The sequence below is a fragment of the Dermacentor albipictus genome, chromosome 6 (genome assembly GCF_038994185.2).
Source record: "Dermacentor albipictus isolate Rhodes 1998 colony chromosome 6, USDA_Dalb.pri_finalv2, whole genome shotgun sequence".
NCBI lineage: Eukaryota > Metazoa > Arthropoda > Arachnida > Ixodida > Ixodidae > Dermacentor > Dermacentor albipictus.
In genome coordinates this window covers 88,712,423-88,784,511 of record NC_091826.1, presented here as the reverse complement: position 1 = coordinate 88,784,511, position 72,089 = coordinate 88,712,423, and the positions used below count along the sequence as shown (strand labels likewise).

At 46.5% G+C, this 72,089-nt stretch overlaps 1 protein-coding gene and 1 long non-coding RNA gene across 2 annotated transcripts; both read right to left on the bottom strand.

Moving 5' to 3' along the window:
• Positions 1-12,160: 12,160 nt before the first annotated feature.
• LOC139061282 (uncharacterized) lies at positions 12,161-59,014 on the bottom strand. The gene is made up of 10 exons (XM_070541005.1): positions 58,824-59,014; positions 53,666-53,905; positions 49,969-50,269; positions 45,664-45,799; positions 42,010-42,177; positions 38,548-38,700; positions 34,682-34,955; positions 28,711-28,871; positions 20,704-22,068; positions 12,161-13,234 (listed from the first exon to the last, which is right to left on the bottom strand). Exons 2-9 carry the CDS (start codon positions 53,901-53,903, stop codon positions 21,631-21,633), a joined length of 1,869 nt encoding a protein of 622 aa, XP_070397106.1. The 5' UTR covers positions 53,904-53,905; positions 58,824-59,014; the 3' UTR covers positions 12,161-13,234; positions 20,704-21,630.
• Positions 59,015-63,285: 4,271 nt separating this feature from the next.
• LOC139047144 (uncharacterized) lies at positions 63,286-68,963 on the bottom strand. The gene is made up of 2 exons (XR_011507068.1): positions 68,852-68,963; positions 63,286-63,478 (listed from the first exon to the last, which is right to left on the bottom strand). It is a non-coding gene; the product is annotated as an uncharacterized lncRNA (long non-coding RNA).
• Positions 68,964-72,089: the final 3,126 nt, after the last annotated feature.

Below are 72,089 nucleotides of genomic sequence, written 5' to 3'. Positions count from 1 at the left end.
GCCGGACGATCCTGGTAACATCGGCAGTGTTGTTGGGACGAGGAGCGTCGGCACAGGAAGATGTCGCTGGGGTGTTGGGCAGACGGGCAAACTGCTGGTCAATACGTCGGCTTTTGGCGAGTTCCAGGCGGCGGCACTCTTTTATAACAGCATCCACCGTGGCTACGTTGTTGCAAACGAGCAAGTTGAAGGCGTCATCGGCAATGCCTTTGAGGATGTGGGAAACCTTGTCTGACTCAGTCATGTGGGTGTCAACTTTGCGGCACAGAGCCAAGACGTCCTGAATGTACGTGACATAGGGCTCTGTTGACGTCTGCACACGGCCGGAAAGCGCCTTCTGCGCGGCAAGTTTTTGACCGTAGGGGTTGCCGAACAAGTCTCGAAGCTGTGTCTTAAGTGAATCCCAACTGGTGAGCTCATCTTCGTGCGTGCGATACCAAACTCGAGGTGTGCCACCGAGGTAAAAGACGACGTCGGCGAGCATAATAGTAGGGTCCCATCGGTTATTGCGGCTGACGTGTTCATACAGGCTGATCCAGTCATCGACGTCTTCCCCATCTTGGCCCGAGAATACGCCAGGATCACGGGGATCGGGGAGAGTGATGTAGGTCGTCGAAGTGGCAGCAGGTGTCGGAGCCGGCGGAGTCGAGTTGTCGTCGCCGGGAGCCATGAAGGAAGGCTCGATGTACCGTCCACTGCGAAGCTCCGTGACGAGGTACAGGGGACGTCCACCTCCACCAGATATGTTACGTAGGAAGACGCAGACGAAAAGCTATGTACAAATATATTTACAAGGAAAATACGCTGCGCTAGGCCAAGAGGCAACAGCCCGCGCTTAGCTTTTAATCGTCGTCGTCGTCTTCACACTGCTGGCCTTTCGTGATCACACATATTGTGCCGTGGCAATATCATAGGAAGCCAACAAACCAATACATTAAGGACAACATAAAGGAAATTGTACTTACGAATTGAATTAGAGAAAAAAATTATTCGCACTGAAAGTGGATGAAAAAGCAAGCTGCTACAAGTGGGGAACGTGATGGGAACGTGCGATCGTACTTCACCTGCGGCAAGTTGTTTTGTCTTCCACTCTTATTTTCCTTCATTTATCATTTCTTTCATTCAATTAGTAAGTACAAGCAATTTTCCCTATGCTGTCCTTGTGTCTTGTTTGTTGGGTTCCTATGATACTCCTTTAGCAGTGACATTGCCAGGAGTGGCATTCTTTCTTTTGAAATTATGTCTACATCCAGTGCTTCCAATAATACTTCTTCACTACTGTAGGCACTTCACAGTTTATCTTCGACCTAATTAATGACTCTTTCATTTCGACCTCCTTGATAGGAGCCTATCGAGAGTTTTTTTCTTTCTCTCGAACTTTGCAGACAAGTTTCTCCGATAACCTATTCAGAATGAATTATCTTTGGTTGCCAGCATCCATCAGAACACGACAATACTATGATTGCCTTCTACCTTCTGCTAATGCCACTGCAGTTTTTAGAAAAATGTTTCATGAGATATTCATAAAATGACAAGTAAACATTTTCTCTTCCTGTTTTTCACTTTCATCAGGAGTCGCTGCTGAACATTGCGCTCTGAGTTCTTTGCTTCGGCACATAGACGTCGCTTGCCATTTTGACATACCTTGCACCTATTGTTTGCCTTACATATTTTAGCAGTATTATGAGGCCTCGCAGAGCGGAGACATTCATTTGCCTCTTTGGACTTCATTTTTTTGTCCTCATAAGCCATTGTTTTCCTACAATAATCGGTATAATCAGTAGTGTGCTCACAAAAGTATGCAGAACTTGGCAGCTGTACTTTGAACATTAGGTGTTCTTGTCTGGTACTTACTAACAGCTCTGTTGTCGTGGCTTTCCTGCCGTCGACAACTGCTCTCTGCATTCTACTTGATCGTCTATGTATTTCATCAAACGCCTAAGGGTATCCTCTTGACGTGAAGTCACATCCTGATCATGTGTTGAAGCTCTACTGACCACTTTTCTTTGTTTGACTGGGAATCAATGTCTATGTTCACTGACAAAGCTCTTTTCAGGATCGGAAGCATCAATGCAGAAGACTCGCTCTTCAAGACTGAGGATTCAATACCACTTATATGCACTTACGACTTTGTGACAGCTTTATAAAACCGTCATGGTCGTTGTAGCTTGCTACTGTATTCAGCTTAATTCTTTCATATGTATTTCTACCAGCATGTACTTTTTTTTCCTTACCGCTACATGAATAGATCAATGGTTTTCCCATAGTTGCTGCCGGCAAATTCTAGTCTCTCCATGGCAGCTGCCGCTTTTCATATTTAGTGATGACAGAAGGTACGTAAATTTCGGATTTTTATTCAAATCGTTTCTTTCGTGTACAGCTGTTTCAAACTGCCGCCAAAATCTGCCATTTCCTGTTATCAACGCTAAATTTCTACATTTTTAGCTTTGGTAGCTTCACTACTCTTACTTACTGTGGTTGCCTAGCTTCTTCATTAACCTTGTGTTGCTTCCTCGCTGTTTCCCTCACTTCATGCCGAGGAAGGTATGCGCTGATGCTACGCAGAGCACTTATCTTTAATTCGTACTCAGGGGTTTTCGCACACTCCGAGTCAGCTGTTTCGGGTGTTATGAACTGCTCCGTTTGCTCGTTCGGTTTCTTTATCCAGTTAGCAATACCTTTAATCTGGCTGGCTCTCAGCGACATCGCTTTAGGATCATGATTCTCCTCGAGTTTCTTTTCAGCATCACTCGTTAGGTTTCTTATTAGTGCCCTCAGCGTCTTTCGATTCTTCGAAACGATCTCTCTGTTCATCTTCAATGACTGAGGAAACTGTGGGTCGCTTACGGGTTCTAGCGGCGACACGTCATCCGTGTCTTAGTCGCCCTCTGTGTCCGTGCCGCTCAGTATATATACAAGGTGTCCCACGTAACGTTAGAATATTTTTTTCAGTCTGCCTAATTAAATATGTAGATTTAAATATTTAACCAACTTTTCGAATATTATAATTACATGAAAAGAGTCGATGTGAAAATTGCAAAGCAACCTAAAAAAATTCCGATACAGCTTTAGGTTCTTCGACGCGTGGTACATAAAAGGGTTTTTCCGAGCGCGAAAGAAGCCCACCAATAAATGCAAAGTGCCTCGGGTGTTCAGTCGCGCGGAAATTTTGAGTGTATTTCTTTCGAAATCACCAAGCGATTACAAGGGCTAAGGAGGTCATTTAGCATGTGTGTGCCATGTTCCCATATTAATATGTCATTAATGTAACGCATGTAGGGGTGTGAGGTTTTAAATGGTATGATTTTATCAGGTATTCTTTAAGCTGTTCCATGAAAATGTAGACATATGTGGGAGCGAATGGTGTTCCCATGCTTGGGCCGAAAGCTTGTAGGCAGTGAAAAGAATCGAATTCGAAATAATTGAGCGTGAGAACTAACTCAAGAAGTGACAGGTAAGATTCAGTAGCGTACGCTTACGGATTGACTGCGAGGTACTTCGACACGGCCTCGATTCCTTCATTCCTGCCTTTGATAAAGATAGGTCCTCCTATCGAAACGTTTGCCAGCCTTTCTGAGACACCTTATCCCTGTCTACAAGCTTTATACCACAGTCTGCTATTCCATCTGTCAGCCTCTTTCTTGATTTTGGACTTCATTCGTGTGTATGTTAATGTTAAGAGCAGAAACACTTAACGTTACTAGAATAGCGCGGTCAGAGATTTGGTTCGCTTTGATTGAGTAGGAAGTAATGTGTATCTTGAGCAAACGATGGTAGCGTGGTCGGGGTGTTTGACAGATGGTGATTTAATAATAGAATTAGGGACTCGGTAGGTGTGATGTTAAGAGGCATTATAAGCCTGCCTGAGATTTCTGCCGTAGTTGTTTCTTTTACGGGAAGCTTAGGTATTTTATGAATAAGGGACAAACGGTCGGCTTCTTTGTTATCGGGCATCATGACACGATATTGATTGATTGATTGATTTGTTTATTCATTTATTTATTTCTCTGAAAGTGATCAGGAATAGTTTTACGCCTTAATATTGGTGCACTTGTGTTACATACAAAACATAAAACCAAGAACAAAGAGGAATATCTGAATTAAAAAACTAAGTTATGGGGCTGTGCGTGCCAAAACCACTTTCTGATTATGAGGCACGCCGTAGCGGAGGAGTCCAGAAATTTCGACCACATAGGGTTCTTTAAGGTGCACCTAAATCAAAGTACACGGATGTTGTCGCATTTTGCCCCCATCGAAAAGCGGTCCCCGTGGCCGGGATTCGATCCCGCGACCTCGTGCTCAGCAGCCTAACACCATAGCCACTGAGCAACCACAGCTTTTTTTTTCTTTGTTGCCGGTGCTGAGCAACCACAGCGGGTGGAACATCTCAAACAACAGTAGTACAAAGTTCAACAAAAAAAATGGAATTATTCAGCGAAAGAAGATCATCATGCAAGTAATTTTGTTGTGTTACAAGACGTGTTATAGCGTTAGAGGTAGAAGCGCAATTCACGTAGAAAATGCTAGGTTTACGCAGGTTAGGGCGAGGCTCGCATAACGTTACAAGTGACAGTAACGGCGGAGAGAAGTGGTTGTGAATTCAGTAGTTCATGCAAAAATGAGTAATCACGTTATTTTCGCCTTACTTCTAGGGGTCTGATATTAAAAATGCGCAGTACGCGTTCATAGGCTAAAATACAAGGCATCCGAGAAATCGATCGTACAGGATGCGAATGAAACGTCGCTGAACGCATACAAATTTCGCAACATTAATACAGTTGCATACAACAGAACTAAACTCTAACTTCGAGCGGACAGAAGAACAATAGAGCAGAATAACCCAGTTCATATTAGTACACTTTTTAGCCATCCTTGAAATGAGGCCTAAGTTTCTGTGGATACATTACGATGCTTGAAAAATGTTCTGTGAAAGTTAGCTCAGAGTCAACCAATATTCCTAAGTCGTGCGTACAACTCGCTCTTTTCAAAGGAATGTTGTCACGTGAGTATCCTCGTAGTAAAGGGCCCATTTTGCGATAAAAGGAAACAACGAGTGTCTTAGCTGGATTAATGCGCAAAAAGTTGGAAGCACACAACTCCGCCAAAATATTGTTAGGTGTGGAAAGACACAGGCGAAAGATGCTATTTACACGCTATTTACACTGGAGCCAGGCAGCCAGGCTGACACTCGCTCGTGCCAAAGGCACCGACCAACTTCTTCGTCGTTCTCGCGGCGGCTCGTCTCTTGAGCATGGCTCGATGATATCGTAATATTAACCCCCGGCGGCAAAAGCACCGCCACGGTGCTGTTAAACATCCAAGGTGCATGGAGAGTTGTAGGGCTTGAGTCGGGCAACGTGGACAATGTCACTGGTTGTCACAGCGGAGGACGTAGTGGGCGTGGCCAGAACGATTTCATAGGTGACATCGGTCACTTTGCGGAGCACGCGATATGGGCCTGTGTAAAAGGAAAGCAGTTTTTCACATAGGCCGACTTTACGCGATGGTGACCAAAGCAACACGAGGGCGCCGGGCACAATATGGACATCATGGTGACAGAGGTCATAGCGTTGTTCCTGCTTGTCTTGAGACACTTGTAGACGAGCGCGCGCAAGTTGGCGAGCATAGTCAGCTCGGGCGATTGCATCACGGGCAAAATCGCTAGTTGAAGCTGTGGCGGACGGAAGCAGTGTCCAGTGGTAGCGTGGGTTCGCGGCCACACAAGAGGTAAAACGGGGAAAAGCCAACAGTTTCGAGACGGGAAGAGTTGTATGCAAAGGTAATGTAAGGTAGAGCCAGATCCCAGTCACGGTGGTCGTCTGAAACGTATTTGGATAGCATGTCTGTAAGGGTGCGGTTCAAACGCTCAGTGAGGCTGTTTGTTTGGGGGTGGTAGGAGGTGGTAAATTTATGCTGTATTGAGCAGGCACGCATGATGTCGTCAATGACTTTGGCCAAAAACGTGCGGCCGCGGTCTGTATAGCCGTTGACGCTGAGCACCATGCTTTAAAATGATATCATGTAGAAGGAAGTCCGCAACATCAGTTGCGCAACTGGTCGGAAGTGCACGGGTTACTGCATAGCGGGTCGCGTAGTCCGCAGCGACTGCAACCCACTTTTTTCCTGATGATGATTCCGGAAATGGGCCGAGAAGGTCCAAGCCGACACGATGGAAGGGCTCGGCAGGGATGTCGAGCGGCTGCAGGTAACCAGCGGGGAGCTGGGAAGGCTTCTTGCAGTCGTTGGCAAAGCTCACAAGCGGCGACGTAACGTCGTACGGAACGGGCAAGGCCCGGCTAGAAAAAACGGCGACGTACACGGTCATAGGCTCGAGATACGCCGAGGTGTCCTGCCTTTGGTGCGTCGTGAAGCTCTTCTATAACGGTGGAGTGGAGGTGTTTAGGTATTACAAGTAAGAACTCAGAGCCATCCGGTTGAAGGTTACGACAGAGTACCGTCGCGGAGGACGAAGAGGCGTAGAGCTGCATCGGCCGGAGAGTGTTCAAAATGGTCGATGAGTGCTCTGATGCAGGCGTCATGGCGTTGCTCTTCGGCGAAATGAAGCAGGTTCGATACAGAGAATACGCAAGAAGCACTGGTAATATTATAGGAGTCAGAGTCGTCAACAGGGTAACGCGACAAACTGTCAGCGTCTTGGTGCAGGCGGCCAGACTTGTACACCACGGAACATGAAAATTCCTGTAGCCTCAAAGCCCATCGACCAAGACAGCCTGTAGGATCTCTTAGCTATGAGAGCCAGCAGAGAGTATGATGGTCAGTGACGACGGGAAAAAGGCGACAGTAAAATTAAGGACGGAACTTCGCAACCGTTCAGACAACAGCAAGGCATTCGCGTTCCGTAATGGAATAGTTGCGCTCCGATGGTGCTATGAGGCGGCTCGCACAAGCAATAACGCGATCCTTGCCACGCTTACGCTGGGCTAAGACGGCACCTATAGACGAGCGCACGCCAAGTTTCGCCCGAGACGCCAGCGCTCGTTTCTCCCCTGGCGGCACGGTTTCCAATCCCCCGGGGGTTTGCTTCCGCCGGTTCCCTTCGCTCGCGCTGAGCCAGAGGAGGCCAGGCTGAGCGCGCGCTGCACGAGAGAAGGCTTTCTCGCGCGCGCTGCACGCGAGAAGGTGTAGGTTTCCGTCGCCGCTTCCCTTCGCGGTCGCGCCCGCGTTCAGTTCGCGCTGCGCGCGAAACGTCTCTTGTTTGCGACGGCGCCTCTTCGGATGACCGGAAATTATTATTGTGTTGTTAACTGTCACGACAGCAATGTAAACATGAAAAGGTTGATGCCACCAGTGAAATTATACCGATTCACAAGAAAATGGTACGAAAGAAGCAGACGACAGACATGGATTACTGCGGTGCGCCGAGCGAAGTAAACATCTGGCAAACGAAGCGAGATCGTTTATTGATCACTCCTGAGTGTATGACGGTTTCTATATGTAACCCACGTGAAATTAATAATTACTCGGTACATAATCCTTTTATTCATATAAAAACTTTAAGTTAAACGAGCGCTTGTCCCGTCTTCTTTCTCGTGTTTCGTTTGTGTGTGCGCTGTCTAAGAATGGAAACCACGTCTGTTGTATGCGCTAGCAGTGGCCGAAGTTCACGCGTGCCGAGAAATTGAATATGTGCATGATGCATTGAACATGACCGGAGTTCATTCCCGCTTCACCACCGCACCGATCGATCGGGTTACTGGACGATACACACCCGCGTCTTGGTCGCGCCGGCATTGCTGAAGCAGGAATGATTAATAATACTTTCAACTTCCGTCTCTTGAGTACTGTTAAAAAATGACCAAGCTGTCTACATTGCTGCCTCTATTCCATATTGTAGGGGACGTACTAGTTAAAGTTGTGTGCGCATGTCGTACTTGTGCTATGCAGCGATATATCTTGTTTATTTCCGCACAGTGTCGATAGAAGTCCGTTGTCGCCATCAGAGACAACACGGATTTGTAGCAAACATAATGTGAGAAACTGCAAAAATGACTTTAGCTCGTAGGTGCCGTATGTATGTGCCGCATCGTATGTGCTGACGATTTTTCCGGCGGCACATACGATGTCGTTTCCAATTACCTGCTCTGCGTCCCTTACATGGTTAAGCAGACGCTGCCGTTTCGCCGCATTGCAGCCATAAAAATAATCGTCAAGCGTACCGATCTTCTTAAAGGCAAATATAGCGTGTGCAGTTTGTTTCACACTAAGGGGAAAACTCGGAACGTATTGCGTCGCGATGCGGCAAGCAATGGAGTCGTGCGGCGGCAGCAGCTCGAGCAGGCGCACACGCTTGAGGGGCAGTGCCGTGATCTGCGTCGTCTGCTACGGCGGCGCGCGCTGGCCGCATTTTCGGGAAGCGTGGTACTGTCAGTGGCAATGCACCGATTTCATCGGTACTGCGGGAACTGAGCTGATATTCTTTACTAAACGTTGTGCGTCGCCACACTCTGATCCTTCATTGGCGATAATGGAGTTCCACAAACTTCTTTTGACAACATGGTTCATTTGTTCTTTCGAAAGGCCGGAGTACTGAGCGTGTGCACGTATATTTCTTCACTGTGTGTGCTACCGTAATGAGCAGCGACAAAACGCACCAAGATGTGCGCGCAACGTGCTCAGTCTTTGTTTGACTCGAAAGGAAAACAAAGCACTCAACAATGGGAGTCGAACACGGTGAAACAAACGGACACGATTAAATGAACGTTGTAGGTTCAGACAATTAGCTGGAAGTGATTTTTCTCGATAATCTTTCGCTACACCAGACAGACCCTGCCCGCCGGTGGGGAATTGGACACGTCACGCTCGGAACTTCAGTTAGTATCTCGTCATGTCCCCAGCGGCAGCGATGACAGCGCTCATCCTGGAAGGCAGTGAAGTGTAGAATGACTTGATCAGGGATGTGTTCATTCGCTGCACGTCTCAGTCACTGACGATGGTGGATCGAAGCCTATCCTCGGGCGACTGATAGAGGGGATGTTGCGCCAGCGATACTTTCAACGAGCCCCAGATATTTTAAATGATGTTGGCGCCCGGGGATTGAGGCGGCCGCTCCAAGAGAGTGACTGCGCGCTCTTCTAGCAGTTCTTGCACAGCACGAGCAGTGTGGATCGGCGTCCTATCGCGTTAGAATATATAGTCGCCTTCCAGAAACGGGCCGTCAAGAATGTATGGAATCAGTACGTCGTCTATGACTGCCATGCAGCGATGAACTTACATTCGAGGCGTATCAGTGGGCGTCGCGCAACGCTTAGCAAAGAATACCGGCTCCTTTCACGCAGTAACGATGTGATCAGCGCCCTGCACCTGACAGTAGAACGTTTCTCGACAATGCGGCCAGCGTGCGTCGCCGTAGCAGACGACGCCGTTCAAGATCCCGCCCCTCGAGCATCTGCGCGAGCTGCTGCCGCCGCTTGACTCAAGCGCTCGCCGCATCGCGATGCAATGCGCTTCGAGTTTTCCCCTAAATGTGAGAGAGACTGTACACCGCCCTTCGAAAGAAATGTCCACGCGCACACACCGCGCGCGGCGCGAAACGTGCCCAAACACGCGCAGTGCAGGAGGCAATCAAGGCGGCGCGAACGAGAGATGGGAGAGGGGCACCACCGGCTAATAGAATTTTGCTCCGCATGCGGCGCTCTCAACGCCGGCGCAGCAGCGCCGCTCTCGGTGCCGTTCTTGTCTATGGCATGACCGCTGGCGCCTGTACGTAATTCTGTAGGGGCATCAGGGTCGAAGTGGGCGAGAATAGGTAGTGCGGTTAGAAGAGTGATGAGACGAGAGAAGGCGGAGGCTTCTACAATACCCCACGAGAATTGTACGTCTTTCTTCAAAAGATTAGTTAGGGGCCTAGCAATTGTCGAAAAATCTGGGACAAAACGACGAAAGTACGGCACAGCCCTACAAAACTTCGAACGTCTGTGGCTGTCTTCAGAACCGGAAACTCTCGGATAGGGCGTGTTTTGTCGGGATGAGGCTGTACTCCGGAAGTGTCAACGAGATGGCCTAGAAGATAAATTCGTCGGTGGCCAAAACGACATTTGGACGAGTTAAGTTGCAGCTTCGCCTTTCGAAATACATCAAGTATAGTTGTGAGACGCTCAAGGTGAGTGTCGAATGTTGGCGAGAAGACGATGACGTCGTCGAGGTAGCAGAGGCATGTGGACCATTTGAAACCTTGGAGCAAGGAGTCCATCATACGCTCAGAGGTGGCAGGGGCGTTGCATAATCCAAACGGCATTACTTTAAATTGGTATAGGCCATCAGGTGTGATAACGCGGTCTTTTCTCTTTCCATATCAACAGCAATCTGCCAATACCCCGAACGAAGATCAATAAACGAGAAATAGCTGGAACCGTGCTGGCAGTCAAAGGCGTCGTCTATACGTGGGAGCGGGTAGACGTCTGAGCGGGTAGATGTCTAATTGACCAGTAGATGTAGTGTTTGCTCAGTGAACGGTTCCCTAGGCGTAATAAACCCACATGACAAGAGTGGGTAGCGAAGTTCACGTCATTACTGGCTCGCAACAGGCGTGCTGCAACTTTAGCAACGGACGAACATAGCTGCAGGCGGCTCAGATACTGAGCGCGAGGGTGCAAGAATCTCATAGCACTATGTAGACGCCAGCTAAAGCGGGACTCGAGGGGAACGAAATGGCGAACTCCTTAGCTCGAGCGCTAACCAAGCGGGACAAAACCAATCGTCCCATCAATACTCATCCTTCACCTTCGTGTCCCTGCCATCCAATTACGGAAAATTGATCGAGGTCCATCGGCTCCACCACAGGATTTATCCTCTCCCCTCACAAAAAGCTCAGCACTGAAGAGGCAGTAACCCTCACACTCACGCAAACATTCCCAAACTCAGATGCAGCAAAATGTACCCACTAAAAAATGGCGGCATCTGCCCCCTCGTCGGGCGACACACTCCCCGCACACTTCCACTTTGTGGGGGTGTTGGGTGAAACTTGAACACTAGAGACGCCTAGTACGTCATCTGAGCGGTGGGAGGTATATATGACAGGCCGCACACTTGTGGGCCAATAAGCGCTCGTCGATCAAGTCCGTGGAGCAGCTACCGCCAGTGGTGTCCTGACCTGACGGCACCACCCACGCGACCTCAAGCGCAATGACCTCGATCGTAGAAACATATGTTTGCTCTTTCTCTAGGCCCCGCATACTAAGTAGTCTTTGTACTTGAAATTGAAGACAATGGAAAAATTGGTGGTCACCATTTTTCTTTCTAATAGTGCTGAAGGAGCTTCTGTGAAGGCTGCTCGCAACAGAAACGACACTGAAAAGACTCTTCGCGAAAGTGAAGTGCTGGAGGAGGTCCGAGTTACAGCGAAGGACTTCGTCTGTGCAATAAGGTGCCTCTTATAGCATGTGACCTATGCAACCTATGCCAACACTTAATATGCGAGTGCCACCTGGCTGGATGCAACCAAGGTAATTTTGTCTCGCTTCGAGCAAGTCACTACTTTTTGTATTATGCCACATTTCATAATTATTTACTGTTGATTATTCAAGTGCGGAAGTATTATATTCAGAGGAAAATCGTCAATGTGAAAATTCTAAACATTCGAAAATTCCCCATTGAGCTTTGTTTGCTCAGTACGTGCTACATTAAACAGTTTTTTCCCAAGCCTGATAAAAAGCCGGCAAAATGCAAAAAGAAAGGTGCCACGAGACTAGTCGCGCGTAAGGAAAGGATTTGTTCGAAGGCGAGCTCACACAGGGTCTGCCCTAGAGCGAGGAATCGAGACAGCATTCCGTGTAGTTCCCGAGCAGCGTTGCCCTACGTCATGTTCAGTAGTAACAATGGCTGGGTACCCCTTGAGAAAAAAATGTCATGTCCTTTTCTCTCTTAAGTGATGATTAGGTTCCACTATTTCCCGCTCCAGTTCATGACCTTCATGCCGAAGAAACGAGTGTACGCATTGTAATCGTGGCTATGAATCACAGAAGACTCGCCACTTTTCTAAGGTCTGTATTACTCATGTGAAGCGCACCGCGCAGAGCCGCGAGCTCTGCTGCTTTAATGGAGACTCCGCCGTAGCCCAGTCCATCCAGATCAAATGATTCCATCAAAACTCGTCCATCTCGTCAGTTTGAAAAAAGAAAGAAAGCAGGTCACACATATGCAATGCTTCACGTCAAATAGCTTTACTTCCATTCTAATCAGTAGTTACATAACCGAGTAACTCATCTGAGCTCGGTTAAACGAAGTACAACGCTATACAAGTAGGCCAAAGGTGTGCATCTGTCATTCTGGTAGAACAGACGCCAACCAATACAGCGACAGAGCAGGAACACATAATCAACACATGATATCGTCGCTGCGAGCAGCGTCACCTCGTAAAGCAAATGACAAGTAAGGTGATTCCTAAAATGCGGCTGAGATTTATGTAGCTGTCTGCGTTTGCTAAAAACTAAAATATTTGACGCATAAAATGAGTAAAGTGACTCGAGAAGACGTGGGAATTGCAGAGATCTTGCGAACACGAACGATAGGCAATAGATATCATTTACATAGGCGGGCAAGTAGCCTGTGGGTGTGTGCAAGTAAAAGAGTTATGAAAGTACATGTGCATCCCTGCGAAGGTTTGTCGGATACGGGCTATTAGTAATCGGTATTACCTCATTCTCGACAGAGTCCGTTCGACGCCAAAACTAGCAAGAACGATTTTTCGAATTAAGAATGTAAAAGGTTTCACTTAGCTCAACTGCTACATAATAAAAAGGAAGACAGGGAAGGTACGTCCATTTTTGTTGTGGCAGTTTGTTAAACTAGTTTTGAAATTTAAAGTTTCCCATGCAACGACTGTGTGCGCGCTGACGCCCGCTTGCGTCATTGTCAAAAGCTGTAAGCGCAGCCCGAAAAAAAATGCGCCACTTCAGATGTCCACAACGTCAGTCAGGCTGAGGTAGGAGCAGATGCGCGCTTGCATGTCCCTGCCGATCTTGTCGAAAGTAGTCTTTCTCTTGGGATGCGGGTTACAGACTATCCTGGCCTTGACGACGCCCACGAGGACGAAGTAGTCAAAAGCGAGTCGTCTGCGTGCCTCCGTGATCATTTCTTCCAGGGACTCGTCCGGGACGTCGAAACAAAGGCGAAGGGATAATTGAATCGAGAACGAGTACTGCAAGGTCTCGAAGGCAAGGGCGTCTTTCTTTTCCGTGGAGCCATTCACGAAGTGGACGGCGCTGTTGGCAAGCATCTGCGTTTTCGAAGAAGGCACAATTAAGCGTGAAACATGTGAGCAGAAATCGCACGGTCCGTCCTGAAGCTATTACCATCGAAAACACCATCCTACATGTTGGTGCAATCGTTGCACCTAAATAGTCGCATGATTTCAAAGTGAAATAGGTTTGAAGAACATACGTCCCAGTGTCGCCTTATGTCCGGTGTCATGACTATGTACAACCTACTTTTTACATCTGGGTATAGAACAGCGTGTCTAAAGCTTTCCAACGTGGGCACCGGCCTCGCTACGCGCCGTGCGGTCAAAAATAAAAGTATTGCACGGAACAGGTCTTGGCTCTGACATGAGCGTGGTCGTATTCGGTACAATGCCAGTAGAGAGATATAATGAATGAACAACAAGTACAAGAATGATTCAGTGGCCTGATTGGCCGCGAGCACATATAAATTAACAGTCCGTCAAAAGTCGTGTTCACGACGGCCGAAGTTATCGCGATCAGCATTTAGATAATCATCGTATTGCGATTGTTGAAACGTGTCATGTAACTACGAGGCGTGTACAACAGCCGATCTCTTCTATCACGCTTCCCGCTGTTAAAGAGCGGCCCGTGCCCTGTGGCATGTGTTCAGTCACAAATGTTGGCCTAGAGAGGTTCATTGAAGGGGGGTGCTTACCGAATTTCAAGTACACCCTGGCCCATACCCCGTGGCATAACAGTGACAATGGTTAGATCAGGACATCGGACAGTTCAAGATGTTTCCGGTATCTAAGAATGCTATTCAAGATATTAAGCAAATGATACTTTATTCTCGAGAAGAGCTTGACAGGTAGGCTACGAACGCAGTTACTGTGTTCCTAAAAATGACTGTACGGTAAGAAAACTAAAAGAAAAACGCTGATAGTGGCGAATGTCAAGGCAGTTTCACGTAAGAGATGATAGCGCAGAAGCTGTAGTTCGTCTGATAACACTTATGGGGTTCACGAGAAGAATTCTCACATTCGAGGCGTTTGGGAGCCAATACCATACCCACTGCACAGATAACTCCAGCTCTGCATCGTTTCTGACCTTACCGCATTTTCCTGTGCAGAGTGGCCAACCGGACCGTTTTTCTGGGTAACTTCTGATTTTGACTTCGTTTTGCTTTTTCCCTCCAGTGAGCCTACTCCGAATGTCTAGCAGTATGCGGCGTCGTTCGCAGACATGTCTTTAAGCCTGTGGTTGACATTTTCAGTCTCGCCATTTCCAGCCCCACTGCGGTGCCGTAAGTAAAGTTTCAAATTTTAAGACTCCCGTTTCCACCCCACAGTAAACGCCCGGGTACGCAGTAGAAAGGCAACGGGGTAAATATGTCAGCAATAGATCCCACGTGGTCTATCCACCAAAAAAGCTGTTTGCGAGCCGAATGCATGATTACGATGTAGTGGAATGTCGACATCCTACCTATGGCTACAACTTAATGGCGCGATATAGTTGTTCATTTTGCAAATGTGGTTCGAACCATTCGCTAAAAACTAAGGGAATAACCTTAAAGTCGCTTTGTCACTTTGTGTGCAATACAAAGCGTTGTGCAAGCTTGTTCAAGGCCCAAGATGCTGCTCTTTTAAAGATGAAGAAAGAAGGCATGGGAAGCTATGCAAATAAAAGGTGTTGCTTGGTGAATGTTTTCTTGGTGAATATTAAGGGACAACGAAGCGCACGGTCAATTTAGAAACTCGTATACCTATGGAAAATGCATGCCCCCGTTGCCCTGTGACGGTGAGAGAAGCTAACCTCGGGCAATTTATCTTACTGCAGACATGACTTACTGCCATCCAAAAACGTGTATCGGTGAATACGCCAGAAGAAATACGACATTTCTATCTTCAAATTACATACACCGATGCGATCTAGCGCGACTGCCGAGACAGTATGAAGTTTGGCATACATTTTTTTTTCGTAACAACTTGCAGCAACAAGTTATATTGAGGAAGCATTGGCTTATTCCAACGTTTACAGAAGGTAGCTCTCTGAGCTTCGGAAAAATATTTGGCATTTACTATAAAGCGTTCTTGGGAAAGTTGTTCGTTGCTGTGATTGTAATGCAGTGAGAGGCGACGTCTGAACATCGCAGGGGCTACTTTGACTACTGATATATTGGGTTTCTCTAGCCGAGTAGGAAAAGCACAAAATAATAAGCAATATTCTCCACGTTTTTTCTTTTGCCTTCCTGGGGAAACCTACAGAATTTGTTGAGCGTGTAGCACCAATGACGTCTTATCTCCTGTCTTCGTTTTTGTGGTGACTGCACTAGAATGGCTTCAACACATTTAACATCTGTTCTAACAAAAAGTTCAAGTGAACGTGGATAATTTGTGTAGAATCATTTTTTAAATGTGATAAGCATTCTTAGCTACTACGAGTGTTTTGAACCTGTCCATCCATCCACGCCTCCATCCATCTGTAGATCTATCGAGCCTCTTTCCGAACACTGTGGCCCAAGTTGTCAACCAGCTTTCGCGAGTATATACTCGTGCTCGTGACATTGTAATAGTCATTACAGCGTCATCACTCCGGCATCTAGACTTGTCATGCCGTCGCGAATACAGTCTGTTGCTGCATTTTGTGAATGCAAATTCATTACCGGCGGCAGTCAATGTGAGGTGGGTTCTGCCATAATTTTCTTATTTTTTGTTCTCCATTTCCGTAGTGACAAAACAATCCCCACGTTCTTGCGCAATTTCAATTCACGCAAATTATTTTTACTTTAATTGTAGACTTCTGGATGGATACCGTGTCCATAACTGCACCGCACCGATAGTCAAACATTTACACCGCGTCTCAATTTAAGCAGCAGAGACACGGTATGTGTCTCTGCGACTCAGGGGGGTGGGAGAAAAGAAGGGCTGTAATTCCCGAGCGCTCCACTGGAGCGTCTGAACCTCCAGACTAAAAATGTTTACCCCCTTAAGGGTGTTTGCTGGTCACGAGTGAAACCCCTACCGTTAGGGCCTTACAAAAATTTATGGAATAATTAAGGGAAAATGGGACATCCACCCAATCATAGCAATTTTTCTTCGGCGGACGAATTTTCTTTCAACGGCCAGACTTTTCTTTCGAAGAACCCGTATTGGTTTCCTTTGTAGCAATTGCTGCGATTGGGTGGATCTCATTTTACCTTAATTACCTTTCTGCACCTTGCAGTTTGCCGCAGAACTATTACATCAAACATTTATAGAGGACGACAACGGAGCTCTAACTAGGCAAGCGATGATAAAAGACGTAGTTGAAAAGCAGGTAATCATTCTGACAGCTTTGCCAGCGCAGAAATACCCGACAGAATTTCGCAAGGATAGATATGAAACTTTAATGGACTTTTCATGTCGCCTGCCACAGATTTCATCATTTCTACTTGCAAGAAAAAGTTGGCAAACAAGATACCATCATCGGTCCCCACCAACAATTTGGCTTTAGCCCTTAAACGTGAGGCTGTTAGCCATGAGACAGCCGAACGCCTTTTGCACACTTACAAAGGCGTAAAAATGTTTATAGTGCAGTAGTAAGCGTTGGGCGATGAACCTGCCTCGCAACGTGTTTGCACGTGACCGGAATCGGCTGTAAAATTCAAACCACCCGACAACCCCGGAAACGGGCTTTAGAGCCAAGGAAAGCTGTTCGATTTCCAACTCGCCGGGTTCCAGCAATCGAACTAGCCATCCACCTGAAGCCTCCCCCGGCGGATCAGGTGGTTATGGCGCGTCTGTGCCGATTTGCCCCGAACTTAGGTTACAGGAGGCAGCACCATCACGCATTAGTGACGATGGGTGGTCGGTGACACGAACTGAAATGTTCGCGGTGGCGCTTCACTAGAAACAATTCGGCCAAATATGGTGGTAATGAAACGCGCTTACAGGAGTTAACTGGTCAAATACCGCATTTCAAAGGCACATTATTTTTTTTACTAAAATGCGTCGGACGTTTATGTTTATCTGAAAGAAAATTGTCATACCATGCCGTACTGACACTCAGCCACTCAGTCTCAGTTTTGGCACTCCGTCGGGCCTTTTTGTGCCTTGAGTATGCTACACCTACTTGGTTATTGTGCAATTTCATACGTCATTTGCTGTGGATCTCACACTGGTTATAAGAAAGTATGTATGCCTGTACAGCGAAAGTAAAGTAGCAAGTTAATGCTCTATCTACTTCGTTAATTGTACATGAATCCCGTTTTTATTATTATATTAATTTTGTGGAAACGCAAACTGTTAATGAATACAACGAAACAATAACCGAGTGACGGTACTACTACCACGATCGTTTTTGAATCTGCTACAATCATGGCAGAAGCATTTTAAGTTCATGCATTCCGCACACGGACCAATGCACATGTAATGTCACCAGACTGTGCGTGGTTCGATTCACAATGTACGTGGTTCAGCCAGTGTCCACTAAACGGAGATTCTGCTTGATCTCTGATAAAACCCCTTAAAGGGAAGCTGAAACGGTTTTCAATTTCCATGAATTGCTGGGATTGAGAAGAACAGACCTAATAATTTACGGTTCCGAAATTTTTTTCTTCGTTTTGTTAATATAAGGGGCGGAAATCACTTTCTAAATACCCCCGCGGACACGCCCCTATCACTTCCCGGAGCGCCGGGTGAGGTGGTTGCCAGAGGAGAGAATTGGCGAGAATGACGTCACTGGCGGGGACCGAGCTGCCGGACCGGCGTGCTGGCATGCGCTGGCATGCCTCTCTCCGTCCTGCGCTTTACTGAACGACGCTACGAGAGATTTGCCGCCGCCGCCGCCGCTCATGTTTGTTTTGCGATTTTCGTAAACTCTTCTTTCCTTTTGTGCTGCGTGAGTGCCTACAGCCAAGGGCGCCCAACATGCCCTCGTTCTGTGCAGCATTCGGCTGCGCGAACACACGCGGGCGAGACGATGTGGTGTTTCACAGGTTCCCGAAGGAGAAAGAAGCTTGCAGCGCAGTGCGGTGAGGAGAGAAGTTCGTGCCGACGAAATCAACTGTGCTGTGCTCGGACCATTTCCCCGATAGCCGGATAGCCTTACGACAAATGCGGAAATGCGTTGTTGCCAGCGTTGCTAAACTCCGTTTCATGCATCAGGTGCAACGCTGTGGAGGCTTGAGATACTTCTTGCAGTGGCTGCGTTCGCACTTAGAAAAAGTTCGGTGTTTCTTGACCCGATTTTTGAGAAAACTTTTCATATATAAGCTCAGTTCTGAATGAAAAAAAAAGAATTTACCCATAGAAACAATCCGTGTACGTCCTTTTAAATCAATTTTCTTTTCGGCATTCTTTAATTGCAGCCCGTCGCCGCAGCTTCACGTGCATGCTCGCGCGAGCAAACGCCGCTGGCACGCTGCGAACCATAGACCGAAACGCGCGCAGTAATAAATTTTGGTAACCGGACTTCGTGCGTAGCTTCCACAGCGTTGCACCTGAAGTATGAAATGGAGTATAGGCTTGACTTCTGACATTCGACGTACGGTTGCAGTTATCATGTTCACCACACGGCGGTCTAAAACTGCCTAATATCTTTATGTCAACACTAGCATGGAGCGCGCATACCGATTCTTGAGCGAGCCACAATCGCAAAGTCATCGAACCATATTCTGAATATTGCACATATAATCCCCCTGGCCATCTCGACCTGGATGTGTATGATAAGCAACTTCCATGACTGTACCTCGCAGCACTGCAAGTGCGCGCCTTGAAACGCGGCACTTACGTTCGCGATCGTGTATCCACGCTCAGAAAACCACGGGACTTTAGACAAGCAGCGGCAAGGTGCTTGACATCGCGGAATTGTACCCGTGTTTACAATCTAATGCGAAGTTAGTGCTTCGGCATTCTTCCAGCAGCAAGTTCCCAGTGACACTTTAACGCATTCTTTCTCCCGTCATTGGAACGTGCAGCTACATGAAAAAAAAGCATACGTAACAGCTAAAATTTACAACGCGCGAGAAGGTGCACACATCGCTCTCGCTTTTGGCACACTCAACATCGTCGTTGCCGCCATCGTTTTCCGTATCGGCTGTCAGTTCGAACATGTACGGTGAAAATACTAGCTGTCCGAGACAGCGAGAACGTTCCATAATGCTTACAACTCAGCTATGAAGCCGGAATAGAACAGTGTGCTACGCTCTGAAACGGCGGCGCCGACCGGCGACTGCCGCCATTGACGTCACAGCGGCTCCGACCAATCACGGGCAACAGCGGCGTTCGCGCGATACCCTGAGGCGCTGGTGCGCGTTTTCATGAAAGAACAGCCGCTTGCGCTTGTTTCCGCCCTTTTTGAACGAGATATTCGTGTTCAGGGGACTCATAACTGTAGAATGCCGCAGAAAACTCATTTTTTTCGAAAAGTGTTTCAGCTTCCCTTTAAACTTCGTAAAGTAGCGACACTCTCCTCCTCCACTTTCACTCCCCGAGGTTTCTCCTCTTTCTGCTCCCTCCTCCACCGTGGCGCCACCTACACTGCTCCAGCGTAGCAACGGTGGCAATATGCGCTCCTCGCCACTCCGTAGACGGTTCTCGAGAAAAAAGAGCACTGAAGCAAGGCGCGACGGCCCACGTGGTGCTATTAGGCCAGTAGCGACGCGGCGGCGGCCTCGGCAAGAGTGCGCGAGGAGGAAGGGGCATTCTTCAAAGCGTGGCACTACCTTACGAAGTTTAAGGGACTTTAATCTCGGAACCATGCATTTATTCAACCTGCCCGTTTCTCGTAAGTCGAGCAGGTATTTGCACTATTTGGGTAAAGTGATATTTTACGACAGAAAAAAAGAGCCAGTTATAGATCGCCTCAACTAATATACATATATAACCACTTATGAATGACTTCGCTATAGATACTATACTGCGGTTATAAGGCCCGCAAATTTTTATCCGATCTAAATGCCTATTGACGCGATATTTTCGAGTTTCCTTTGGTTTAAGTGAAGGTCAACTGCCCCTAGACACCAGGAAAATTACTGCATGCATTTTGTCAGTCAGTTTCAGCCGAAACCTATGTTTGCACTCAGTCTCGGTTTCGTTTTTTACTGTGTTATGAAGTCTTGACTGTATTTCGTAACATGAGAGCAAGATATCGCAATGTTTTGACACACGCTACGGCTGGCTCGATCGTCCCGTGTGCTGCTACATAGGCACTCACAACGAGTAGCAGCGTTCGACGCGACCAAGTGAGCCAAAGTGAGTCAAAGTGAGCAAAGCTAGTCAAAGTCTACCAATGTGTGCCAATGTGTGCCAAACACGGCATACTGAGGTCACAACACAGTATCCACTTCGGAAACGAAAGCAACACTAGCTGCACAAAAGCTATTATAATAAATTATTTGCGGCGCTCGGAGGCTTTTCAGTATTTTGTCTAAGGTATAGAACCCTATAGGAGTTTCAATTTACGCGAGGAACGAATAGTCGGAAAGTAATACTTCTACATTCCTATGAGCAGTGTCTTGTAACAAAAGGGAAATTCAGGCACCCACCAGGTTACGCCGGAGAGCGCCCAAGATGACAGGGTCTCTGGAGCGATCCTTTCCCCTCTCCACATTCACGGTGACGCCGATGACAAAGCGGTTTCGCGAAAGCGCCTCCTTGAGTTCGCGGCAGACGGTGCGCAGCTGAATCATGTAGTCGACAACGGGGTCACTGTCTTCCAAGTCCACGATGAGAGAGACCAGCGTTCGGTTGCGCTCAACCATTCGCCCTAACGCCTTGGCGGCTCTTCTCCTGAAGGTGATGCGACGAATCTCCATAAGTGCGATGCTGCTGTTTCCTTCGAGGGAGCGGAACAAGTTGACCACGTCGGCCTCGGCCAAGTTTACGTGCAGCAGCAAATGCCTGCACGAGAGAACGCCAACGCACCTTGTCACTTTACTTCTGCAGCTCCTAATATAACGTTAATAGCATCGCCAACCTAAAACTTTGGCAGTTTAGCTGACGTACCGTAAGGTAAAGCATCCATGATTTGCAGGGAACGGCTGAACGAATAATTCGTCTTTTGTAGCAAGCGTTTATGTAGCGAATACACAAGGCGGTGTTTATATTTATTTACGTTTACCCAGTGATTTCAGTGCACTGTGTACACACCCAGCGCGCATACTCAGTCACTGATGTGACATATCCCAAGACCACTTATCAGCTAGGAGAGCAGCGCAAGCATGATGCAGACATTTTGTTTTGGGCTTCCACCAGCGGTAAGCTCAATTTTATTCCATTTTAATTTTGTTTAATTCAGATTATGTCCTTTCGAATGAGAGGCAAATAATAGCCTATATCTTTCCGTTGCATTTGCTCTCTGTTTTATTCCATTTTCTGAGCTTTGAGCGTCTAAGCATCACCGACTTCTCGATCAGCAGGCTAGAAATTCGATTCCTCATAAGATTACTCAGCGCCTCCGAAATCTTACGTGGTTACCTATCCTGCGCTTCACGTGGTGCTTGAACAGGGAAATTGCAACATGTCCCCAGCCCTTCCGTTATGAGGTAAATGAGCGCTACTTTCCCTAGGGAGCTGATCCGGGCGAAAGTGTCGGTAAGCTTTCGAACCACACGTGGTCCTGCAGGCTCTGCGCACTGGAGTAAGAGCATGCCAACTTTGGGAGTGGAGACGAGGGCGTCTAGGAAGTTCTCCGCGTCCTCCTCTCCCATCTCGTCCAGGTTTTGCACAATGGTGGGCACTTGGGAAGCACGGACGCCACGGGCGAAGTCTGATCCACGAGGGTGGAACCAGACCAGTCTCAGGCGGGAGAAGACGTCGATTTTCTGGATCAGATCGAACAGGCCGGCGATCTCGTCCTGGGGCTGCGTACCTCTCAAGCTGATGAAAAGCGCTTGCAGCGTCTTGTTGGCCTGCAAGCGTATGTACGCAAGTAGTCGTACTCTGCGGCACAGTGACAAGGGGCAACGCTCGGTAAAAGGTACACATGGCACAATATTGTGGCGTCCATAAACGAAGATGATATGTGGTGTTTAATGCGCAAGGGCCAGTTATGGCCAAAGAGCGACATGAAAAATTGTAATTTTAACAATGTCATGTGAATGGCGTGAGCAGTTAATTCATCGTGGTAGATGTGATATGGCCGTAAGAGGCACTCAAAACTGTCGCCGTAAATAGCGTAAAATATAAAGGTACTAAAATGATGACACTGATTAGTTAGGGACATGGGCGATGGCAATCGGGTTTCCTTAAAGACGTGATGCAACAAACCAACACATGACAGTGATACTAGATCTTCAAAAGAGCCCTTGAATAAAAGGGCTGTTAGTCGTGCGCTAAAATTTACCCTCCCAAATGATATTCAGAGTACCTGCTTTAGCTAAAATCTCTAAGACTACTTTCAGGTTAAAAAGCGGTCCATCGCTAAGGAAAACTGCCAGGTGAAGAGGTATATTTCCTAGATACGCAAAAGGGAAATACCTTTTTCTCTCTGTTTCTACTGCAGGGCATTGAGTAAGAACATGGAGGACGGTCAGACTATTGCCGCACTTAATACAAGTCAGAGGATCGCCCTCAGTCAGGAGGTAAGAGTGAGTACCCAAAGTGTGTCCTATTCTTAATCGAGAAAGAAATGCTTCCTTGTACCGTGCTGTTTCCTCACTCATCCAATTCCATAGTTTTCGTTTCATCATGTGTGAGCTTATTAAATCGTTCTGCATCCCACTCTACTTGCCAATGACTCCTCAGTTCCCGATGTAGAAAAGACTTTAGATCTGTGGCAGGGATGGGGTAAAACTCACTGACGTAGAGTTTTCTTCAGCAGCTACTTGCCTTTTGTACCTTTATGACCAGGCAACCAGCATAAGGCAATTGTTTGGTTGCACATATATGCGGAGCACAATAATTTACACAGCTCATTCAAAACGGAATGCTTATGTTTTCGTAAACTAATCAGCGCTCACCCGACACTTAATGAGTGTAAAGAGCCTTAGCGACATTTGTGAGCCTTATGTGTTTAATAGCCGAGAGTATAGCGTACGCTTCTGCTGTAATGATACTGGCGTGTGGGTTTAGTGCCCCAGATGTTGAAAATTAGGGTCCAAGAGCTGCGTAAGTAACACCAGCAGGAGACTTCGAAGCATCTGTGTAAAATTCATCACAGAAGTACTTCCCTTTAAGTTCAAGAAAAAAGAATTGTATGGAAGCCTCAGGTGCTCGTTTCAATATTTCAAAGAAAGATGTCACATTGGATAGACTGCCGCTCCCTAGGCGGCGGAAGCCGAGTGGGAGCCATTAGGATATTCTGTTAAAGAGGGACGCCTGTTTTTCTTGAGTACTTCGAACCGGTGGGACAGAAGAGGCCAGATGGCTGGGTGGTTACGGAATAGCCTGGCAGCGGTCAGGTCGCGAACTGTAAAATGGCATGTATGCTGAATATGGGATTTAACATTTCGGCCGTAAGAGAAAGTTAAATGTGTCCTTTGTAGGTGTATACACCATTCGTTCGATTCAACATATAGGTTTTCTATACGACTAGTACCTAAAACACCTGTAGCAAGACAGATACCGAAGTAGGGAGTCTAATCGGGGATCTTCAAGGCACAAGGCGTAGCAGAGCTATACAGTATGGCGCCGTGGTCAAGGCGCGGTCTTATTAAACTTTTATACAAGCTCAAGATGCACCTTCTCACTTTCCCAGGATGTACGGGACCAGAGATTCGGAAGATCCATTGTCTTCACGCACTTTGCCTTCAGATATTTGAAGTGAGGGATAAATGTTACTTCAGAGTCTAAAATGAGGCCCAAAATTTATATTCATACCCCACAGGGAGCTGTTGTCGATTAAGATAAATAGCGCCATCATGCAATATAAATCTCTTGTTCGAGAAGAGAACACACGTGCTTTTTGGCGTGCTTAATTTAGCCGACTTTGACAATTTGTTTAGTCCAACTGTACATGTCCCTCACAGATGGAAATACTACACGATTTAAAACCTATTTGTACGGCATCTACATACAGAGAATAAAACATTGTGCGCGTTATGATAATATAAAGCGAGTTAATTTTTACAACGAATTGAATGCAGCTAAGCACACCACCTTGTGGTTCACCCGTTTCCTGTGTAAATAGACGAGATAGCACATTACCAACTCTGCCACGGAACGTGCAGTTAGACATAACCTTGGATGACATTCAGCAAATTGCCTCCGACTCCCATTTCAGCCCGGTCACGAATAATTCCGAAACGCTACGTGGTGTCATATGCCTTCTCCATGTCAGTAAATACTGACAAAAAGAACTGCTTATGCACAAAAGCATCGCGAATATTCTAGATGTGGACAAGGTGAACAGTTGTGGATCTACCTTCCCTGAAACCACACTGTAGGGGATCTAGTAGATTGTTACAAGAAACTGAATAATAATAATATATGGGGTTTTACGTGCCAAAACCACTTTGTGATTATGAGGCACGCCGTAGTGGGGGACTCCGGAAATTTTGACCACCTGGGGTTCTTTAACGTGCACCTAAATCTAAGTACACGGGTGTTTTCGCATTTCGCCCCCATCAAAATGCGGCCGCCGTGGCCGGGATTACAAGAAAATGGAGGAGACGCCGGTTAACTATTTTCTCAAGCAGTTTACATAGGCAACATGTCAAGGATACAGGCCTGTAGCTGTTGACCGAAGTTGGGCTTCTGACTACTTTTAGTATCGGAATGATTAATGCTCTCTTCCAGGCGGATGGAATGCAGCTGGCAGAGAACACGGAGTTGAAAAGTGACAGTAGTATTTTGTGGGTTTCAGGGTGTAGGGGTTTGACCATATCATGAGGTATACTGTTACTTCCTGGAGCTGACTTGTTACAGCCATTTAATGCAGCGGGAAATTCCGCCATGGTAAATGGACAGTTGTAAGGTTGATTACTATTCCCTTTCCGACCCAGGGGCAGTTGCTCCGCTTGTTGCCGGTATCTAAGAAATGCATCTTAGTAGTGTAATGAACTAGAAAGCTTTTCAAAATGTGCCCCTAGAGAATCAGCTTGGTCAATAAGTGCATTTACGAATGGTAGGGAATGAGATTCGCAGCTTTTTATTTCCTTTACCCTATTCCAAACTTTTCTTTCGTCTATATATGAATTAATACTAGAGATGTATTTTTGCCGACTTTCCCTTTTGGCACAGTGGCGCATTCTTCGACCTTCCGAATTTATTTTGTTGAAGCTGACCAAGTTCTTGGTTGTTGGACAGTGGCGAAGGCGACTTCAAGCGTTTTTATTTTTGCTAGCCTCCTTACACTGCTCATTCGCACAAGGCTTACGTCGTTTAGAGGGCGATCCATTCCTTTCAGGGATACATATTGACGCAGCATCAGTTATAAATCGCAAATATGACACTGCATCATCGATTCAGAGAGTGCAGATGTCCTCCAAGGCCAAATGTGTCAGACATCTGTATCGTTTAGAGTCAGCACAGTCGACCTTCCAACGGAGCAGATGTGGAGAACTGTTATCGCCTTTGTTAACTTTAAGACAATTGGGAAGTAGTCACTCCCATATGGATTTTTGATCCCGTTCCATACCAGGTATGGCAAGAGTGTACTTGATGTGATACTTAAATCTATATATGATGAAGTTTTTTTGCCACGCTGTAGAATGTGGGTTCTTCCTTGTTTATTAAGCATGCATTCGTGGATAAAAGGAAGTTTTTAATAAGTGCCCTCCTTTAATGCAACGAGAATCTCCCTAGAGGGTATTTTGTGCATTTAAATCGCCTACTACAATGTAAGCTTCGGGGAGTTCTGCGATAAAGATCTGGAATTCTGTTAAGGAAAGTTGATGGCTGAGAGGGATGTACAGAGAGCTAACTGTGACTAGCTTATTAAACAGCGCGGCTCTGATCAGAATTGTCTCAAGGGGCGTTTGCAGATGTAAATGCTGGCAGGCGACACCCCTTATCAAATATTATAGCAACACCGCCTGACGAGGCGAAAGCGTCATTGCAATCGTTGCGGTAAATGGCATAATATCTGAGAGTGTGTCAAGGGGTGAGGTGAGTCTCCTGCACACAAAGCACCCTTGGAATAAACTTGTCAAGGAGTTCCTTAATGTCATCAAGATGGTGTATTAGACCTCTCGCATTTCAGTGCATTATCAGTGCAACCATATTGGAAATGTTTTGTGGTGTGTGTCAAGAGAAATCAATTCGGTTAGCTCACGAGGCCTTTCCAGGGCCCGTGATCCGGGATATTTCTTCTTTCTTGGCGTGCTCCACAGAGCTACACTCCAAACGTTATTATTCCAAATGTTATTACATGCTTCGTTGGAGTCTCCTTGTCACGCCGTAACTTAATTCATTGCACCTTTATCACGTTTTGATCTTGCCATCCATCCAACAGCTCGCTTTCACTGAGTTCAAGCAGGTCGTCATCAGAAATGACAGTACGCACAGTGTTCATTGACCGGCGGGGGCCCACCGAGGCAGGAATGTCACCAAACGCAACAAGTTTTTTTTCAGTTTGCTGTATTGAAGCTTTTCACGCACTTCCGGAAGAAGGTCGCCGCTTCCCACCTCAGTTACTTTGTAACCAGAGCCTATTGCTTCCGTCAGATTTTGCGACAAATGGAGATGTGCTGACTGTCTTGGTTTCATGTTGGCTATGTATTACATGGTACTTAGGAAATATTTCTTTTGATTTCATGAGAAAATTGAACGTTTCATCGTTGCGTACCCTCTTCAGGGAGCGACCATGGAAGGAGGGGGAATAGAATCCACATTTAACATTACTGCATTACTGCACGCCTGCCGCCCACCTCAAAGCCCAAGCTGGGGACGTTACGGGATTAGAAAAATTATTCTGCGTACACAAGTGGTACGTTCCCACTATAACGTAACACATATATACCCAAGACTGGATACATTACAGAAGGTTAACTCTTGCCGCCCGGAAAATAGGAAGTTAAAAGAAATGAATAGAAGACAGGAAAGAGTGAAAAGTGGGAGAGAACGTCGAAGACGGGAGAGGAGGACAGGAAAAGGCGACTGCCGATTTCCTCTAGATGAGTCAGTTTGGAGGTGCCGTCTATGTGAAGCAGAGGCCGAAGAGCTGTGTTGGCTCTGCCGTGGGGGCTTTAAAGGTCCAAATACCAAGCATCGGTTCAACTCCCAAGATCCCCCTTTCAGCAGACACGGCTAAGCCGCACGCGTCTAGATGCGGGAGCGTGCAACACTGATGTGTTCGGGTACGTGGTGCCGCAACTTACCAAACGCCTGCTGATGCAGGCGCCTCTGCGGGGCGTCCATAAACGACAAAGAAATGTGTGCCTGCCTGGGCCAATCGACTTTCACCTTCGTCCACATAAATAAATAAACGGCGGCGAGAGGCAGCGAAAGAAACTCGCTTCAAGGTGTCATTGCCTCTTGTTTTCCGTGCAAGAGGTAGTCTGCAAGGCTTGCTTCCACTAATTGCAACCAGAAGCCAACAGACGACGACTGCAGTTAAAATGGCATCGACCGTTTTGTTTCTCTGCGACTGTTTCCTGATTTTACTGTAGGCGGCAGCTACGGCAACGATGGTGTGACAGCATGGGCGGAGTCCAGCGAAAAGCTCGACACATTTGATTGCCAACGATGAGGTCATCCTATTCCCTTTTCGAGGGACAAGGGGAAAATGAGTGCCTAAAACTCAAGTACGAGAAAGAAATTAATAGAACGTGGTGCTAAAGGGAGGTGTAAATATATCTTAACTTTCTCGCTGTTTCGGAAGTCCTGATCCCTATGCTTGGAGGTTTCTAGACCTTCATTTAACACCTTGTCGGGACAACGCGCAATGCTCTTGATTCTAGGAAAAAAATCTGTTAGGACTTCTTGGAAAGTGGAATTCTCGTGCTGGTACTAAACGGAGCAGGCCGAATTGCACAACGTGCCATTTGCGCATAGTATTCTTTACTGTTTTGCAAAGCACCCTAATACCAAGGGCACGTTAGCGGGAGCTGCAACGCTGATGACTTGTCACGCTGCGTGCAACCGTGAACCCTGTGGCATGGCCGACACCATTAAACCAGCTCCTAAGGCAGGCCTGGTCAGACCTCACTCACAATTTAGCGCTCCCTGCGTTACCAGAGCAATACAGCATGCCAACCAGCGCCGGCGGATGGGGCACATTGGTGTCATCGTGCTGGTTTGTTCCAAGTACTATAGATCACAGTGCGGACTCGTGAGTCGTATTCAGCAATTTCGAAGCTGCATGGCGAAGTAATTGGGTAGAAGTTCAATTCACTTCTCTTACTGTGTAAGTAATGCTTTTAAATGTGTACTTCATTTAGTGATTTCTCATTTGAGTAACCTAGCTTAAGGGCTCCTTGCGTGTGCTAAGTGTGACGGCGAACTTTAACAAATTAAGTGTATTTTAGAAAACCTATCTGTTACTCATTTACAATTATTTGGCCGGAGTGAACTTTTATTGCAGCTGGCCTGTACCAGGCTTGTCCTTGGTGAATGATGTACTCGACAAAGCTCTCTTGCCTAAGCAATCCTACATAAGCAGTACAACTTACCTGCAGCATCCCTACCATGTTGGACAGTGCGGCGACGGAGAAGTCGTTGTCCGCCACGTGGAGTTCCTGCAGCCGCCTATCACAGAGTAGATTCAGTCCAGCGGCCGCCGCAAACCTATCTCCCAGGCAGCATTGCGAGAATCTGAGAAAAACCACAACACCTACGCCGGTAGACGGCGAAAGGATGCAAATGGCAATTAGAAAGATATCTTGCGCATGCTCCCATTCACGTTGAAGGGAGTTCGTCATTAACTTAGATTCAATTACGTAGTACAGTTGACTTCGAAAATGACGTCGCAATCACGCACTCGCTGTCTATGGCTATTGCAACGGAAGGTAGGAAGAGGCGAGCCGGATTGTTTCCCTTGCCGCGAAAATTATGGGGGTTGAACTTGCCAAAGCCACTCTGATTATGAGGCACGCCGTAGTGGAGGACTCCGGCCATTTCGACCACCTGGGTTTTTTTAACGTGCAGCTAAAGCTAAGCACACGGGTGCTTTCGCATCTAGCCCCCGTCGAAATGCAGTCACCGTGACCGGGATTCGATCCCGCGACTTCGTGCTCAGCGGTCCCTTGCCGCGGACTTGCAGGAAGGAACCAATTTAGGAAGCACACTTCAATCACCTTTGCTTTCTATGGCGATTAAAAGCGAGCGTGCGACTGCAGGGCATCTTGAAAGCGGCTATTGAATACACAAAGAATTGCTGGAGGCCGCAGTTTGAGGCCCGCGAAATGAAAAAAAAAGTTACAAAAGTTAGGCACGTTTCACTTCGAGAACGCGGTGTACGTGCAAGCGTATGGGCGCTGCGAACATGCACAGAGAGCACTACGGCGTGAAAGTACAAAGAAAGGGCGCGAATGCGGTCGCGGACGCTGCATTGAGTAGCATTGATCTCGACGGTGCCTGGTGTGCCACAGGGAAAGTGCATATTGCTACACACGCAAGGAGGAGATGCCGCGAACGCGCACACCGAACACCGCGGCGGCGAAGCACAAACGGAGAGAAAGAGCGACAAAGAGAGTGTGTGAGTGTGAAGAGGGAGAGGTCGGGAACGCGGCGGTGCTTTTCACTTCCAGGCGCCGTCCACCTCCGGCGCCCGCTGCCCTCGCAGCTTCAGACAATCTCGCCGAACTCAAAGACGGGCTATCTATGCATACGCGTCAAATAATACGAATTGAACATACGAGAGGAAAGTTCAAATTAATTTAATCATTGGGTTTTACGTGCCAATACCACTTCCTTATTATGAGGCACGCCGTATAGTGGAGGACTCCAGAAATTTCGACCACTTGGGGTTCTTCAACGTGCACCGAAATCTAATTACAGGGGCGTTTTCACGAAAAGAAAGGCTGGGACAAGAAGCGTCAGGAGCCCCTCACCAGGCGCATCACCGGAGTTGTTTATTAAATACCTTTGAAGTGCGGGCGCTCCTACGTAGGACAAACGGGACTGCCTCAATGATCGTCTCCGGGAGCACGCGAACAACATAAAACAAAATTAGAGCAGCAATCTTGTTCTGCACAGCATGTTTGTGTAAACACATCCGCTATTTCAGAAAAGTCACTGTCATCCAATAGCAGGCTGACTAGCGCACGCGCTAAATTATAGAAGCATTGGCCATCACCCAACGTGCTCCTTCATGCATCAGTTCATCATCCATCCAGTTATTAGACAAGGAAATCGGGTATCTGCAAATTTTACCTATCTCTGCCCACCTGCAATCACAAGTCATTCGTTTCGTGTTTTCATGCCATTTGTGTTTTTACTGTTACTCCTCTGCCGACATATTCTGCGCTCACGCAATAAGCATACTTGTTGGAAGTCAGCGCCTGTGTCGTGTTTCTTTTCAGTGTCCCGTTATTCGCACTTTTTGTTGAAGAATGTATATAGACATGCCAGCCGAATTTTCGCTGTCGTCGCAGTGGGCATCACCATGAGGTTCTGTAGAAAATTTCGACGCCGCACCCCGCGTCCAATTTGCTGAGGGTGCAAAGGAAAGTGTGCGAGGTTGACCAGAGAAGGATGGTGGCATGATGCGCGGTGCTCTCAAGCGTTCACCTAGGGAGGGGGTGAGGGGGAGCAGTAGAGCATGCTTCTTTTCTATCCCGGCTGATCACGCGCCGCATCTCTGAGGTAATTTGCAGAAGTTGCGAAGGCCAAGATGGCTGGTGGTTTCACAATCAACGTTTCCTGAAAAAAATTATAGGGTCTCACGTGTCAGAATCACGACCTGATTATAGGGCACACCGTAGTGGATGACTCCGGAAATTTGGGACCCCTGTGGTTCTTTATCGCGCACCTAAATCTAAGCACATTGCTGTTTTTGCATTACGCCCTCCATCTAAACGCGGCCGCCGTGGCCGGGATTCGATCCCGCGACCTCGAGCTTTGTAGCCCAATACCATAGCCACTAAGCAATCACGTCAGGTGCGCACTGTTTCCTACTCCGCTAGTATTATACCTCGCGTAATCTCATGCGTCAGACTGCACGATGTGGCGATATTCATCACGGTGACGTGGTGACATCGACTATTTGCTGTCATCCAGTTGGTTGTGACTGTGCTTGGATTGTGCGCGCATAACACAACGCGCGTTAGTTTAATCAGTAAGCGTAGGTTTCGACTACCTTGCTATTGTCATCAATGCTTCGCCTTTCGGGTGAAACAGCCACCTTTTACGCGCGATCGTACAAGCCTGGTCTGTGAAATTGCTGAGATTATGTGTGCCGCTGCGAGGGAAGCGAGCCCCAGCGGAGCAATGCGCAAAATGGGTGGTGAAGAACGTCGGGCGCCGGGAAAAGTGCGAAGGAGTGCGCTGCGCGCGCGGCGAAACAACGCCACCTAGAGAAAACTAGCTGGCGTTGAGCGAAGTGGGGAAGGAAAAAGGAGGCGAAACATCGCGGAGGAGGGCTGGCGGAGGCGCGCTGGGATGACTTCACCTGGCAGCTGCTACGGCTTCCGTGTCCAATGTAGCAGTACCGCGTTCACGTGGTGACCGTGAGGTCAAACACCGAGCGAAAAAGGACGGAGCAGCGACGCAAGCGGTGGCAAGCTGCGCGCGAGTCGACCGACCATGAAGTTGTCGCCAAGCGCCGGGAACGAGCTCAACCAGTCGGGCAAACCGCGACGCCTGGGCGTGCCCAGGAGACAACGGAAGAGGGAGGCGAATAGGGAAATGAATGGAGTGAATAGTACATCACCAAATTGCTTGAAATAATAAAGACTGCATTTCCTTACAGTGCATTACCATCTTTCCTAGTGACACTTCACACTTTATAAATATCAAAACTTGGACATACTACATGCGAAATAGGCAATAAGCATTGAAGAAAAAGAAGAAAACACCACACTTACGCACAATCAAATCACTGTTTAAACATTCTACGCGCAATGCACAAAAAGGCAACATCCCCCATACGCTTGCGCTTGACCCGCGCTCACGAACTGACACGTTAATATATTTTTTTTAAATCACTGGCCTCCGCTAGCTTCTGCTATTGACAAAACAGCCGTTGAGGAAAACTGTCATAAGCAAAGCCCAAGATTGCACTTGTAAAATTTGGCGTGCTATGCGCTGGTACTCCATTTATTCTGCAGGGATATTCGCAAAAGGGAGGCATCATTGCACCACATAATCCCCATCATTACGAGTGATATTTGTTTATTCCACTGCAGGATAAAGGTATCTCCAGGAGATCTATACCTACCCCAATTCTGCGCTAGATGATACCGAAATATGCCTGAAAATTCCTTATTTCATCCCACGACTTCGTTATCCGGCGTCCTCGACTGCACTTTTGTTCCCTTGGAATCGATTCTGTTAACAGACCGCCGCGTCTCTGTCCTACGCATTGCATCGCTTGCCCAGCTCCAATTTTTCCTCTTAGTGTCGACAAGACTATCGACTACCCCCCGATCGCCCTGTAATTCACACCTTAACGTAACATTTAAAGTTTTAGTTCCATTGCTTACTTGCGTGATTATAAACTTCTCAAGCTTCTTCGTTACCATTCAAATTTCTGCCTTGTATCTTAGCAGAAATTTTGTTAGTTGTATTAACAGAATGTAATCATTGTGCACGTTTCTTTTCAGCATAGCGGTAAGCTGCCGATTATGATATGGCAGTGCCTGTTGTACGTGCACCAATTCATTTTATTGCGATAGCAATTACATAGACAGTCCAATGCGCATTTATGCCGTCGGCGTGAGCTTCCGTATGTAGTCCGAGGGCGATAACACCGTGATCGCCCGCCTTATGCTATATGTGCGAGTGAAAGCGTGCGAGGGAAGCTAACGATCACAGCTCCATCTCGCCCGCGCAGAAGAGATGAATGCGAAGAGGAAGCGCGCCGTCTACTATCGCGCGCAAGGTACCTCACGTTGCGAGGTGCAAGGGGGAGGGCGAGGGAGTGCGACGTTCTCTCCAGCTGCAACTGCGCATGTGACGTCTGCGCGCTCATGCGGCCGTATCTTGAGAGCTGTCTGCGTTGGGGGCAGAACCTACGTACGTCGGCGGCTCGTAGCTTTGTGCGGCCCCTGCGTCCTCGGCGCTTGTTTTGCATTGAAGCGATAGACAGCACGAATGCCACTTCGCTCGCTGCTGCTGCCGCGTTTCCTCGCGCCAGCCTTCTCAGACCGAGCGTCAGCAACATCGAGTGCGATGTGTTCACGTTTGCTGTGCGTGCCGGCGCAAGGCTTATTAAGTTAATTAGTAAGCGAATGTTTACAAGTTGATACGGCCGATAGAACTACAATCTTTAGTTCGTATGGCTATCTGCTAATTTGCTTTGGCAATCGATGATTCAGTTTTAGGGCGAAACTGCGTCTATTTTATTTTTCCTGATCTTTTCTTATGATCGAGGTTCCCTGTGATCAAGTGGCCTAGATAAAGGTATTCTTAGCATATTTTGGAGGCTGACTGCGCCGAATAAATTTTTTCTCATGCCAGACCATTGAACATCACCTTTGTTTTCTGCATATTATTCATCTACACTACTATAACTCCTGAGATTACCCGTCAGTTGTTGGAATTCATCTCCGGCATAGCGAAAGACAGGGATGTCATGTGCGAAGCCAAGGGAACCGAGATATTCACCGTTGATCCTCACTCCTAACGCTATAAAAAATATTGACCTAAATACTTATACTAATGATGCAGTGAGTAGTATTGCAGACGTTGCGTCTTTTTTCGTGACCCCCTTGCTTATGGGCATTTTTTGCACTCGTAATGAATTAAGGTAGCTGTAGAGTCCTTATAGATATTAGCGAAGACATTCACCTATGCGTCTGGTACTCCTTGATTACGCAGTGCATCCACGTCCTCTACTATCAACTAAATCAAATGACTGTTCATAGTGTAGAATCCATAGATAGACGCTGTATTTCTTCGATTTCTCCATTGCCTGACTGATAGCATGGATATTAACTATTGAACAAAACGGCGTCCTGAAGCCAGCCTCTTTTGGTTGAGTGATGTAGTGTGCTGCCCTGGTTCTAAATAAGAATACCTTGGTGCATATTTCATACAATGGTCAAAGAAAGCCGAAATGAGCCCACGATTCTTCTATTCTTTACATTCTGCATTTTTACGGATTAGTAGGTTAGTGGCATTCTTCCAACTCTCAGATACACTTCAAATCGTGAGGCAGCACGGGTGAAGGCTAGCAACATTTTTAAATATGGCATCTCTTCCTTCTCATTATTTCAACTCTTATTCTATCTTCCCCTGTCACTTTTCTACGGGACATGTCTTGCGAAGTCCTTTGAACCTCACCGCTTTCTACAGACAGACTTTCTGCATGCTATTCATAACTACTCCCAATCAAGGTTGCGTGACAGCTACGGGTATCCCGGAGGTCAGTACCGAAGTCGTCTGGTGCCTTTGCCATGACCGAAATTGCTAATGGCATTACGCTGATGTTTACCTGCCAACATATTGTTTTTTCCTTCTTGAGGAGTGTGGTGTACTTGCCTCCAATTAGATTTCCGTACGCTTGGTCCAGGCGCAAGTCGCCACTAATGCAGTTGATAAAGGTGAGCCTCTCGATGCGGCCACGTGGTGGGAATGGCGGCACCTGCTTGCCGTCGCGCCTGAGGTACGGCGGGCGCAGTGTTAGAGCGGCAGCCAAAGCATTGATGTCCTCAGCTTGGACCGCGCATGTGTCCACCGTAAGTGACTTCAAAGTTTGACTCTGAACCACCGCTGACAGCAGAGCAGAAGGACTGCAGACCGGGGAGCCAGTCACCTATAAAGGGGCACGAAAGGGCATGCGATGAGCTCTTCTGCGAACAGGTGGAGAGGACACAACTACTGTAAAAAAATATTGTCATAGGTTATGCACTCGATACACATGCATCCATAAAAAAATTGCATCAATCAAACAGTCGATGCCTTCACCAAATCATTGATGCATCCATCGATCAATCCTCAAAGCATACTATCAGACATAAAACGATCGTTCTATATATCCTTGATCAATGAATCCATCGAGGCATCCGTCAATTCATGCATGCATCCCAAAAGCAGAGTGCCACTTCAATACATTGGCAGCAGTAGGTAGTGCTGCTATAGTCATCAGAAGTGTAGAAAAGTGTTATAGGTAATTCCACTTTGACTGCAAAAACTGCAGCAGACCAAATACGAAACAGAGTGGAAGATCCAGACGATAAATATGAACAGGGGTGGATCCAAGAAACACGGGTACAGCGGTCAGAAAAACAGCCGGAATGCGTAATTTTCTAATGGAACGAATCGTGGAACCAAACGGATATAGAAATCTACATCACCGTCTTGGAGGTCCATCTGCGGAGGGAAGCTTACTTACATCCATTGGTTCAAAAAAAAAAAAACTTGATTCCGCGCATATGGGGTAATCGGTGATAAGTGATGTTTTTCATGTTATGAAACGTTTCGTTGTGCGCCGTCTGTTGATGGCTCGTATCCGTTGTTATCGCTGCCACCAGCTGTTACGGCGACGAGGTTTTGCGAAATTCCAGAGCATCTGCTTGGAGCTCGAACCAGGTTGACCATTGAAGAGGGTTCGGAAGGGAAGACTACGTTTAAAAACAAACAGAAGTTAATTACGCCATTACAGTTGAGTGGTGCGCCTACAGGAAAAATGCAGTTACGTTCAGCGTGCGTGCACCCACACGCAAGGGCATAGAGGTGTCTGTCCACGTGAGGGCTCGTTGACCTTATACCCTCCACGATACGAGCAACTTCATTCTCTCTTGCTCCCTGGTAGAGGGCACTGTAAGGGCACATTCCATTCAAATCATTCACAAACCATTCACTTGCTTTTTCAACTCTTCGTTTGCTTTAGTTTCCAGATCACAACTGTTATCGGCTGTTACTACAATACAAGTGTCATCGGCGTACATAAGGGTTTCACTTGTATCAAAAGTAAGTGGGAAGTCGTTAATGTATAATGAAAATGAAAGGGGTCCAAGGACGAATCCTTGAGGGACTAAAGTGCGGGTATGCTTAGGTGATGACGTAATATTGTTCATTTTGACTACTTGCACTCGTTCATGACGGTAGTCAGTAAAGAGAACTAATACGCTACCGCGAAAACCATAATGTTGTAGTTTATGTAGGAGTATGTTGTGATCAACTGTATCGAATGCTTTTTTTAGGTCCAGGAATATGGCACACACAAGTATGTGATTTTTCAAAGCTAGATTAATCATTTGAGTTAACGTTAACACTGCTGACAAAGTTGAATGATTCTGACGAAAGCCATGTTGCTGTTGGCACATAACCTTGTACTTATTAATAAATTTGTGGAACCAATGCGTTAGAATTTCTTTCAAATATAGTATTAATGGTACTGAGCACGGATATTGGCCTGTTATTGCAAGGGTCATTTCGGTCTCCATCTTTGAAGATAGGAAAAACCTTAGCAATCTTCATCTGACACGGATATCTAGAGCAGTTCACGGAGTGGTTAAATAAGTGGCAGAACACTGGCCCTAATATATCTATATTCTCTTATCATTCGAATAGAAATACCATCTAGTCCGGAGGCTTTAGAGGCTGACATCTTACTGACTGTTGCCATCAAGTCTTCAAGTTCAATGGTATACATAACGAAAGTCCTAGGTACGGGACTCTGCAAGATGGATATATTAACTGATTCACTAAGCTTTTCAGCCAGGGATCGGTCGCAACCTTCAAACGTGGGCACCCGGCGCCCACATCCTACAATCAAATACAATCAAATCAAAGTATGTGTTAAATTATATGTGTTAAATACAATCAAAGTATGTGTTAAAATTCTCCACAGCGTCTTTATCAGTGGTTTCGGGAAGCACACTTAGCTTGCGTTGTTTTCTTATGATTTCGTTTACAATTTCCCACAGTTTTTTTGTGTTACCAGCGGTCTGTGTAATTAGGTTAGCATAATACGCCCTTTTGGGCGATGGAAACAAAGCGACAGATTTATTCCGCTGTACTTTCAATTGCTGTAAGTAGTATATATTATCTTTATTATGGCGCCATTTGTCATGCTAGTATTCTTTGGCATTAAGTGTTTGAAGTATGTGCTCTGTCATCCAAGGGCACATGGGTGTATCATGTCGACCCTTCGAGGCCTCGCAATTACTCCTATCTACAGCGATATTGTGATATGCAATTAGGTTAGTTATTTCAATGTCGATATTCTCGTTGAATATTTCACTTAAATCAATGCGAGGGATTTCTCGTAATACCTTTTAATCTACTTTCATTGCAATGCTGTTTCTTATTTCTTTGGTACCAGTTGGATAATCTAAAGCGGCAAAGATAGGCAGATGATCAGAGATTGGTTCTGGGCAAGCGCCTCCGGTAACCCTCGTGTATAGATTTGTTAATGCGTGGTCAATTAAAGACGAAGGTGCCTTAGTTATACGCGTTGGTGACGTAATTAAATTACGGTGGTTGTAAGGTTGCAACAAATAGCTATAGTCACGGCTATGCATGTTATATGTGTTTATGTTCATGTCACCTACTATAATCACTGGTTCATTTCGGCGCTTTGACACAGCGCAGAAAATTGTTTTCAGCTTATCGAGAAATCCTACGAGATTACCGCTCGGTGGCCGATAAACTGCGTCTGGCACCAGTTAACTGGTGCCAGATGCAGGTTACGATAAGTTAACTATTAACCTAAAAACTTGAATCGTCCACCTGTTGAAGCGCTGCACCACTCCAGTCATTCATAGTTCAATGCACTTATTGAAAATGTGACCTAGATATGACCGCCCCTCATGTAAGACCCCAAATGGAGTATTGAGGCATGATGAAATGAATACAGTCGCTCTGACCTGGGCAGCATAATTGTGAAGAATAATGCCTGGGAAAGAAGCTTCTTGGATATATTTCTTCAAGAAGTAGAATAATCTTAGAGGACGTATGTAACAGAACGTATGTCACAGCAGCGTGTCAGTTTCTTTTTGCACACACTTTACTAGATATAAATTCAACTACACGTTTGAAATGCTTATTAAAGTTGTACTAGCACCAGCGCTATCCAGGTAAGCATTCCCACGAACATCGTTCTCTATTGTGTTTAGCGGTTCGCTGTTATGCGGGTGGCTACTATTACCATTGTCTCCACCTGTGACATGTCTCAGTTAACACTTTCTAAGCCAGAAATGTAGTGGCTTTTATTTTGTGAATGACGCTACGTGCGTAACAGCGTACCACGAACTATCAAAGAATCTTGGTTGTGTTTATACCTGGAGCTGCTGGACATTTTTGGATGACGGAATAGAACTTAATTTGAACTGGCAAGCAGTTCGGAAGTGAGGGCTTGCAAAGCATCAAGATTTGTAAAATATTTGTGCGAGTCATCTTACTTCAAGTTTCTCAAGGGCCACGTGATTCCGGACGACTGCTGCCAGAGCCTGGCCATGACGTGCAAGCAGGAAGGATTCTTGCACACAGAGGCGCGTTACAGTCCGGTTGCGAGCCAGGGCATCCAGGAACACGCCAGCCTCCGTGTCATCAGCCTGCAAATTCAGTAGCGAGGTTTCTGGCCAAGCGATCGGCTTAGTGTCGCGTATACATGAAAAGGGCATTGAAACTTGCATCCCATTGAGAAGCCTCATTGTTTCTGAGCGCATTAAACCTGGTAATGGAGAAGCGCCAATCAGAGTCAGGCCGTACTTAGGTACGGAAGACGGCCTAGTTATACTGGCCGATGAAGTCCTTCACGTTTCACATTACAGTCATTTGGTGCACACTGTTGTGGCTAGTGACACAGCCAAAGCGAACTATAATGTAAATCATGAGAACATTCTAGGAGCCGTAGACACGCTTGGTTTTCTGCTTCAGGTGCAGAAATTATTACACTCCTTAACCCGCTGGACATTCTGTATACCAGTAGACTGGCAGGAATTCGATTCTTTTACATCAAACCATCGGGTACCACAAGGTTCTGTTTTGGCACCATAATTATTTATTATTGCCTTCATACATCTAGCGCATCTCATGGTCTCACTGAGAACTTGAAATACAATGTAAATAACTGCAGGATGGTCTTGATGCGTTTCACGAGTATATTCTGTCCGCTGAACTGCAGATATCGACACAGAAATATTGCTACGTACACGTTTTCCAAACAACATTACATCTACATTACATTACAACAATAATGGTGGATCCACACGACGTACGAAATCCGTCTTTTTCGCCACGGACTACGCATCACGTGACTACGCGTCACGGATTTGTGCCGTCCGCACGTCGTCCGTGACCCCCACGGACGGAAAATACCGAGCTATTTTTCGCATCCAGATGTTGGGGGTTGAATGCTGCGGATTTAGCCTAGCATGCTCTACAGTCTGGCAGCAAGCGTGGCTTTGGGATCTTTCTGAAACAGCTTCATCGCTGCTAACACCATTCGTGTCCAATTCGGACAAAACAACAGCCATTGCGGCCAACCGTCGTATCCTTTCGATCTCCATTTTCATTCAGAGTGAAAACACCTATGACAAAGTCTTTGTTACACCGATGGCGCCATCTAGAGTGAGTAAAAACAAACAATTATATTAACTTACGGCCACTGAGATCCGCCCGGGCCGCCGCAACATCTTCGAGGCCATGTTCAGCCAATACAGCCACTAAGTCTACACGCCGAGAATCTGAGTATCGCTTTCGGAAACAGTGTCCACTCATCACGAATACGTTGCTGTCGAAGCTTCTGGACACAAATTTAAACCAAATACAATCCTCAATTTGAAAGTTACGGGCCACACAGTGGACGACGACCACTTGACAGGTTCGAAGCGGACGGCAGTCACTTCGGGCGTAGCCGCCATCTTAATTTTTCCGGAGCGGTCGTCTACTCAGTCCGTCCGTCGTCTGGATGCGCTTCGCAGCCGGACGGGCGGGAGGCGGAATAAGCGTCCGCGGCACAGATTTGCGCGGAGTCGTCCGTCGTGTGGATACACCATAAGCAACATTACATCTGTTGAAGTGCAGATCTTGACGCCACCGATTCTGGAACTATGAAGCCGAACTCTACAACTCATTCGAAGCATGCCCGACAGGAAGCGCTGCCGATGCGCTTGTCTGAACGCCCGTTCTTGGGTAGACAGTAAAATTACTCAGAACACTGATGCCCGCTTATTAGCTCTTGGATTAGGGGCGCCTTTGCGCCTCTGACTTACTGAAGTGTCCTGCAGTACTATGCGCATAGGCAACCTGCATAAGGCCGACGGCCCGTAAGGCCCGTTTATAGTCCGACGTTATCGGTGCGTGGGCGAGCGTCGTTCGCGGTCAGTCACGCTACGTCGGTTGCGCTGCGCCGGCCGAGATGCCATCCCATCTATACTTCAACGTGCGCGCCGTAGGCTGCTATCATCGGAGCATGCCCAGAATGTTCGCCAAGTCGCGCGCCGTCCGCAAAAGCCGTCTGCAGAGTTGTGTTGGCGCCTTTTTCTGCGCGCGCAATGCATTGTGGTGCGAGGGTTCCGCCGACTTCGACGCGGGAATGGCTCAGGAGCCACATCGGTGCCGGGCCCGTTGGGGCGCGTTGGAAGCCGCCGGTTACGTTAGCTGCGCCGGTGCGCCCGACTATAGAGGAGTCGTTTTCACCGGCGTGACGTAGCGTGCGCGCGCGCGGGCATTGCGTCGGACTATAAACGGCCCATAAGTTCGCGTTGAAGCGAGACGCAGCATGAAGGTCAATTCGGTCGCTGCTCCTGCCACGCCCAGCAGAGTCTGTGTGCTGTCTTGTGGTGCAACTCTAGATGCGGTAGTGGCTGATGTAGTTGCGGTAGTAACTAGAATCAAACACGCCACCATACCCTGAGTACGCGGCCGCCTTTGAATCCTGTACCGAGCCAGAAACACGTCAATGAAAGCTAAGCTTGGGTGACAAGCCACTGACCCTGCACCAAACAGTGGAGTGCAACCGCTTTCCGCCGCTTTGGAGTGCTATTCTAGACGCTGCTGAATTATACAATAATATTGTTTAATTGGCATTTCTTTCGCAAGCTTTCTTTACCATTGGTCAGGTGACATCCTTAATACGTCTAGTATTTTTTATGTAAGCCTGGACCATTTCTTGGACCATCCCATTGCCTTGACCATTGTCTTAAGACTTCTACCTAAAGACTCTGCACATACGGGCCCTCGTCTCATGCCTTGACCTGTATAAAATGGCATATAGGTCAAAAATTACGGTCTTCACATGAATCACGCTCTGCTGCAAAATTAGTGCCCGGTCAGCTTTTGCTTATTGTTCACCATGAAGGTTCATAGTAAAGCATCAAAACAGCAAGACGTGTGTTAGGTGCCGCAGAGTTCGGCTGCAGAGACCGGGAAGTTTACTCAGAGGCCTGTTTATCGCGTGCGCAGTCAACTTGGTGTAGAATAGGAACAAGAGTTGTATGCCCCCTCCTACTCGCCCTCCGAAACTGCAACTACATTTATTGTATTTTTAAAATTAAATTATGGGGTTTTACATTCCAGAACCACTTTCTGATTATGAGGCACGCCGTAGTGGAGGACTCCGGATATTTTGACCACCTGGGGTTCTTTAACGTACACCTCAATATAAGTACACCGGTGTTTTCGCATTTCGCTCCCATCGAAATGCGGCCGCCGTGGCCGGAATTCGATCCCGCGACCTCGTGCTCAGCAGGCTAACACCGTAGCCACTGAGCAACCACGGCGGGTTTTATTGTTTTTCAACCTTACACGAGGGCTCGTCTCATGTTGTCCATGTGCTACCCTCGGTGACGAGCTTTCACCGAACGCTATATCCTTCAAGTGGTTGGTAAACACGCTATAGCAGTCTACGAAATACTCACCTTGATATTCTTCAGCTGGAGCGTACCGAGCGCAGTGGATCGCTCCACGTAGGCACCAAGTATACGTGCGACGTCCACTTGGAAATGAATGCCTGAGAGGTGCAGGGTACTGAGGTTCGTCAGGGAAGCCACCGACTCCGCCCAAACAATCCTCTCGACAAACGTCATCTGTGGTGACAAGAGAATAAGGAGAAGTGGAAGGCGACGCAATGATTACTAGGAGCTCTGGCAGAGTGGCTACGAAAGCGGTTTGAATGACGCAGTAACATCCTTCAGTACCATGCACTAGCACTCCTGCTTCACTCAATATGTTTCTGCAAACACTTATCTATAGGAGGTGAAACACATTGGTGTGTTAATAGATTCCACAGTAAGCTTTAGGTCAGCTGTATATAGCTAACACTCAGTAAAGCAACCGATAATTAACTCTACTTCAGCTATAACTTTGTCTTGCGTAGCAGACCACACACTGGAAAATTCTGTCTCACATCGTTATTTAGAGTGAGTATGGAGATCGACGCCGTTTGCCTGGACGTTCGCAACGTCGGGAGGCACAGCCCCGTCCAGGAGGACCAGTCCAGAACAGCTCTCACTAATCCAGAATGATTTCCAGATTCATTTTCATATTGAATAGCTTAATTTATTTATTTGCTTATTTATTTATTCACAATAGCTCATAGTCCCCAGTGAAGGGGTAAGGGGCGGGTTATTAGCGCAGAGTTAATCGTTATACAGTCAATTTATCGTTGATTTCAAGAACGTGACTGGAGGGGAGCGCAACCGAGGGACGGCAATTCCAAACTGCTAAAGCCGTCGTCAACACCGCCAATCCATACATGTCATTTCATTTAGTTCATGCCATTTGTCATTTTCTTGAACTCTCATAGACGTCACTCTGTTTTATTATTCTCAAACCAACGCTATCCTCGCAATCAACTGGAAGCTCGACTTCGCCGTCTTTATCTGGCCGAGCCGCGATCTTGGTTGCCTCGCCGACGGGAACCCGCAAAGACCCACGCCACTCATCATCGCCTGCGAAATGCGTCACATTTGCGACCTTTAGAAGTTTAGAGCGCATTCACTGGCTAAAATTGGCCGCTATTTATGACATTAAGCGAAATTGCATCGTCAGCGATTTGTATATGTTTAAAATGTTATGTTTAAGTATTGCGTTATAATGAATGGCCGGCTACTGTCGGTCAAAAAGCTCAAAAACTTCTTAATGTTAATTTCAGCTGCTCAAACCACGTCTACCTCTGAGTAGCATGTTTGGAGGCAGCTCCCCATCCGAGCCAGAGGCAGAGCACCTCAGCCAAACATGCCTCTGGCGACGGAACCGAATCCATGGGAAACTCAATGATGCGACTGCAACACCGACCCGAAAAGAATGGCGACTTCTGCTTTCGTCGCTCAAAAAACGGAGGTGGCTGACGTCACGTGATCGCAGCACCGCGAGATTTTGAGGCCGCTACAACTTTGTCATCGGCGTGGCGGCGAGACCTTGCCGAGCACCGATCGCATGTTTGGAGCCAGCCGAACACGCTTCGATCAATGTACTTCAACCAGCCTAACACAGGCGCTCGTGTCAGAACATGACAAAGCTAGATTACGGCCAACCGACCACACAATTCCTTGTGCCATTACGACCTCAACCAATCTTTATGATTTCGCGCGGCAACAGAAAGTGAGGAAATCGCCAGATATATGAATGTGCACCGTTTTTATAGAATTTCGAACTCGCTCGCTTTAAGAGGAATCAGAAGTGGTTTTATAATATAATATAATATTTGGGGTTTTACGTGCCAAAACCACTTTCTGATTATGAGGCACGCCGTAGTGGAGGACTGCGGAAATTTTGACCACCTGGGGTTCTTTAACGTGCACCTAAATCTAAGCACACGGGTGTTTTCGCATTTCGCCCCCATCGATATGCGGCCGCCGTGGCCGGGATTCGATCCCGCGACCTCGTGCTCAGCAGCCCAACACCATAGCCACTGAGCAACCACGGCGGGTAGAAGTGGTTTTATGTAGGCATGAAATGAATGACAAAATTTGTGTATACAGAAGGAAGTCCCATTGTCAAAGACTCAATCGGGACCTCCTATAATCAATGTAGAAATGTCAGTGTAGAAAAATTAAAGCAGCAAACAGCAGCAGTGAACACAAACAATAAAATAGATCGCAGGCCAGCACCCTTAATATAAGCAATAAGAAAAGCATTGACCCTGTGTCGGCCCACACAATACTCCGGCTACATTTTAACTTCGATCAGCGCTTGCTCCATTTCTCTTTAGTGTATGAAAACTGATGTTGCGAATAACTAAATCGAAAGCTACGTCACGAATACCGCTGATGTGCACATGAAAGTGAAAGCTTTACATACCTAGTCGAGCCGAGTTTCGCCATCCCCGTCAATTTGACCTTCATTTGACCGCAGCTGCGCCGTAGCCTTGGCAACACATCACGCGACTCGCCACGCCGAGCACCGCAGCCGCCAGCTTAGCGCATGCGCTCTCCGCAGCGGACCCGCCATCTCACACGTGACTCACCGCGCATTAGGCTAACATGAGTGCTGCGGTCGCCTAGTCTGTGCGAGCTTGGCCATAGAAGAGAGCGAGGCCAGGCCGTCTCCACTGAGCGTTGCTCGGGAGCAGGAGGCTTTGAGCCGTCGTCGCCAAGCGGCGTCTGATCATCCCGCGGATATCGCCCGTCGAACTGCTTCACTGGAGAGGGTCCGGATTGCAACGGGCGTCGCACCGTCGAGATCAATGTAGCGACCGCGTTCGCGCCCTGTCCGTTTGTGCTTCGATGCTGCGAACGTTCCTGGCGTCTCTTTGCATGCCTAGCTCTTGCGCTTTCCGTGCGGCGCAACAGGTGTCGCACCGCCGAACGATGCGCATGTACCCAAGCCAAGTCAGTCATGTCCAGCCACCAACATTGGCACAGCTGTCAGACTTGGCTTAACGATGATTTTATACGGAAGTATAATGATTACAGCTAAATGAAAGGTTAACCAAATGAAACCGAGACTTAATCAGGCTAAACGAAGCTTTCACTTTGCATATCCAGAATTAGCTGAGCTAAGCCACCGCCAAATCTTTTTCAAGGCACTGTCATCCTTTACAGAAAAGTAAAAAAGCAAAAAAAACTGCAGCAGCTAGTCTCATGTTGGTGAACTTGCCACAGAATTACCTTGAAGTTTGAGTTCTAAGAGGAAAATGCGCGAAAGCGCGACACCTACTTTCTGGATATTCAAAATCCCCGAGAGAACAATGTAGCTCTTAACGAACATTATCGACTGTCGGGCGAGTCGGTTCATTAGATGAAAACAGCGCTGGCACACGGTACGAAAATATGATCGCGTCTGCGTGCTAATTTTATACCGTCTAGCACTGCGGCCTTTTCATCATCCTAGATGTTGTGCATATCCAGGAAGAAATGCTCATCCCTGAAATTTCCCAAATATCTCTGCACTGGAGCACAGAGACGCCCAGATGAAATTACCCGCGATGCCAATCCCGTTTTATGCCGTGCAGGGGTGAGAACCTCGGGTTCTCAACCACGGTGCTCAATCGGACCAGCAGCAACACCAACATTCTCCGACAGCGCAGGCGAAGAAAAAAAAACCGCTTGATCGCTTCTCCGAGTACTCACCTCGCCGAGTGTATCGACGGAGTAGGGCTTGAACTCAAAATTCTTGATACCTCCGGCGCCAGTGAGTAGGGCGTGCCACATGATGTACTTTTCGAGCATGGTTTCAGACAAGTCCAAAAAGATGCAAGTCAAGCACCTGCACCATAAAAATCAACCGAACAGACGAATTCTATGAAAAAGGGACGGAAATGAGGCGACAAACTTTTTGCACAGCTCAGCGTGCACTGTTCGCTTTCTTTTGTGACGTCTGTGCGTGTGTTTACGCTTACTCCCTGAATTGTGCACTAATTCTGGACCAAGCAAGTTATTTTTCTTTTCTTGCTATATTTCCGGCGTTCTTTCGCCCTCAACCGCTTGTGAAATTCACGGCAAGAAGGAAAAGACCTTGGTTCCGGTTACATGCTTTGTTGAAACGCGAAAAGACAAATGTGACACAACGCGTGCGCTGACTCAAAACCGCAGGTTCTCAATATGAATACGTCATCAATATGAAAAGGAACACCTAATTTTTTTGTAACGCCCGTAAAGGCTAAACTCGCATGCCTTCATAAAAGCGTTCAATGATACCAAAAGTTCAACAGGACATGCCTTTATGTCTAACGTTTCTACATTTGATGCCATGCATCTCTAGTCATCGCTGTTCAAAAAAATATGCTTCCTTTCATCTCGATGCGGACTGTGTATGTATATATATACATATATACATATACACATACATATATACACTTATACACATACACACATACATATACACATATACATATACACATATATATAACAAACAGGCAGAAAAGGGTATGGGCAGGACATGTAATGAGGAGGGAAGGCAACCAATGGTCATTAAGGGTTACGGACTGGATTCCAAGGGAAGGGAAGTGTAGCAGGGGGGCGGCAGGAAGTTAGGTGGGTGGAAAAAATTAAGAAGTTTGCAGGGACAACATGGCCACAATTAGCACATGACGGGGGTAGTTGAAGTACAGGAGAGGTCTTTGCCCTGCAGCGGGCGTCGCCAGGCTGATGATGACAATGTACAAAGAGGGGAGAGAGAGAGAGAGAGATACAGAGAGCCATCATCATCAACCTGGTTACGCACAGTCCAGGGCAAAGGCCTCTCTCATACTTCAACTACCCCAGTCATGTACTAATTGTGGCAATGTTGTCCCTTCAAACGTCTTAATCTCATCCACCCACCTAACTTTCTGCCGCCCCCTGCTACACTTCCCTTCCCTTGGAATCCAGTACGTAACCCTTAATGACCATTGGTTATCTTCCCTACTCATTACATGCCCTGTCCATGCCCATTTCTAATGAAGTCCGAAGACTTCCTCGTAGGGTGGAGCCCTTAGTTCAACGCCTCATGGGCTCACACTACTCCGAGTGCCCGCCGGATCAGTCGTCGCTGCTCTTGGGGGTCTAAGCTGGTCAGTGTACTCTTCCAAGGCCGAAGGTGAAGGAATTGACTCGGAGGGTGGGGGCATTCTCTCAGGTGGAAGGATATACTGTAGGTTCTGCTCCATAGTAGGGGCAGTATGAGGGATATTGTGTGGAATGCAGGAGGTGAAGATAAAAGAGACAGGAAAATTAATTAGCTCGTAGCTGTCTGACGCGACGGCACCTACTCGGTTAAGAGAATATTGTGGTGGGAGGAGTGTCTCCTGCCATCTAATGTTCTAGAGTTGCATTGTGGTTCCGTCGGTGCGTCGTCTGGGTTGGACAGCTTTTCCAGTGGCATCCGGATAGGGAGATCTCGGGCTACCGCATTATAGCCTTCATTATCAGGGAGAGATGCGTGTCAAGGAACTTTCATACCATGAAGCGTGAGAGCATGTGTAGAACTAAGTTTTTGTCCAATAATGTTACCGAAGCGAGGCCGATACATACGTCTCGCCTTTCTTTTGAATGTAAGACAGTTCAGTGCAGTTGATCTCTTTAATGTGTTATTATTCTCCTTTATTCTAACGTTGAAGCACCTGTTGCTAAAGATCGCTAAAAAGATAACATGATAGGGCAAGTTAATCCACTTGACTGCGGCCCGAAGCTAGAAGAAGAAACCTTAGGAGTTTCAAAAAAAAAAGTTCTGAGTTGGAGAAAAATTCACCCTTGTAGATTTTATGCAAGGATGAGTTCTACTGTGCGGGAGTTTGAGAAGTTTGTATGGGTTTTCTTCGTAGCATCGCGCTACAGTCGGGTAGATGACAATTCCTCCACTTCATACAATTTCCTCCACCTTGCAAGCTTTCATAGGAGTAATTTGCCAATAAGATAAGCTAAAATTCCTAGGTCTGTGCACTGGGCATGCAGCAAGACTCAGTACTTCGTCCAATCATTTCAAGGAAACTCGAGTGGTGTCAATAGACATTGTGATATTGATGCGGAAAACTTGTGAACTTGTGTACGCAGTAAGTCTGGCATTGTGTATCAGATACTACTTACGTGTGGCAAAACACACCCGAGAAAAATCGACAGGTGACGTTACGTTATACTGAAGGAACTAGGCACTAAATAAATTTATTGCATCCCATGCCGCTTCCCACTGACGCCCAAATGGTTGTTCGTACTTGTTTGCAGATACAGAGCTTGTTTCTGCAAAAGGTAGCCATTCAACTCGCAAAACAACGCATTATCATTTGACGCGCAAGTGACGAATGCGGAATCCAGGCTTCGGTTTATTATGGAACAAAAATATGACAATTTGCTTAGCCCGAAAGCTCAGCCACCAGTATGTGAGTGTTGTTTATCTCATGCTTAATTTTTTACGTTATTTTCTTGTTCTTTAGGGCTGCCGATAATGGATTCCTTTTATGTTTACTGTAACATATATGTTTCATTTTCTATAAGATGTTGACTTGTGGGTAAGCACTCAAGCTATGTATTCCGTCTACGTCTTTTTGTGACGATGCAACAAGGGGAGCGTCCCGGTCCAAGTAACACTATTGCTCCTACTGCGCCCTTTTGGTTAGCCTCCCTGCCTTCCCCATTTCATTTTCTGCCGTTCTATATACTTCACCCTAACACAAAGGTATCATTAAGCAGAATTTGTCAACATGAATTCGCCTAAACTACATCAATATGGCTTCAAGCAGCTTTGTGACTGAAAACGCCTCACTTTCTTCGAACTATTGCGCTTCTAATGCCACAATGAGGCAGTTATTAAACATCTGCTTTCTGCATTTAGCTAAATTCAGGCTAATGACGGCGGATAACAAAAAGCCACAACCAGATAGCAAACATAGCCAAAACGACGTCTGGAGCGACAGGCATTGAAATACTGTTCCCACTTCTCAATCTGTCTTTACGCGTTGGTCGGAGCGTCGTTTGGCGCCTCTGCGGCCGAGCACACGCTAACCTGATAGATTTTTCTGTAGTTCTCACAATTTAGACACGAACCCGTGACACAGGCAAGTGTAGTTATGCATCAGATACGCAACGCTAGTTAGTGTTCAGCCGGGAAACCAGCTAACTACGCTTCGTTACACAGGTAAACAAAGACTGAGGTACGAGACATGGTTGTAAGCACCGGCTTGCACGTATGCCTGATATAATTTGTACCTACTTCCCGTGTCTTCCAGAGGGCACTGGAGTGCAGCTTGGCCTTGTGTCCCAGTATATAGTCGAAAAGGGAAAAAAGGTGTGAAAGGCCCGCCATTTTGTTCCAAAACCGATTCGTAAAGGCACTTGCCGTGCGCGCAGGAGCCAAGCTTACCCAGTGGGAGAAGCGTATAGACGCTGCGGCGTTTTTTTTGTCATGTTATTCTTTCAAGGCAAAAATGAGCTTGGATCATTAGGTATGCGTTCGTGATGTGCATGAAATTCTTGTCATGTCAAACATGTCAAGATATGTCATCTTATCGGGGATGTCATACATGTTATGGAAAAGGCGGGTTGCGATGCTATTATCACTGAAGGAAACAAAGTCGCAGCCACGTCAGTGATTTTGGTTTCTCCGAAGCGTGGCTTCAACAGTTGACATCATTTTAGACCATGTGATGGTGTTCGGCGAGTCACGGAGCGAGCGGTGCAGGCAACAGGGACGCACAACTCTGCTCCCTTTGGTGCCCTATACAGCGACACAAGTTCATTGAAAGCTCCTATGTTCGATTTAGTTTTTCTCGCCGCCTGTACACTATAATATCGAATCATTACGTATAAGGCGAGTGGTTACCGGGGCTCGACTCACGCAGCACTTGGCCTACTGGCATGCGCTACAATTGGTTGTCACCTTATATTGCCCTTAAGAATGAACCATAATGACAGGACATAACATACACGATGTGAAAAGCATTACGAGTCCAAAATGCAGTTTACCTGTGTTGACGCAGCAGTAGATGACTTAGCAGCGAGGCGCGAAGGATGTCGCGAACTTCCGGCTTGGTCTCAGGCCACGGGTACCCCTGGAGTGTAAGCTCACCCCACTGGTGTTCGCGTAGCTCGATGCAGCCCCGACAGAGAATGCGGTTCCACATGTCTAGGTCAGATATGATCCAACAGCGCGTCTTCTCGGGCTCCCACGTGCAGGGACGCTCGAATCCGACATTGCTGATAGCAGCTCCACTACCACCAGCTGCGGCATCGTCGCTCGCAGCACTCGATGCACTCGCACGGGAAGCTGGAAGCGTCACGCCAGCGGCAATCAAAACTTGGGTTAACGTAGTCTGCGATTTCGATATTTACTTCTTCCTAACTTTATCCACATACATAGTTAAAGATTATGCCCCAGTCACCCTAAGACTACGCGAGAAAATGCATGATATCTATTATATAGAGTGAGTCGTCTGTTTCTATTACGTAATTTTGTACGTGATAAAAATAACTATATAGACGCATTTCATATGTTAAAGCCGAAGCTTGTAAGAAGAAATTTGGAGAGTGTTCTAAGAACATTATTTAAGAAAGCTGCCACTTGACGTTTGGTAACTTGATTCTGCGTCCTTCCGACAGCCCACGAAATAGGAAAAAAGAAATTGCTAATCGCTCTTGCAGAGAAATAGGTTATAACATGAAACTGAAACTGGGATTCTAAGAAACGCTGGTAGCTTCATTACACACTCAGAAACTCAAGTACATAATTATGCACAGGGCGTTATTTAGTAAAGCGTTGGTGGATGGTCAAAGCACTCATGGCGATAGCTAGCGTGCAAGGTCTCAGCTGCTGCGCAGCGTAACGGAGCCCCGGGGGCAACGAAACATCATCGGTATAACCCACGCCACGGTAAATTTGTATGTGGTGAAACTACCGCTAGAACTATGTCGGTATTGCACACACACAAACACTTAGGTTATGGTCCCTACTCTAGTTACCACACTGACACGTGAACTCGTTTATCTTTTACGGGTGAGTTAAAAAAAGGACGCGACAGGCACATTTTTGCGCTACGATAACAGTCAACCCAAATAAGCCGTGCATACACGAACAGCGATTTTAGCCTCATGTACTGTTGCTAAAACGAGGTTAGTGTGCTTTTGGTTATGAATCGCTGCGAGTGTAGCAGATCACTGCCGAAAATCTGGCGGTCTGCTCCTTAGCAGGTTGGGAAACATGAACTCTGGGATTCACACTCATTCGTACTTCCAGTTTCCTCAAAAATATTTAAAACGCCGTGGGCCGATTGAACAGTACGTTCTGCGAGGTAAGATATGTAAAAATTCCTATGCTTGGTTTTTTTTTATTTTCTTAGCATCGCCGCCAGTAAACGACATCGGCGATAACCAAGGCATGACGTCGTGTCAGTAAATGACCAAGCGAAGAAATTTGCAATGTGAAAAGAATCTTACAAATATTGAACTGCGACCACATACAAAAGCTCTTTAACCACAGCTGGCAGTTCAGTATTTTACAGTGTTACCCTAGGGAAATATGAAGAGCAAATGCTCAAGTTATCCCTGCGTTATCCACATGCGCTCGGTACGTTAAGACATTTTAGAGTCCAGCTCTAAGGGGCCCGTTCGTGCGTCTCGTGCCGGCGTCGTCCCTCGGCGTCCTCCTTTAGCGTGACCGAGCGAACGAACAGAGCGAAGGATGAAAAGCAAACGTAGAGCACAGCCGGATACGGCGATAGCAAAGAGCGGGAAGAGGACAGCGGAGAAGGAGGGTGCAGTGGAACCATGAGACGGAAAACTGACGAGGAGCGTATGGGAAAAGCGTGAGGAGAAAACCGTGGTGCCGCGTCCGAGGCACACGGTACGATTTTGGGTGCGATCCGTCGTACGATCACTCGCATCGGCAGCAGCACTCAACAGCTTCTCAAGAGAATCCGCCGCACGCGGCACCAAATCGCACGCGCCGCATGCGCCCAACTTGCTGAATATTGTCGTGCGACTGCCGCGTCGGTTGGAAGGCCGCACCCAATGACAGCGCCAGTAGCGTGAACGCCATGGCCACGTGGTAAACCCGGCGGGGAGGGGCCGGCAAGCAAGCGCCTCGGCTCTCCGCTCATGCCTGTTTTTTTGCTTTTTCTCCCTGGTCGAAACGCTGCCCTCTCGCCGCTGACGGCGGCACGTAAATCGGCTAAAATTTGTTTCTAACACGAAGTAACTTATAGAATAAAGCGACCTCGAGAGAGTGCGTGTTATAAAATGTTGTGCGAAATATTAAATTGTTGGCGTGCTTTCTACTCAGAAGCGGTCAGCGCAGACACGCAGCAATCATCTATACGAACCGGTTCGCCTGACTGGCTTGTTTACTCATCGCCACTAATGCCGTCGGAAAAACTAATCGTATTTTCGCTTAAGAGCAACATAAATGTTCGGACATTAATTGTGCTGACGAATTTCGGCGCTTTAGTACGAGCTGCAGACGCATCGCGAGGGCTCTCGGCACCGGATAGACGGCCGGCGAGCTTGGCCCACGCCATCTCCCAGCGAACGCAAGCTCGCCTAGCATGCTCGTTCGTTTACGTCGGCGCCTATGAAATCCAATTTACTGCAATTTAAGCGTGACAAAACAGTGTCCACGTCGCGCCGACTAACATAGGCGCTTCGTCATACGAGCTGCAAGCGATCAAGAGAGCTGTGCAAACACGTTTGATTTCACTTTCTGCTCCAAGTTCTGCAGCACTCCGAGCTTCCACGCAGGGACGCCGATTGTGGGTGGAGCTACGCGCCGCTCGCTCATTCGATGCGACGCGCGGTACGACCGATCGCACTGAAACTCACGCCATGTGTTTCGCGCTTAACGGTTTCTGCGGCAACGACCGCTACGATATGGCACCAAAGTAGCGCGTCGTCGTTTGTTCACCGACGGCATGCGGCGAGCGCCTCCATCAATGCCATATATGGAAACAAAGCGCTGTATGAGTGCATGTCTGTCCATGGCAGCTTTTGTGAATCGTGCCACGTGTCAACCACGTGCTGCCGCTGGCGATCTCCCGATTAGTCAGGCAGTCGTGCCACCCTTCACTTCGTTTGCCATGTGCCGCACGAGAAATTAATGTCGAAAGCTGGGCTAGTTAATGTTGACGCAATTGCTGTGAGAGTGACTAGCGCGAACAATACACAAGGAAAAATAAAGGTGGGAAAAGACAGTGCTCTGTCCTGTCCCATTTTTCGTTTTTTTGTTAGTCTTCTTCGGGCTAGTAACTGTCACATAATATACACGAGAAAGATTGTCCGTGCCAGCCAATAATATCGCGAAATCAAAACACGTATAGAGCTGCGCTCAAATTACGCGTCCTGGCGCATATAATTCATCGGTGAATTGTTTTTTTTCCACGAAAAATTATTTTTGGTGCTAACATGCGCAACTGCACGCGTTTCTCAGCAGGGTCACTATCACCGGTGCTCTGAATTCCGATGGAAATTAGTTTACCAAGCAGTTAGCAGTTACCGATTGCTAGCAGCTAGCAGTGACACGCATGACCACCTTCATTAAAGCCTGCTTATCACGTTATTCGTGCGAAGTGAGGCGCACTTAAGCAAGGCGACACCGGGCCAAGAGCAGGTGCGGTCAAAACTTCGTGTGACCACAGCTAAATGCGGCTGCCGCTTCTAGGCTTCGCGTGTTCACCTTTTTTACTGGACTTGGAGCCCCGTTTTTTGGGAACACCGGAGGAAGTAGGCAAGCTCGAGGGTGCCGAGACAGGAGGCTTCGGTTTTTCGCCATCCAAAGAACGGCGGAATTCCTTGAAGATGGCGATGATATCGTTAATGCTCGGCTCGCTGATGCTGCACATGCCGTGGAGTAGGGAGAAGTAGTCCGGAGTCAAGACACCGATGCCGCCGTCCCTCTTTGTTGGTGATGCCATGCCTGTGGCGAGAATGAAAGAACAGCATGAGGACCGTGTTAGCAAAAAAAAATCTGCGCGCGGGCTACATGGACACGAATCAACACAGCGAACGTTATTTTCGCGCTAAACGCTAGAAGCTTTCGCGCTTTCCGTCTACACGATGGTGCCACGTTGTGCCAGAGCCAGATGCTTTTGCTCTCTAAAGGAGAATAAAAAATTAGGCAAACCACGTCCCTGATACCGATCTATGTGAATGAAGCTGTGTTTTTGAGATGAGTGCACTGAAACAGCACAGCCTCTTGTCAAGCTCCACAGCTGACCTGGCCCGATTAGATAATCAGGAGCGTCAAGTGTAAAAAATGGGTACAGATGTTAAGAATTAAATTATGGGGCTTTACGAGCTAAAAGCACTTCCTGATTATGAGGCGCGCCGTAGTGGAGGACTCCGGAAATTTTGACCACCTGGGGTTCCTTAACGTGCACTTAAATCTAAGTACACGGGTGTTTTCGCATTTCGCCTCCATCAAAATGCGGCAGCCGTGGCCGGGATTCAATCCTGCGACCTCCGTGCTCAGCAACCTAACACCATTGCCATCAGCAACCACGGCGGGTGGTACAGATGTGTGGTCCGAATGAGGTGCGCTCGCAGTAAGTCGACAGCGGTAAGAAAAATAACCAATATAGGGGGAACAAGGCAAAAAAGCTTCGTTTTAAAGTGTTGTGGCTATAATTAGTCGATCTGTATTTATTTCACCTAGAACGTATACTATCAAGGCTATCAACGAAGAACTATGAAATAGAAATCTGATATTGCCTGATGCTTCCTTCGCCTACCGCTGGTGGGAGATAAAATAGAGAGCACATTTGTACGATCTTGAAGTATGTCAACCTAATTTTCAACATATTGAATTCTGGGGTTTCACTTGCCGAAAGACGATATGATTATCATGCACGCCGTAGTGGGCAGGCTCTGGTTTTATTTTGGCCACCTGGGCTTCTTTAACGTGCACCAAATGTACGCACACGAGATTTTTTCGCAGTCCGCCCCCATCGAAATGCGGCCGCCTCAGCTGGGATTCGATACCGAGCCGTCGGGCTTAGCTCAATGCCAGAAGTCGCTATGCCACGACGGCAGAAAGTCGTATTTGCACAGAAGCTGTTTCTTTCGAGCTGTTGTATTAAGGAACTTCAATACCTCTGCAATTAAGCGACACTCCAAGTGCTAGTCAGTTATCAATTAAGCTTGAAACGTTGCCTACATATAAAGCTTTCGAGCATTTGTTTAAGAAATCTTTACCTATGGTGGCACCTCAACCACACTTCATATATACAAGCAAATTAGTCATAATGACATAAACACAGTTTGAAGTTTGCACGTACGTAACCTGTAATGTGGCACTTGTATTGACTGAATATTAAGCAGGTGTTTACGTCACGAAGCGCAAAACACGAAAATAGGAAAAATACGAGTGTTCAGTAAGTATTTTTGAAGCACATAGTTGGCAGAAACTGAATTTTATGAATGCATTAAACTTTATAATTTTTCACATCTAGCCGCTAATGTAACTAGGCACTTCAAGATTTGCCTACACATCCCTAAAATAGTCGACACTTCGCATCAATATAATATCATGATATGCTTTTGTGACACAATAAGAACTCATGTGTTCGGGCGTTTTTAGTCACAATAAATGCATTCTTTTGCAAGACATGCACGTAACGCAGCGCTCACCCAGTTACCAAACGGCACGCCTATACCGCAAACGTCAGTGAACCGCATTATGTGGTACGCAACACTCATGCGACACCAGCGGACGTTCCGAATTTCGTTCGAGGCTTTTCGAGAAAGCATGCGCTATTGCACAGTTTGCCTCGAAAGCCCAAAACCAAAGTCATCATGTGCGCATCACCTCACACGTGATTCGCCTTTGACTGGGTGTTAGTTCTGCGGCTACCGCATTAAATCGAACTCTGGCGCATTGGAGCGGTTGCCACGCATTCCCGCTGCTTTCGTGAGCTTTGCGGCTTGCGACATTGTGAGCTACTAAGCGTGTTTTTCCCGCTACCGTGAACGTACAGGTGCGGACAAAAGTAATCGCAGCGTGACAGCTGTGAACGAGCTGCAACCCAATAGCCTCAATTAGTTGCCTCAACTTTTCCGGAGGGCCCTGGGATGGATCTTTTCTGCACGTTGGCCTGTGTGCATGAGTAATTCAAATTCTTGCTTCTCCTTTAGACATACACTGAGCATTGGAATGGCAGTTTCGGCCTAGAGCCCCTAGAAAAAAGAAGTTTCGAAATATCGCAATCCCTTTCCCCGCGACACCTGCCCTCCGAATGGCTCCTGCTGATCACGTGCTTTTGTTGCCGGCATTGGGCTTCCAAGCGCTGGCCCGCCAACGGCGCATTGCGTGTTGAGGTTTCGTGAACGTCGTGCTCGTTGTTTCTTGGCGAGCTTACTCTTGCGTTGACTGGAATTCACACTGTATACACCTCGCTGTCTTCATGCCAGGCAGCTGCGCATGCGTCTGGAGTAACTCGACTGGAACCCAGCACACGAACCTTTTTTTTACCTTTCTTTGTTTCTTTTGTCTTTACATCGCGGTAGGGAAAGATTACCGGATAATGCTTAGGATAAAAATTCGGCAAAAGAAATTCGCTGCCATCTCGAAACACATAAACGTGCGAGGCGAATGTTCGTTGCCATTTCTGTATTCTTAGCTAGATTTAGCCTGAACTACTTAGGTGACGTTTGCGTAACGCACTTTTAGTGGGCAGCGGCCAAAGTTGTCATGATGCGCACGCTCGAAAGGCGTGCTGGAATTTCGCATATCTACTTGGGAAAGCTTGGTTTTCAAGCGCGCGAAGGAACTAGAACAAACGGGCTGCATGACAGCAGTACTGAAGTTTCGAAAAGTGGAGGCGCAGCAAGAGACTAACCGGCAGTGCCAAACCCGTTGAATGGTTTCGAAGAAATCACGTTATCTAATACCCCTGTCACACAGGCAAAGTAAAGTGCACTTCGAGCAAGTACGCTTCAGTGCGCCGTGTGTCTGTATCGTGGTGCACTGCTGTGTGAGAAAGAAGAGAAAGAAACGTTTTTCAGACTACGGATCACGGCAGTCGGCAGTGAGAAGGCAAAACGTATATTTGTTAACATAAAAAATACGTGTACGAAAACAGTTTGTCATTGTCAGAAAGAGCATTTACAAATAAGCGATGGCACCGATGGCGACTTGACGACTACCAGTCCAAACAACACGTTCCGCCATGCAACTGCACCGTTATTACCTGGGGTGGGCGTAGGCAGCCCCACAGCGAGAGTAGTTTCGTGCTTTCCTTTTTGTGCAGTGTGGTACATTACTGTGTAACGCTAATAATTTAAAAACAAATGTTAAAAATTACTCCCGGCAGTGCTTTCAATATTTCTTTACTTGATTTTCACTGATTTGCTAACGAGGCTACACACTTCGCCGCGAAGTGCGTTCATCAAACGCAGTCGCCGACCAGTGTGCTTTGCATTTAGTGTCATGCATTCCCTTCTGGCAGCCAGCGAATGGCACTAGCGGCGAAGGTGACTCGCTCGATCTGGACTTACGTGTGCCGTGTGACAGCCGTATATAACGAGTCTGCGAAAGGGAAATGGAAAAAGTGACGTGGTACTTCAGTTTTTTTCTTAACGTACAGATTTGTACTCATTCTAGAATTTTTCCAAGTGTTGTATCAAGTCGTGTGAAAAATAAATTCTGTTCGTGAATATCGTTGAAGTATGTTGAAAAATGGGGCACTGCTATATTCCACAAAGAAAAATTGGGATGCGGAAAGAGCGAGATAGCAGAAGGGCACATGCTTAAAAAGAGTAGCCAAATAAGTTCCTGTAGCAACTTTAAACGGCAGCAGCAAAGCGCTAAAAATAAACACTTATGTGACGACAATCTCAATTGCTGCTATTTCACGGTTACTGCTGCTTGCGTTGAAGCGTGTTACGGTAAATAATTGTTATAAAGCTTGTAAGAAGCCACAATACAGGTAAGTGAAAGCTATCCCCCAATGCGAAACCTTGTGTCCAGGTGATTTTAAGCATTATAAAGTGATCACAATGGAAGGTACGCTGTGATATGCTATGCTGCGCATGGGCGTTATCCCATGGAGTCGCCCACAGTGAGATTGTATACCCGCGAAGTCCAAGAATCCAACAAGCAACATTGCCCTCGTTCAGTAGTGAAACTTCGCGAACAAATGTAGTACTACTGCTCGACCATGGCACGTTGGACGAGCACTTACGGCAGCCATCTCTTCGCGTGATTTTAACCGAATTCATACGTAGTAGAAATTTAAAGTGTATTTATATTTATTTGTATTTGCTATCGCGTTGCTTCGCAGACCCTTGGCATTTATGTCAGGCAAAGAGTCAGTAAGACAATATAGCCAAGTTGCAAAAGTGAGGCGCGTATATTCTCGCAACTACTCGCGAAGTCACTTGTGCCATGCAGCAACGCAGCACACTCCCGATTGTTTACTTGGTGCGCTCGTGATCTTTCAGAACTTAGACTGGCCCTCACCAATGAAATTGCGAAAGAAAGTTCAAAGTAGTCGCTAGCCAGGCTAGTTTGTATCATGACATATCATTGCAAACCGCGCTAGAATAATGCACTCGGAAACCATACCACAAAGTTATATGAACGCAGAACTCGACGCTCTTTCTCAACGCTGCGAGAGCGGCGGCTTGGAAGGACTATGACAGCCACTCCTCATTGCTAGCTGAAGGAGCACCTTTGCGCTACCCTGAAAACATGTTTTTTTGTGACTCTAGTTGGGCGTGAGCTCCAGTGTTCCAATTACTTTTGTCCCCACAAGTACCTAAAGCTAGACCAGCGTATACACCAATTATGTGGCAGGAAACAAATTTCACTTACCCCGAAGGGCATGAAGGCTTACCTTTGCCGTTTAACAACCTCTAGTAGGGCGGTGACGTGGCTTTCGAATACGTATGCTGCGTGGGCCGGCGCTGTCGGTACAGACTGCGAGCAAATTGCCGCTGTCGTGAATCCTGCTTGTTGGCGGTGGCGACAGTGGCGAAAAGTGCTTGATCGAGCGCTGTTAGCTTCGTTTCTGACGTCATTAATTCTTGTTTTTTTTTTATTTGAGCGCACGCGGCGAGACGAGCATCAAGTGACCACGTGACCTCTGCCACCACACCACATCTATAGGTGATAGCCACACGCACGTGTGAGTGAACGGCAGTATATTGTGATAAAGTTTGACTGTTGACACTGCATGAAGCCCGACGTAAGAACTGAGGGCGTGTCTGCTGTCCAAGCGCTGCCGATTGGCGTAGAGCCATAGGGCATGTTTGCAGCATTGCACGGCGTGCCTCATATTTGTGCCGGGGTTCTCAAAAGTAACACGCCAAAATGTGTTTAAGTAAGCTAATGAGAGAAGCTGCGAAATAGAGTGTATATATATATATATATATATATATATATATATATATATATATATATATATATCTTTGGATGAATGCTTGTATGTAGTATGTACAGTGTTCTCCACAGAGCAGTATTGATTTCGTTGTTGCGCAACTCTAAACCAATAAACTGCAGAGATAATATCGTAACATTGTAAAATGTGCAGACACTTGCGCAAAATGTGCACAGCTGATGTAATGCTCGAATGGTCGTTGACATCCTCCTAATCCAGCCGGACCGTTTTTGGTGGCACGGTGTGACGATGTAACAGATGTGTGGCGCCAACCAAATATAGCGAACTACTTTTTGGTGCAGTCAGAAGGGAGGAAGCGATAGCTGAGGGAGACTTCCTGTAATTCGGCCAGAGCCTGCGCCATCAACGTCGTTTAGATACGGGGTGATCATATTTACGTTTTGCGGATTTTTTCAAAAATTTTCTTAAAAAGCAGCGGAAATTACCGGCACGAGAAATCGGAATACAGATTCAAATAATTAAGAAAACTCGCTAATTAAACTCTTAAATTGTTATTTTATGGTCCTTAGCGCAATTTAGTAATTGCAGTTGGTGGTTTTGCAAGTAGTGTCCTATGGAAATTAATTTCCAGGATAACACCAGTCTCGGAAAATTATTTCTCAAACCATAGGACAGAATACGTGGGCGCTCCAATTACTTTTGTATATAATGCATAAATGAGAGTTTGATAAAAACCCAAATGGAACAACAATGCATTTTTATGATGATTTTGACACCGCCTATCTCGGAAGTGGTTTCATTCTGGCAATTCATTCCCAAGTGGCCAAGACTTGCGAACTCACAGGCAGCAATTTGTAAATTTACGTAGGTGGCATAAAGTAATTATTTAGAAATTATTTAGCTGAATATGCGTTGTGACATTGTGTTGGACAAGTAATGTCCACCTATACGAATAATCTAGCTCAAGGACTAGACTTAAGTAATTTGTAATTGATGACCTTTAAAATTCTGTAAAACTGAAAAAAAGATCACCCTGAATACTGTATTAGTTTAGACGTGAAATACGGCTGCAATGGTGGCGTACGTGGATGATAAGGGTCGTCGTCATGGACGAAGGGTAATCCAGTAGCCCTTCTCCTGCGCAAACATGGCAACTAGTGCTGCATCACATCCGGAAACCAACCATACAGACACATAGAAAAACTTTATTTCATGTCCGGCGTGTTTGTGGAAGGGGCTGCCGCATTAGTGTCAGCCAGGGGGTCGTGCCTTCTAGCGGCAACCAACCAGGTTTCTAAATTTATTTTAATTACCGTGTGGGGTTTGACATGCAGGAGTCACAACCTGATTATGAGGCACACCGTAGTGGGAGACTCCTGAATGGTTTTCAACGCCTGGGGTGCTTCAACATATGTGGCTCAAAACGCTAGGTGTTAAATATGAAGGATGTGAGAACGCCTGCCTTACCAACGCTACCACCACTAACGATACCATCTGTAACACCTGTACCAGATCTACTTTCGCAATCAGCGCGCATTTCTAGACTCTACAATCTCCATCATTCGTGCACGAAAGATGCTAGAAACGTACTGCCTCCCGAAAAGGGGGCGTAACTCACCAAGAAAGGCGTTGTGCTTAAAGATTAGGCTCGCGCATGTTGTACCTCACGAAAAAAACAGAAGATACGGGACCATCAATGAGCCTCTTGAGTCGATCATGATTGAGACTACGCCACACACACCGAACAGGAGCGATGGCAATCTGCCGTCAGTGTACGCGCGCTGCCTGCGCCACGTGATCAAGACTATTCACACAAGCTCTTCGAACACCTTTGTTTATTTTACCTGTGAACAAGACTCACGTGTGACAGCCAAAACGTCTTCTTTAATATTTTACTTTGGTAGGCGTAGTGCCCCAGGTTTTATCTACGTTTTCACCATATATGAGTAGGGTTATAGAAAAATAGTTGGAACAACTATAATAAAACTGTTCGGACACATAGATGATTATTGCTTGCTGGTTAACAACGAAAATGTTGAGCAGGCAAGATCAAAAATAGTTAAGCTGTTTGCACAAAGAGGACGATGGTTGGGTTTCACGCATGAAGTTCCCAATAATAATCTCTTACCGTTGCTTTATTTGGCACTGCCTATTCTTGCAAGCAATTTATGATGGACATTTTTTCCCACATAAAAAAACCAGCACTGCAGTTTCCGTCCAGCCCCTTCTGACGGCGCCGGTGTGTCGGCGCGCCGACAGCTGCCAAGTGCACGAAGTTAGTGCGAGTGGAGGCAGCATATGAGCAGGAAAATAAAACCAACTCGTTCTTCTATGTCGACGTGGCAACGTCTCCTCCTTTCATCCACGATATTGGTGGCATCGCTGGTACTATTCGTGCCCACTTGTCACCCGCCGCATGCGCACTCTATGCATTTTGTAGCGAAAGTACGTCGTCCCCTTCGGCGTTTCTGTCACGCTGCCTACCTACAAACCCGTACTTTCGGCGATGCTGGAGCACTCCGAAGCTTCTGCTTTTCTGTCGAAGGTGTCGCCGGAGCCTCTGCCTTCGGCGCATTCCTTGGGTCCTCTATAAGCATCACCCAACTCCACGTGCTCTATCAACACGTCAGGCGCAACCCTGACGGCAAAGACAGCCCCGTGTCTCTTTCTTGAACGATCTCAGGAAGTTTGCCAAGCGACCACAATCTCCTTGCACTGCACACAATATGCGTAGTGACCGCACCCGGTCCTGTGTTCGTCACTCCAGATCAAACCGATGCCTTCCCGTAGCGCCGTCGGCTTTGCCCTGTCGCGATAAACCTTTCCAAATACCTTACCTTGTGCACGTGAGGCTGCATCCGACCACCGATATGTACCTACTTCCTGGGCGTACCATGTGGAGAGATACATTGCTCATAGAACACTCAACATGTCCCTTGGACAAATTGTTTCGAACACTTTATGACATCATGCCCTACGCCCGTTAGGCGGTTTCCATAGCCGACCCCCACTTGCGTATATAATCGCAAGCGCTCATCTGATCCATTTGCTTTCGAGATGCGCATTAGCGTTTAGTGCGCCTGCTACAGTTTTCATCCAAGGATTTTCGCTTTCGAGAAACGTCTGTCGTCTAAGCGGCTGAGACTAAGCACGCGAGAATATCGCTGAGGGTGGTGAATCACTTCCAAGAAAGCCCGTATGGGGAAGGAAGGTTGACGAAAATTTTGAAATCCTTGAGGTAAGCAAATACGAGAGGCCACTTTACGTATATGTACATGATAATGTACACAACTCCAATAATTGCTGTACACTACTTAGGAGCAAGATATTTTTTAACGAAGAGTGTACAAAAGTCGTTATGTGGAAGGCTCCACTTACTTTAGGTTGTGTTGAAACCGTTCTAGGTGATAATCAAGCATATATAGTCCGGGCCAGAAGCTACCGCCTCCTGGGACGTCAGTGGGATCGTGTGCAAAATTTTAATCTGGCCTGAACATGCGTCTTGCGCTTTTACCTCCTGTGTTTATCACGAGCTGGTAAAATAAATTCTTATCTTTCATGTCGTTGGTCTATGCTACTAATCTAAGCTTCGTAATGCTCCATTGTCTATGAAAGGAAGATCGTGTTTTTAAGTTCACCTGCCATTCAAGGATTTACGCCTGCGCAGTGATATAATACCTTGTGGTTTCAAGACATGTATTGAAAACTTTGCCAGCTCTGAATGCGTATCTTATAATACAACAGTAGCATGTGCACAGGTCAACGGTGAACTCACCAATACATACGTCACGTGTACCTCTTTAAATCCGTGGAACACTATGACCCCATACCGTAGAAATATCTTCGCTTATAAACTAATAGCCAGATTTAGAGTTTATGACAGCAGGTCCCTCTAACAAGGCTGAAATTATAAAAAAGTATATAAGATATATGGAAGGGCCAAACAGACGAACACAAATTCACAAATAAAAACGAAATTTATAGGTTACTTCACTGTGCAACACTAAGACTCTACTGGACGCTCTCAATTTTTTGTTGCCGCTGTCTGGAGCGCCTTCTTGTCACAACCTTGAACTGAACAGGGTAGTTCGCTCGCTGAAGCTATGGGCGGTGTGGTTTGCGATGAAAACGCTTTCGAGGAGGTGTTCGACCTGCAGTAAACAGAATATTGTTTGTCACATGCAGTACGTCACTTCAGGCGCAGTCATCGATTTAATCGGCAATATTTTGCATCGTTTTATGTGCGTCAGTGTACACGTGCACAAATGCACCGAGTAATCACCATTGTGCTCAGCCATTCACAATACATCCCGAGGAATGTGTAGACGGCGTTAATTTATGCTGCACGCACTGCATTCTTGATCAAACGACATTATCAACCTAGTTATTTGACTTGCTGGTAACCGTATTGCGCTTGCTTGAGCTTAGAACATGTTTCCGTAAGTGGCAACCAATGGCGGTACCTTTGTTTCAGTGCCTATATGCCAGTAATATTTAAGAGGAAGCTTAACAGAAACTCTCCTCTAAGTGAATGGGATTAAAATATTTTGTATGGCGTGCGTAGCCTGCATCGAATTCTACGACATTTCTTGCACTGAAAGTCAAAATTGAATATGCGGAATGTAGCAAACAGAAAATGAATTTAGGCCATCACTTCTTTAGAAATTGTAGGCAGTCATAAAAAAAAAATCTGGAGCATCACACTTTCAACCAAGTAGCAAGAAAAAAAGTTAATAATAACAGCATCATAGCTCTGCAAGCTGTCAGAAACATGGAAGTGAAAAATAGGATGTATTACGGGCCACGATGAAATATATCGATAATATCTAAACGAGAATTTGGGAGAACCCTCGTGTACATCGGAAGAACTGTACGTAAGCTCTAAGCTCAGACCTATCATATCTGCGCCCTACATATGTTCTAACAAATGCGCACAGAATCCCCAAATCTGTATGAGAACCTACTGACCGAACAGTTCTCTTGCGCCGCTTCTGTATTGCGATATTTTAGAGCGCTTCTTTTAGTCGCCGGTTCCTGCGGCGAGCGACGGCGATTGCGGCGCCACCGAGCGAACGAGCACAGCGAAAGGCGAGAGCGTGCGTGACGCGCAGCGGGGTATGAAAAAAGCGGCAAGAGCGAAAAGGTGTAAGGAGGACAGCGGTCGAGGAGGGTACGGCGGAACTATGAGACGGAAAGCGGAAGAGTGTTTGGCGAAAGCGCGAGAAGAAAAATTGGAGGACGCTTAAGCTTCGCCTTCAAGAGTGGAACGCGATAGCGTTATCGCACCCCCTTCGCACCGCCCACCCTTCGCTCGGCTTGCTCTTGAGTCACACAAAGACGAAACGTGCGCCTGAGCAAGCGGAACAAACCAAAGAACTCGGTGTCCAGGAGGGAGAAACGATCTACGAGAGCCAAACGTCATGATCGGCACGGACAGCCGGGCAGTGACGCACCATGAAGACGGACGTGATCATGGGGCTGATGCCTTGATGGGATCGTCCTCTATCTCGCTTGGGAGCACCACGCAGATGCATGACTCCTCGCCAGCAGCATGGCTACACATCACAGGGGACGCTTTCCCACCAGACGCGCTACGGCGCAGTGATCACGACAGAAGCGTCCCGTATCGGACGCTGCACCTAGGAATCGCACTGTGAGCGGAAAGAGGAGCCTCGTCGCCTAAACACGAGGGTTCGAGTGACGCACGCTAGAAGTTGGAAGGGGAGAGAGCGAGAAAACTTATTAAACGCAAAGGTATTGGGGCATCCTCGCACCGGTCCCCGCACGGCCCCAATGCGCTTAAACGAGACGAAGGGGAGAAGCGGGCGAGTGGCGCGCCACCTGCCCGGGCAGCGCCGTACATTGCGAGGAGGGGGGGCTTTGGTGCTTGCCGCGAGATGGCTCTGCATGGGCCCCAAGCGCAGAAGGAATGTAGCGGAAACGTACTTCGCTACGCTTTCAACTGCGACTTCTGTAATTAACATGCTCATAATTACCGATATACACCGCAGTGTAACTTTTTACGACCCGTTTCTAAAGCAACACTGCATTCACTAGAGGCTCTTTTGTCCCGCTTTGAAGCATTTAACTCATGGGTTTATGGCAGCGTCTGCATCTCAAACTCCGGAGACCCTGGTTCGATTCCCATCTTGCAAGTTGTTTTTATTTATGAATTGCCTTCCGCCAATCCTCGCTCACGGCCAATGCCACCGACGCCGACAACACCGGCTTTTCTGCGACACGAGCTCCTTAATGCTGTCGTGTTAAAAGCGTAGTGCTGCGCCGATGGCTACGAGATGGCACCACAGTGACGCGCGTCGTCTGGGAAGTCTGTCATCAGTTATTGATGTAAATCGCGCCCACGCGTCACCCACACGCTGGATCTCGCGATCTTCAGTTTAACGAGGCAGTCGCGCCACACTCGCGGCACTACCGACGTGACCCGCGAGATGGATTGTCCACGCTAGCCCATATATCGTGAAATGAAAACTCGTGCAGAACTACGGTAAAATTTAGCTTTAGGGACTATTGTAATCAATGGCGAACTTTTCTGTTAATGTTGTTTATGTATTAGCAAGCCACGAGACGACCAAAGCGAATAGAAAGTTACTTCGCAATATATATCTTACTCTACACATGTACATTTAAGGTTTCATTTCGCTGCAAAATGCGAACAACCGAAATCGTGGTCATTTATTTACTAATATCGCTCTGATAAATGGCGTCGTAACGTGGTTGTCAGGTTTCCTGGTGCCAAATTTGAAGAGAACGAAGAGATGTTTTGTAATAGCAACAATAGCTCTCTGACACATGCCTGAATGTTTGCTTATATGCGTGATTATTATAAATTAAAAAGTTTTTCTAAATATTTTTGGGATCATAATGAACTCATCATTCTTTCATTTCTGAAAATAATAGAATAAATCGCGACCTTTCATCCAGCATGTGACGCGATAAGTAGCAGGAAAAGGAAAGTAATAGTCCCAGGCAACTCACTGCTACGACGTAGTACGTTCAGATTGCTATATGACGTATGTTGCGTATGTACTTCAGTTTGTTTCTTATGCCTCATTTCTAGCACGTGCGGTGAGCGAGATAACGTGTGGTATGCGAAGGCAGCTTTACTTGGTTGATGACATCACATATGCGCGTTGTAAAGTGAGGTAGTTACGTCGCTTTTTTGCGCAGTGTAATAAAGTGCATATTGCCACGGTTAATTTGGAACGACAAAGCACATCTCCACAGTGGTCAAATGGCAGCGTCCTTCAAGTTCTGCAGAAGAACGGCTCAACGGCAGGTAACGTTTATTTGAGCAGAGAAATGACAGTGGATTAATAATAAACGGAAAAAACCCTTAATAAGGACAGTGTCAATGCTACTGGGGCCGTGAAGTAAGTACCACCTTTTACCATGTGCAATGCACCATATCCATCTACCGACTCGCCCAGGACGCTCTCATGAACAGCTAATGTTGGTACCGCCTACCTTTGATGATATGCCTGGTGGTTGTTTTTATTCCGAACAGCTCTATTAAACAGCATGGACATCGCATGGCCTGTTCAGATGAACTGCTTGAAAATGCAGCCACTACTTGCCGTGCGAAACGTAATGTCCTTCATGTAGATAATTAAAACATTGACTAATAAGCTGCCTAACTATTCACTCCAGAAATATGTTACCATTGCGATATTGACATCTAGCACTAATGGAGTCACAGGGTTTCTGCTAAGCAGACATAACATTATTACTGCTCGGCTTAAGAGAATCTATAGCTTGGGGCCAATTCTGCAATGCTACCAATTCAAATGTACGTAAAACGCAGAAATGCTTGATGAGATAAACCCTCAAACCTTTTCTTGTGAATTCTGTTGCATTGGGGCCAAAAAGACGAACTGTAGGGACTGCAAGAAGCGGAATGTTAATATAGTGCCTGAATTATTTTACAAGAATCGCCTAAAATTAGTAAGTGCAAAAAATAAAAACACAAAGTACATATCACTGACTATGCAAAAAAACAATGGTGCATTCCCGTAAACGGCGTCTGTTAGAATATCTAAAGCAGACATGTTTGGTCTAATAAGCTGCAGCTAATGTGGGTTTGTTAGAATGTTTACATGAATTTTACAAATAGCTTACTCAAAATCAGTAATCCATTTGGAAGCGCCGTATATAGTATCCATTTTGTTGGACTTAAATGCATAATTAGAGCCTCTCACGGAATAATAATATCATGTTACATTGTAGGGCTGACTTGATAGCTTAGTTTTTCGATGTTTTGCTACTATCAACTTTTTTTTAAATCTTCCAGAACAGCAGTCCCGTTCCTGCTGTTTCTAGATCCTAGGTTTCTCTTTAAACTGTAACAAACTTCATAAAATCCGGTGCATTGATCGCTGAGAAGCACGATTTCACCTTTAACTTATATTTAGATAGGCGACTCCGAGCTAAGGCTTCCTCTAAAATTTCGCAAATGGAAATGTCAGAAAGCCACTATTAGCAACTTAGTGCATATTTTAATAGCTGCGGGGACATTACAATTTCTGACAACGGTTAATATTTGATTGAGAAGCACATATGAAAGCGCTGTTGAACGTCAGCTTCCACAAGCAACAAAAGAATCGAACTGAAGAAATGAGCCGATGCATATGAGACGCAAAGTAGGCGCGCAATTATACAGCTCAGCTAAGATTATGTGCATCACGCAAGAGCTGTGAGAACTTAAGCGATTATTTTTCTGTAAATAAACAACCTTTTAACCTCTTATTCGAGATTTGAGATGGATGTGCATATCTTACGATAAATCAGATGTCGCATGAAATTTTTTTCATCCAGAACTTTTCTTATACAAAGTGATGCTTATTTCTTGCTGCCAACCTACTTTTCTTTTATTTATTTTTTTGATAAAATCGCAAGGTGGCTGCCCCAAGCACTCCATGTTTAACGAAAATTCACAAATTGGTAATGAAGACATGCTGGAAATTTTGCTTGTCTTATGTTTCATTTCTTCCTAGAGCTCCTTCCGTCTTACAACATTTTAACATAAACATTTAATTACATATCGTGGTGGAAATTCTAGTCTGATTGTGGAAACAAGGCAATCCTTAATTTCCCGAAACAGTTTCAGCTTTCAATAATGTGCTTTGCCTAGAACAGCATATTTGATGCACCAGGACGGCTCGCTATTGACCGTCTGTTTAAAGCAGCAATTAATAGTGGCTGCGTATCATTCGTAGACTATGGTGGGCTTTCAATAGAATGAGCGCCAAAAAGTGACAGCACACAAGAAGAAAAACAGACAGGACGCTACGGGCACTACGCACTAAACATAGCCAAAGCATTCTGAGGACAATTTACCAAGATGATTTACTGGCTAGATGCATCGATAATAGGGTCACTAGGACTGAAAAAGGCAAAGATGGAAATAGATTAAAACTGGTTAAATTTAGCGATTTTATTGCTGAGTTACAAACACTTCCTTCCATGATGTCAAAGGCAATCTAACGCTTCAGCACAGGCTGACTTACCTGCCATGGCGTTGTGCTTGTCAAGTGTGGAACTCTACATGGGAAAAGTGGTACTGTGCAGACCGGATCGTCCTTATGCCGCTTGTTGTACCAGGCCATGGCGCTCACCCCTATTGTCATAGAAAGAGGCGCAGTAATAAATACAGATTAATCGATGCTAGAGGAGGCCAAAGTTCCGCGCCCTTTGGTGACTATGGGTAAGCGCACCACTCAAATACGCTATGCTATATCTATTACAAATAATGTCCTCTCTGCATTTGTCTAAGACGCACATTTTTCAGTATTCGTGCCACAGCATCAAACACTGATACAAACCAAAGAAAGACGCAGAGGAAATGTACTGATAAGTATTTGTACAATCACGTGATTTATGCCTTCTATTCCTAAGTTGCTTAGCACGGAAAACGTTTTGCGTTGCGTGCTGCATACAGCAGCTGTGGACAAATGTGCACTATAAGAAATATTTTTCAATTCATTTGTAAGATTGCGCAGTACATATGAAGTTGCCAACTAGTGGGAGCAAGCCAACGGGATGTTTCGGTGGCCTGCTTACTCCGACGAGTGACAATTAGGTCATACAATGTAAATAAATGACAGTCCAAATGTTAATAGAAGCGAAGCTTCGGACTTTAAATGGAATGGCTTTCAATTTTTGTATGCAGTAGAGTAACGTTGAAACACCTCTCACTGCATCTAAATGTACGTTCATGTACTTTCGTAGAATACTGAACGTTAGTGTCACCTTAGTTTACAAGCATATTGGCACGTGTACTCGTTTATCTTTATCGGGCGACCACGTTTGCCCGCCTAACAAATGTTATCGCACAGTGCAAAACACGCTTGCATGTATCGGAAGTTTCTGGAATGTTATCGATGGTTTCATCCACTGTCTGTGCACAGTGCAAAACACGCTTGCATGTATCGGAAGTTTCTGGAATGTTATCGATGGTTTCATCCACTGTCTGTCACTGAACCGTGTGTAATCTGATTGCATGTATGAGCGACACGAATAGTGTAGAACTTTGTGGAAGACACGCGGGTCCCCGCGATTACTAAGGAACATTAGACTACTGATGCATGTATAAACCAACGCGCTTGACCCACTAATCACACTTCGACGACCGCCGATCGTGTTCGTCCCTAATGCTGTCCATTGAGTGTAACTTAGTTTTGTGGGCACAAGTTCGCCCAATAAAAAGCTAATTTCGCCATTCACCGTTTTGCTTTCTTCACCGTCACTATCACGTGACAATATAGACTTCCTGCTAGTATATTCTATTTCCCTTCCATACGGGACTATAGACTTGCATAATGCAGGCGACACTGCAGCGACATTGGCATTCTGCCATCATCTGAAACTGTAGACATGATGGTGAGCGCCGGTGGATGCTCTTAGCGAAGTTTGTTAGCCGAACCGGGCACTGCTACACGCCGTGATGACCCGTTTCCGGAGTTTCGTTAGACTGCTTTTTGCACTTGAACGTTCAAACATGTCTCATCAACAACGTAGCAGCGAACCGTTTGTCTTACTCTTGCAGAATAACTCTTGCTTCCTTTATGCCCCATGACTAGAAGCACAGTACTGAAGGTGGAAAAAAAACCTCAAAGGGCTCCACCTACACTACATTCCATGAAGCTGATATTGGGCCTTCAGCTCGAACTTGTTTCGCGAGTTCGATGTTGGCTTCTAGTGTCAAGCGCAGCTATTATTAGGGTTTCCTGTCCTTAGAATTGTAAATGCGTCCTGTCGTATGTGATACAGGAGCTTACAAGCGATGATACAGTGAAGATAGGTAGCATTTCTTTAGAACGTATTTTCAATAGGAGTTCTTTTTCCTGACAAACATGCTGTTTGTTTGTCTAATTTCTTAGATAACCTATACCGAAATTCGGATAATATTACAAAACAAGTAGAATTTTACAACAGATTAGAGTGTAATGAATACAGCGGACTAAATCGCTCGGTAGGAGTCACAATTACCCCTGCGGAGTCGCAGAGAACTTTGAATCCAAATCTCGTCCTCAAAAGCATTCAACTATTTTGTTGTAAAGTCGGCTGAACAACAGGAAAATATAAATGCAAATTTCAATAACGCAAAGCGCTATATGTGTTTGTCAAATGTGCATTTCTGTGTCGCTATCGTTAAGCTTGCGCTACGTCAAAGTAGATGTCATACCGACAAGCCCATGTAACCACCCCATCGAGCATTCAACGTTGCTCAGCCTCACAAATGAAGTTAAGGTCGAAATTGCTTAACTGAATTCTGGGGTTTTACGTGTCAAAACCACAGTTTGATTATGAGGTACGCCGTAGTGGGAGACTTCGGAATATTTTTACCACCAGGCGATCTTTGACGTGCCCCCGTCTCACGAGACACGGACATTTTTGCATTTCACCTTCAGCGAAATGCGGCCGCTATGGCGGGGATGTCATCCCGCGACTTCGTGCTTAGCAGTAAAACACCATAGTCGCTGAGCCACAGCGGCTTGTGTCGAAGTTGTTAACGTCACGCACAAAATTTCATCCCTCGCTAGTCTCCGCGGGTGCATTGGCCTCAGTGAAATTGATGCCAAATTAAGGAGGCATACCCCGTGAACCTGAGTTCTCTTGAGCTAGCCTCGTGTCAATATTGTGTCAAAATTGTGTCAAAAATCGTGTCAAAATCGGCAATACATTGGGAGGTACAGGTACTCGAAAATTTTTTAGCTTGTAGGAAGGGCCCATTAATATGGAGCTTGGAACCCCCATACGTTGCAAAACGGTCACAGTACTTAGGGCATATGTATGTTGCAAAACTTAATGACACCTCAAGGAATAAACCTCGAGAGCTGGGACAGTACTATAGTCTTCACATGCAATACCGGCCCTTGGTACACTTTTTTTTTAAAGAGAATGCTGTTACATGTTGTTGACTCCAGGTTGTTGAACTAGTCGCTCAACTCTCTCTTTATAATGGGACTTGCTGAGAGCATGGAGCACGACCTTCAACTATGAACGCCGCATACCATGGTTGGCAGGCTTAAAAGTATGATATATTTCTGCTCCCGTCAACATCACGAGAGGATTTCTAATGGTGGCAGAACTTAATCTAGTGGAGATAACAGACCTAAATGTAAGAACGGGACCAAATTGAAAAGTGAGCAGACCAGCACACTCTCATTTCACCATATTCTTTGCCGTTAGTGCTAAGCTTGCGTACATTCAGTGGAAGCCGATGGGAGCGGCCTCAAGGGCTTA

Coding starts and splice junctions, on each gene's coding strand:
- LOC139061282 (XM_070541005.1), bottom strand. CDS start 53,903: ATGGCATCACCAACAAAGAGGGACGGCGGCATCGGTGTCTTGACTCCG. Junction 50,270..53,665: donor CTCCAAGTCCAGTAAAAAAG/GTGAACACGCGA, acceptor TGACGCTTCCAG/CTTCCCGTGCGAGTGCATCG. Junction 34,956..38,547: donor TGGCCCTTGAGAAACTTGAA/GTAAGATGACTC, acceptor GCCCCTTTATAG/GTGACTGGCTCCCCGGTCTG.